The 72,089-nt window shown below is 39.4% G+C and overlaps 1 protein-coding gene, 1 non-coding gene and 2 pseudogenes across 2 annotated transcripts; 3 read left to right on the plus strand and 1 right to left on the minus strand.

Moving 5' to 3' along the window:
• Positions 1 to 17,897: 17,897 nt before the first annotated feature.
• Positions 17,898 to 52,294, minus strand: XIAP (X-linked inhibitor of apoptosis). Its single transcript, XM_069463301.1, has 7 exons — positions 52,088 to 52,294; positions 32,605 to 33,513; positions 31,437 to 31,536; positions 30,317 to 30,395; positions 29,592 to 29,634; positions 22,630 to 22,830; positions 17,898 to 18,641 (listed from the first exon to the last, which is right to left on the minus strand). Exons 2-7 carry the CDS (start codon positions 33,479 to 33,481, stop codon positions 18,448 to 18,450), a joined length of 1,494 nt encoding a protein of 497 aa, XP_069319402.1. The 5' UTR covers positions 33,482 to 33,513; positions 52,088 to 52,294; the 3' UTR covers positions 17,898 to 18,447.
• Positions 23,444 to 26,996, plus strand: LOC138378345 (large ribosomal subunit protein eL33 pseudogene; annotated as a pseudogene).
• On the plus strand, positions 37,220 to 38,715 carry LOC138378887 (partitioning defective 6 homolog beta pseudogene; annotated as a pseudogene).
• LOC138379323 (U7 small nuclear RNA) lies at positions 39,954 to 40,015 on the plus strand. The gene has a single exon (XR_011232092.1). It is a non-coding gene; the product is annotated as a U7 small nuclear RNA (small nuclear RNA).
• Positions 52,295 to 72,089: the final 19,795 nt, after the last annotated feature.

Consider the following 72,089-nt stretch of genomic DNA (forward strand, 5'->3'; position numbering starts at 1 on the left):
GTTTTCAATTGGCCATAAAACTGTAATTGGCTTTTGGTTGGAGATCACCTGGAATACTTAAATGTCAATGTAAAGTTTGGTTCAAAAAAGCCAAATTACACATGGCCAGACCTCCTTTTCAGTTCCTATTTAATAATTTTCTGAAATCCTCACTTTCTAAGTTCTTATTATTTTCCTTTCATTTTCTTCTTACAGCCTACAACCAGTTCTCTGTTTTATATATTTCTCATTTTGTTTATAATTCCTCAGTCATTTTGATTTCTTAGAATGAGTTCTGTGCTAATACTGGCAGCCTCTGGATCTGAAGCCCCTCATTACTTCTTTTTGCCTTTTTTCTTTTAATAACATTTCTTCAATTCCCTCTACCCAGTCTTTCTTCTTGCTCATTAGAAATTGCAGTATAGCGACCAGGCGCCATGTCTCATACCTGTTATCCTAGCACTCTGGGAGGCCAAGGTGGGAGAATCTCTTGAGCTCAGGAGTCTGAGACCAGCCCGGGCAAGAGTGAGACCCTGTCTCTACCAAAAATAGAAAAAATTAGCCTCGCGTGGTGGTACATGTCTATTGTCCCAGGTACTCGGGAGGATGAGGCAGGAGGATCGCTTGAGCCCTGGAGTTTTAAGTTGCAGTGAGCTAGGCTGACGCCATGGCACTCTAGCCCGGGTGACAGAGAGAGCAAGACTATCTCAAAAAAAAAAAAAAAAGGAAAGAAAGAAATTACAAAATTGCAGTATAGCCGTTTGATTTTGTGATAGTGTACCTAAGTGACAGTTCTATTTTGCCTACGTGTTTGAAAACCTCTAGGTGAGCAGCCTTCCCTTCCCCCGGCCATGTTTTCCCCAATTTGGTAATCTGTGTCTGCTAGGTTATGAGCTCTCTCCTATTCCATGCTGGTGCTGAGATCCCTAACTCAGCCTCCAGGAAATTACTTTCCTTCTTGCTTGGATGATAAACTTCAAGTGCTTGTGGAATGGAAAATATCATCCTGTTGAGCTTTCAGGATGTTGTATAAAAGGATACTGTTATTTGCCAGTAATATCTATACAGTAGTTGGACTTTCAGTACAGTATATGCATCCTTCATTATTCAGCCACATCTAGTCTTGTGTATTCTACCAATAGGATACAAGCAGAGATTTGACTTTGACCCGGAATTCTTTTCAGTTTTAAATCAAGGTGTTAGTTTGATTCTATCTGAATTACCTCATTATTGACTCACACAGAATAATTTAATCGGAGAAGGAGAAGGTTTTAATACTTAAAAAGATGGGCTGAGCAGGTTTTTCCTCTTTTACTCCCTCAGGATAATAATTATCTAACAGCAAATATCAACAGCTACAATTAGTCTTTTTTTTATCTCACTTTGGTCCTATCTGCTGCTCCTTTTTTTCTTTTTTTGGTTCAAATACATATTCAAAACCTAGACTTAATGTTTCTTCATTTTCAAAATAAGTCTGTTACCTACAATATTTGCTAACATTTGATACTTTCAGTGTGAAGATTTAACCTTCTTATAGATCTTATAAGATCTATTCATTTCTCAAAACAAATCTGAACCAGTCATTTTGCAGGAATGACGCCTGGGTTAAGGCAAATTTCTGCCCAAACATTAGCATAGTTTTTCCACCCTTATTTGTAAAAATACAATTTTATAATAAAGCAATTAAATAGGCATTAAGAAGTATAGTTTCTTTTAAAGTTCATATCTTAGACCAACTTTAAAAAGAAATAAATATTGTACAATTCATCATCATTCTGACTAATCTGTAACCTAAATCCTTTATGTGGAATGTTAAGTTGTAATCAAACACCTTTTCCTCTTCTTTTCTGATTTAACAAACTTTGGTTCTGGGTCACTCAATCCTCAGAGGGCAGCTCATCTCTTAGGGCCTAACTTTCTTCTCTTTGTCTCAGCCACAGGCTGTTTGTATCCTTGCCTCTGCTAATTTGAGCAGGGCCTGGAAAAGTATTTGTTAAATTTTTAATTGAAATTTTTATTGATATAATGTAGATTTACATACAATTGTAAGAAACAAAACAAAGAGATACCTTGTACACTTTTCCCAGTTTCCCCCAATGGTAATGTCTTGCAAAACTATAGTATAGCACAACTAGAATATTAACATTAATAAGATTCACTGGTCTTGTTCAGATTTTCCCAGGTTTACTTGCATTCATTTGTGTGTGTGTGCATGTGTGTATTAGTTTATATACAATTTGATCACTTGTGTAGATTCATGTGGCCACCACCACAATCAAGATACTAAACAGTTCCAGCATCACAGATTCTTTCTGTTGCCCTTTTATGACCACATCCACCTCCCTCCATCCTTCCTTCCCCAATCCATGGCAACCACTAATCTGTCTTCCATTTCCTAAATTTTGTCATTTCAAAATTGTTGTATAAATAGACACTTTTCAAAAGTTTTCTGCACTTAGAGTGAGAAACATATGCAGCGCTATAGTATCTCAAGAAAGGTAAAAACCCTCTTGTGTTTTTTACTCCCTTTGAAGAAAAATATTTCCTTTTAGCAGAGCAAAAAAGTAAAATTGACCCACTCTCTGGATATTTTGCTCTGATAAAGTTCTAGTTTGGTGATGGTAACTGAAGCCCCTTAGCAATGGACCCTGCTTCAAGTATTGGTTTCTATAAATGGAAACAAGCTCCCCCCAGCCCCCGACCAGCACCACATAGTTCAGGACAGAACTTTGGGGCTGGAGGGAAGAAAAGTTTTTGCGTGAGAGTCATATATCAAAATTGTCACACATATTGATAAAGGACAGAATTCAAACCTAACTTAAGAAAAATGCTTGATTTATACTCATAATCTCACATTCTTGGGGCCATACATTTGGATTCTTTGGGGCTATCAGGTAAAGAGTACTTTCCTTTGAACATAAAGATGCCACTAAGGATCCAAGTTCATCCAGGTTCTTTAGGAGATATAAGCACGATGTTGTTTTTCCTGAAATGGGGAGGGATACTACATTCTCTCATTTCCTTCTCTCAAATGGCAGAATGACAAAAGGACTTTGTGGGAAGGCTACTCAGTTAGGGGTCAATGGTTCTTTTCTCAAGTGTTCCCAGTTGGCTTTGTTGGTCTAGGTTTTCCCATACCACCCAGAGAGGCTCCGATGTTGTCACAACATCTTGCTGGTTTCTCCCCTCTTGTTTTCTGCTTGGCCAATCCCAGCCCTTCCCCTCCAAACTCAATATTCGGATTTCAACATCTCTTTTCTTCTCCTGCTGTGGAGTCATCTAAAGAATTTCACCTGCTGTGTGTTTCCAACAGGCCAATTAAAATGGGGAGAGGGAGAGCAAGGAAAGGAGATGAATAAGAACAGCAAATGACCAAGTATTCAGCAAAACAAAGAGGACCTCCTGTTAGGTTTCAGTGAAGCCATTGAGCTGATCTTTTACAATCTTTAGGGATTGTCATCAGAGAGGAGATGAGTGAGCCAACTGAAGTGGAAAACTTGAGAAATGAAGCTACAAAGTGATTTGGAAAACTATATTCCCCAAAAGGAAAGACTTTAAGAATCCTAAAGTCCAGAGAATTAGTGGTCCTTACGACTACTTTAGGTTGCATTCTGTTTTAAAGGCAACTGGTATCAGTGGCTAAATAATGTAGTAGTAATCTGAGAACAAGGAAACCTACCTGAGCTGTGTCATTGGGAATACCTATTAAAGAGTGAGTAGAGGAAACAAGTCTGAGAGACTCAACGGCAGTGTGTAATTATTATGCACTTTGAAAGCACAGTTCACCCATGGATCTCAAAGCACATTACCAACTTTAATTATTTTTCATAACACCTCTGTGAGACCATTATTCCCTACAGACAGATTAAGAAACAGACAGAAAGTTTACCAGGCATCTTCAATCACCATGAATCATCTGCTGAGTTGCTCCTAGTCCCCATTTGTCATTTGAATTAATTGACCATTTCTAAATGAAGAACAGAACGAATGCTTGAGCAGTGCTTTGAGTGAATTTTGGCTTCTGTTTTTTTTTTTTTTTTTTGGTTGGACACAAGGGAGACTGAATTCCTTTTAAGCTGGAATGCTGTTTGAAGAGTTATTCAATAGAATATGTATGGAAACATATTAAAATATTTAAGATACATGCCAGCACACACATATAAGTCTATGGTGTAACAACCCAAGTGGGTCCTTTTGTCCTCCATCATTAATCTTGCATAGAAATCAAAACAAAACAACCACAAATGTATCATATACACTCATAAAGCTTTAGGATCTGGAACCACCTCAGATCCTTTAGTTTTGGGGGCACCACTTTCATGAAACCTACTCCAATTTTGGGGCCACATCCTCATTTGTCCTTCTATGTTCCTCTTGTAATGATAGTCCATACCACACAATCTAGCACTGTATCACACTGTATTTACACTCTTTGTTCCTTTGATTTTTTTTTTTTTTTTGAGACAAGATCTCTCTCACCCTGGCAAGAGTGCAGTGGCACCATCATAGCTCACTGCAACCTCAAACTCCTGAGGTCAAGGGATCCTCCTGCCTCAGCCTTCTGAGTAACTGGGACTATAGGCACACATCACAACCCCTGGCTAATTTTTCTATTTTTTGTAGAGAAGGGGGTCTTGCTATTGCTCAAGCTGGTCTGGAACTCTTGGCCTCAAGCAATCCTCCTGCCTCAGCCTCCCAGAGTGCTAAAATTACAGGCATGAGCCACCGTGCCCAGCCTTTTGATTTTTCAAGTTAAATAACACAACGGTTACCAATGGCCCTTGTATTATTAATATTTTGGAATGGGGGAACAACTTGTGGATTATGTATGTAAATCTCTTCCTGCTAATAAGACTGTAAACTCCAGGAGGGCTGAGTTTCAGTCTTATTTTCTTATATCCTACCTCCCAGAATTTCTGAGCACACAGCAAGCACTTAATACACACTGTTAATTTAATTTAATGGGATTAAGAGATGTTCGTGGAGGCTAACAATGATGTGAAACAAGGTTTCATTAAACTCATTAAACAAGGTGGCTTAATTTGAATATATATTTCAAATAAAAAGAAACCTGTGTGAGACCTATATAATTCATCCAGCCCCAGCAAAGGCTTAGAACAGGTGAGGGTCACCTGGTGAATGGATATTCTTTTCCTTACCCACTAACATACCTCACAAAACATACTTTAGAATATAACTTACAATCCATGACAACCATGCATTTGAAAAAAAAAAGAAAAGAAAAAAAGAAAATAACATCACTGTAGTTTCCTGCTCAGAAATTCAAAACCCATCATATGAGCTTGAATTTCTGTAATCTGTTAGGGGAAAGGGACCAAGTTTATCCTACATGTGTATGCCAAGGGACCTAGCATACATAAGGAGTCCTTGAGGATTCTCAATAAATGCCGTGGGACCTCCCATTCAAACCCCCCACTTTTAGTTCTTCAGATGTGCCAGAATTTCATGATTTTGAGCTCTGCACATATTTCCCTCCCAGATAGAACTCTCTTCCCTCACCTTCTTGACTCCTTCAAGGTGCCCCTCCTCCAGACTTTCCCTAGACCCTCCCCCAAAACCATTCGCATTAGATACAGCTCCTATTGCCATTTAGTGCTCTATGACAGAAAGGACTCCCAAGCATCTAGCAGAGTCTGCAGGTACAAAGTAGAGTTTAATGTTTGTTCTAAAAAAAGAATGAAATTTGTAAAAAAAAAAAAATCAGTACTGATTCCAAATTGTGTTCTATTTGTCAATGCACAGCTTTTAGATGAGGTTTTCCCAGTCCATTCATTTATCCATTTGTTCATTCATTCCTTTACTCATATATCTACGTACTGAACAAAAATTAACTCAGTGCGTACTAATGGACTAGGTAGTGTGCTAGTCATTGAGAACATAGTGATCGAGGGAGACATGGTTCCTGACTTTTAAGGTTTGCCTTGGCAATATAGTGAAAAGTTCTCTTTCCCAATTCCAAATTCTTGAGATCAGAAATGTAGTTATACATTTTGGTTTTTTAGAATTACTTTAATTTTCAATTCTAGTTGAGTAGGCATGCTAAGGACCACATAGACTTATTCATCTAATTTGGTTTGGTATCAATCATATGGCCAGCCAGGACTTGCTGTTCAAAAAAGAGCCTGGATTTGGACATACATGTCAGACAGTGAGGCAGCCAATTTAGTTAATTTGTGCCAAAAAATTAACTAGAAACAATTTCGCTACCTATAAGAACAGCTTGACTGGTGATTCACATGATTTAGGTGAATCACATAACCTCTATGTCTGGGGTTTCTCAGCTGTAAATTACAAAGACGCTAAGAATATAATGAATGAGAGACACAATGGCATAGTGCAGGAGTACCAGATCAAGAGTCAGTGTTCTAGTTATGGCTTTGCTTCTACCTATCGGTATGAGGTATGACCTTGGGCAAGTCACCTAAACTTTCTGTGGCTATTTCATTATCTGAAGAACTATAATAAACTGCACACTTCACAGGGATGTTATGAAATAAAGTAGGTAAAGTGTTTTGAAAATTACAGCTTCACAGATGTTGTGTAAGTTGACATCACTATCATGTATCAAGAGATCCTTTAGGAATACGTCCCTAAATTTATCTGTTGGTTTTTTTTTGTTTGTTTGTTTTTGTTTTTTTTTTTTTAGACAGAGTCTCGCTCTGTTGCCCGGGCTAGAGTGAGTGCTGTGGCGTCAGCCTAGCTCACAGCAACCTCAAACTCCTGGGCTTAAGCAATCCTCCTGCCTCAGCCTCCCAAGTAGCTGGGACTACAGGCATGCGCCACCATGCCTGGCTAATTTTTTTCTATATATATTTTTAGTTGGCCAGATAATCTTTCTATTTTTAGTAGAGACGGGGGTCTCGCTCTTGCTCAGGCTGGTCTCGAACTCCTGAGCTCCAGCGATCCGCCCGCCTCGGCCTCCCAGAGTGCTAGGATTACAGGCGCGTGCCACCGCGCCCGGCCTATCTGTTTTATATATTCTTATTTTCACATTAGAAAACAGAGCTGACTTGACTGCCCAAGTAAATCTATTTAAGGGCCACTTGAATGGCAGGGCTTAAGAACACAGTTTCCACAATTGTACACAGCAACAATTTCTCCAATTATCTCCATGCCATTACCTGTGTACTTCTGATTTAAACACATGAGTAACCCTGTAGGGAGTGGAAGGGAAAGAGATAATGTATGTAAAGGGTTTTGAGAGCCATGGAAATGGCCAAGAAGCTGTATAAATGAACTTCATCACTCTACATCCCTGATTAATCAGACACTGGTTCACAACTGTTTCATTTTGTGTGAAACTATCCAGTAATTACTCCAATAAACTAATTAGAGGAATGCTTCCTTGGACTTACACAGAGGGTTTATACTTTTTGAATCTCTTTCATGCACATTTTCTTTTTTTGTTTTTTTTTTTTTTTTTTTTTTTTGAGACAGAGTCTCACTCTGTTGCCGGGGCTAGAGTGAGTGCCGTGGCGTCAGTCTAGCTCACAGCAACCTCAAACTCCTGGGCTTAAGCGATCCTACTGCCTCAGCCTCCCCAGTAGCTGGGACTACAGGCATGCGCCACCATGCCCGGCTAATTTTTTGTATATATATATTTTAGTTGTCCATATAATTTCTTTCTATTTTTAGTAGAGACGGGGTCTCGCTCTTGCTCAGGCTGGTCTCGAACTCCTGACCTCGAGCGATCCACCCGCCTCGGCCTCCCAGAGTGCTAGGATTACAGGCGTGAGCCACCGCGCCCGGCCTCATGCACATTTTCTTATATGATCCTTACAACAATCCTCTGAGGTAGGTAGAAAGGAATTATTCTCCCCATTTTAATAGTTTTGTTATGTTTCACTTTATACAACTAATCAAATATTGATTAATAACTCACACATAATATAGGTCTTTCTGCTTAATTCTTACAGATCACATAAAAATCTAACAAATTTATAACAGAAAACCCAGAACAGTGTAAGTACAGCACAGAGTACTTTTTTTAGTAATCAAATAACCAAAAAAAAAAAAAAATCCAGTTGAAAGAAAAACAGGTTTTTCCAGATGAGTTAGGTCATTCTCTTTACTTAATGATTAACACAGGCCTTTGTTAAATTTCTACTAAGAAATCATGTATAATGTCCATTGAATGAAAAATAAAATGATTTTTAGTAAATTTTTTTCTACTTTAAAAGATTAATTTTATGGGAAGAGATTTGGAGTCTTTTGTTTTTAATACTAGTTTCTCTGAAATATCAGTTAAGCGTTCATGAACATACTCATATGTTCTCTTTTTTTCCCTCAATATAATTGTCAGTAATCTGGCAGAAGCAGAGCCTAATCCCTGCCAAACAAAATTCCAGTATTTAATGAAAAAATACATTTTTGATGGCTTAGCCAAAAATGCAAAGCCCCTTATATAAGCTAATGGAATTAAAAAAGAAATCCCCGGTACCTAGTAACAGGATAAAGCTGAAGAAACATAATGCACACACTTAAAGAAAAATGACTCTCAAAACAAAAGTTTACTAAACAGACATCTATAATTTTGTATGCAAATCCTATTTTTGAAACAAGAGTTATATTTCCTAATTGAAATGAGAATTAGATTTTTGAAGCAAGATCACTGTTTAAATACATACTATCTCAATTAAGTATATCCTATTCTTTTTTTGCAAATTTAAATTCATCTGAGAAATTACAAGAAGAAAATAACAAAGTTTGATTTCTTTTAGGTTCTTATCCCTTACTCCTTGTTGTTGTTTTTTTGGGGGGTGGGATGGGGCGGGGATGGGGTCTCACTATGTTGCCCAGGCTAGAGTGCAGTAGCTATTGACAGGCACGATCATAGCATACGACAGCCTAAAACTCCTGGATGAGCGCTCCTGGCACTTGCTTGGTTTTGTTTTTTTTTTTTTTTTTTTTGAGACAGAGTCTCACTCTGTTGCCCAGGTTAGAGTGAGTGCCGTGGCGTTAGCCTAGCTCACAGCAACCTCAAACTCCTGAGCTCAAGGGATCCTCCTGTCTCAGCCTCCCGAGTAGCTGGGACTACAGGCATGCACCACCATGCCCGGCTAATTTTTTCTATATATATTTTTAGCTGTCCATATAATTTCTTTCTATTTTTAGTAGAGATGGGGTCTCGCTCTTGCTCAGGCTAGTCTCGAACTCCTGAGCTCAAACGATCCGCCCACCTCGGCCTCCCAGAGTGCTAGGATTACAGGCGTGAGCCACCACGCCCAGCCACTTGCTTGTTTCTAACTAATATTCTCCCAATATTTATTCATAAGCCTCAAATGAACAAGTATAGGTCCATGCAAAAGATTTCTTGTGCTATCATCATTAATTATGGTGCATATGGAGTTTTGGAAATCTCAAACAGAATAAGATTTTTTTAAAAAAAAAAATTTCCAAGCAGATCACATTTATACAAAGCAAAATGGTTAGGTTGTGCAAGTATTTGTCATAAGTAAATCAGTAGTTTGAGGAAAAAGGAAAGAAAACTAACTCCACTGACTGTCATCTAACCTCACCTATTTTAAGATTTTTATTTTGGTCACAGTAGAGACCAATATAAGACCTATGGGTGTGGATTTATACAACTCTGAAGATCTTTAGAGGCCTAAGATCTTTACTCCACTGTTTTCTTTGGTTCTTTTCTGCCATAATTACTTAAAAAATTCTTTTCTGCCATAATTACTTAAAAAATTTCAGAACCAAAAAAGAATTCAGAACTACTAATTATTATAAATTAGAGAGTCTGACTCCATCCAACTCTGAAATTCTATCATTCCAAATTCACAGCTCACATTTCACGGAAGCTTTGGCTCTTTCTAGAAGTGTAGGTCTGTCCTGTACAATCTCAACTGGTTGCTGTGACACTGGCACTTGAGTGAGCCTTCAAATACTTAACTCTTTCATGACTTTATTGGAGGATAGTTTACTGGCAATGAGCAAAGTAGGGCTATTCTCAACTCGGCAGGGAAAGGGTTGAAGAAAGATTCTCCATTATAAAGTTCAAAGTGTATGCAAGAAAGTTTTTCTGAGAAGTAGAATCAGAAGGGACTTACAAGCTGTTGCATTTTATGCCTTCATGGTTTGGTAGCAAGAGAAAATACAGGACTGGGTCAACAATGAGTTAGTTATAGGGAAAATTAAGAAAGGTGAGGATGATACTCATTTGTAGAGAACTCTATCAATTTGGTTTACAGGTTTCAGCCCTTTAGTGTTTTCTGGATTCATACCCCATATTATATTCCAGTGGTTTTCAAACCGGGCTAAAGAACCTGCATCTATACCACCTAGAGGGCTTATTAAAATAGATTGCTGGGTTGCAACCTCAAGGTTTCTGATTCAGTAAGTTTAAAGTGGGGCCCAAGAATTTGAATTTCTAGCATGTTCCCAGGTGATACAGATCCCACTTTGAGAACCACTAGGTATCCATATACCGTGCAATTAGCCTGCTAGAATTTTTTTTCAAAAACCAGTCCTATAGTAAAATCTACTAACTTTTAATAAGTATCATATTTATTCTACTATCTATGTATCTTATTATTTGACAAGGTTTCACTCTTACACCCAGGCTGGAGTGCAGTGACACAATCATGGCTCACTGCAGCCTCAAACTCCTGGGCTCAAGTGATCCTCCTGCCTCGGCCTCCCAAAATGCTGGGATTACGAAAGTGAGCCACCACGCCCAGCCTTATTCTACAATTTATAAGCAAACTAACAAATGAAATAGTGATAACATGGATTAAAAGTATCTTAGGGCCAGGTGTGGTGGCTCACACCTGTAATCCTAGCACTCTGGGAGGCCGAGGCAGGAGGATCACTTGAGGTCAGGAGTTCAAGACCAGCCTGAGCAAGAGTGAGACCCCGTCTCTACTAAAAAAAAAAAAAAAAAAAAGAAAGAAATTATCTCGACAACTAAAAATATATACAAAAAAATAGCCAGGCATGGTGGCACATGCCTGTAGTCCCAGCTACTCGGGAGGCTGAGGCAGAGAGATTGCTTGAGCCCAGGAGTTTGAGGTTGCTGTGAGCTAGGCTGACGCCACGGCACTCTAGCCCGGGCAAAAGAGCGGAGACTCTGTCTCCAAAAAAAAAAGTGTCTTTGAAATGATAATATGAGTTTTGGGGGGCTTTATATCTCTTAATCTTTGAATAACAGAAAAGAGGGAAATAAAGTTGATTTTAATTCTTTTTAAAATGCATATTGAGGCCAGGCGCGGTGGCTCACGCCTGTAATCCTAGCACTCTGGGAGGCCGAGGTGGGCGGATCGTTTGAGCTCAGGACTTTGAGACCAGCCTGAGCAAGAGCGAGACCCCATCTCTACTAAAAATAGAAAGAAATTATATGGACAGCTAAAAAAAATATATATATATAGAAAAAATTAGCCGGGCATGGTGGTGCATGCCTGTAGTCCCAACTACTCGGGAGGCTGAGACAGGAGGATCCCTTGAGCTCAGGAGTTTGAGGTTGCTGTGAGCTAGGCAGACGCCACGGCACTCACTCTAGCCTGGGCAACAAAGTGAGACTCTGTCTCAAAAAAAAAAAAAATAAAATAAAATGCATATTGAAATTCAGCAATAATAGTGGTGAATTAAAAATTCACACATTTGGGTGTGATGGCGTGTGCCTGTAGTCCCAGCTACTGGAGAGGCTGAGGCAGGAGGATCACTTGAGGCCAGTTCAAGGCTGCAGTGTTCTATGATTGTGCCTGTGAAAAGGTGCTGCACTCCAGCTTGGGCAACATAGCCAGCCAGACCCTGTCCCTTAAAAAAAAATTCACACATCTAGCCAGGCGCAGTAACTCATGCCTGTAATCCTAGCACTCTGGGAGGCTGAGGCGGGAGAATTGCTTGAGGTCAGGAGTTTGAGACCAGCCTGAGCAAGAGTAAGACCCCATCTCTACAAAAAATAGAAAAAAATTAGCCGGTGTGGTAGCACATGCCTGTAGTCCCAGCTAGTCTGGAGCCTGAAGCAGGAGGATTCCTTGAGCCCAGGAGTTGGAGGTTGCAGTGAGCTATGATGATGCCACTGAACTCTAGCCTAGGCAACAGAGCAAGAGTCTGTCTCAAAAAATAATAAATAAATAAATAAATAATTCACACATCTAGGTAATATTTTTTCTTATCTGTTAGAAATACAGAATGAGGTAATTATAGGAGAAATGACATTATGTCTAGGATTTAAAGTTTGCAGGGGGGTGGATGAGGTACGGTGGAGAGAATCCTACATGAAACAAGACTGGCAAAATGTTGGTAATTGTTGAAGACGAGTACCATGGCGTTCATTATACTTTCCCTTCTACTTTTGTATAAATTTGAAAATTTCTGTAACAGAAAGCTTTGAAAATTCACATCTTCATCAATATTAATTGGAAGTGTAGTTGACATGCAAAAAAATATGGACCGCATTTAAGACAAGGTTCTTATAGTTTATCTCAGGTAACAGTGATAACACCTTCAAAGAGCAGATAACCAGTTCCTACATAGACCAGCCCTGAAATACAACTTTTTTTTTTTTTTTTTTAGGAAAAGTTGACTTTACTTTTTAAGCATCTCTGAGGTGTAATTAATATATGAAAAATGCATATATTTACTATGTGCATTTTGATGAAATTGAACATATGTATACATGTATGATACCATCACCACAATCAAGGTGCTAAACATATCCATCACCTCACAAAATTTCTATTTTTTTAAAAATTCAGGCTATTATGAGGGCACAAACATTTTGGTTACATGAAATGCATTTGTCTCACTCAAGCCAGGGCTACAAGCATGTCCTTCCCCTACACAGTGTGCCCCGTTCCCATTAGCCGTGGGTTTACTCAACTACAAAAAACAATGGTGATCTAGCACCTCCTATATTATCCTGGATAGAGATTGAGCCCATCCTTCAAAGTGAGGTTATCACAAGAATGGAAAAACAAGCGCTACATGTACTCGCCATCAAACTGGTACTAACTGATCAACACTAAGGTGCTCACATGGTAGTCATACTGAAATACAACTCTTAATTGCCCCTGTGGGCAGAGGAATAGCCACTTGAAGTACCTACTCCTAAATTTCTCTCTGCCAAAGGATCCTTTATTGCTTTGATTTTTATCCCACCAGATTGCTTGTAGCTTATGGAACGATCTGGGCAGCTGCCTCTACAAACTCACACAAATCCTTTGCTGCCTGCCTCAAAGAGACAGTGGCTTTTCAGGTTCATTGCTACTTGCTTGATTCAAGATTTGCTATAGTGACTGACTATACTATCTCTTGGGACAATCAGGCCAATCTTTGTGGGAGAGGGGTATTCCTAATGCTCATATTTTAAAACATTAAAATTGACTTTTCATGCACTTACAGAATTCCATAAATTAATGTGAAAGCTGATGTCCTTTTTTAAAAAAAAAACATGACATGACCTGATATGTACCATATGCCTGGTCAAATGGCATAAGATATATTTAGGAGGTCACATTTTAGTATTTTTAAGAGGGCAACTTTATTTTTTCTAAGAAAGTGAAACAAATACAAATATCATTTTAAAGAATAGTACTTTATTGAATAAGTTTTATTCACAGAAAAATAAGCTTTAATCTACAATCAATGGCAGATTATACAGCAGAAAGCAATTTTCTTAGTTTTCCATACTGATGGAAAGGTTCCTACTAAATGAAAAAAGCCATAAAATTATACTCACAAATATAGTACTCTGTCTCAAAACATTTCACATGATTATTCACAATACTAATACCATGACATAATAATCAGTCATTCTGTCAGGTTAAAGTATAACAGTAATGAAAAAAATGCAAAATCTAACAGAAATTACATTAAAGTCTCTGTTACATCAAATCAAAAATGCAAATTTGGTACTAAGTATACACAAAATAAAATATATAGTAATTTTAAGTTACATTGATACATAATAGTAAATTCCAAAAATCTATATGCAAATCTGCAAACTCTAAACTTCAAAATAGAATCTTACCACCCAAACATTAATGTCATGTTGTCCAATTTGAAGATACAGTCGTCCCTTGGTACCTGTGTGGGGCTGGTTCCAAGACTCCCCGGAGATACCAAAATCCTGGGATGCTTAATCACTTTGCATATAACCTATGCACATCCTCCCTTAAACTTTAAATAATCTTTAGATTATTTATGATACCTAATACAATGTAAATGCTATGCAGATAGTTATTACACTGTATTGTTTTTTAACTTACATTTTTTATTGTTGTATTATTTTTTATCATTTTTTCCTAAATATTTTCAATCCTTGGTTGGTTGGCTCCTCAGATGCAAAACCTGAAGGGCCGACTGTATATGTATTTAAGATTGTCCTATTATATTAGTTATAAAGTGTCACTTAATATGTAGTGAAAATTATGGCATAGTGGAAATAATATAGTTGAAAAAATAAACATGTGAGACCTTCCAGGAGAGGTAGCTTGGTGAAATTTTTCACCTTCAAACTAAGTCCTAGTCAAGGCTCTGCCACTAATTAGCTATTATATCTTTGAACAAATTACCTCACCTTTGAGCCTCAGTTGCCTCACCTGTAAAATGAAGGGGATGAATTAGATACTCTCTAAGGTCACTTCCAGCTCTGACATTCTGTGATTCTATTATGCTGAAAAAGAAACACTGTGGGCCGGGCGCGGTGGCTCACGCCTGTAATCCTAGCACTCTGGGAGGCCGAGGCGGGAGGATCGTTTGAGCTCAGGAGTTCAAGACCAGCCTGAGCAAGAGCGAGACCCCATCTCTACTAAAAATAGAAAGAAATTATATGGACAGCTAAAAATATATATAGAAAAAATTAGCCGGGCATGGTGGCACATGCCTGTAGTCCCAGCTACTCGGGAGGCTGAGGCAGGAGGATCGCTTGAGCCCAGGAGTTTGAGGTTGCTGTGAGCTAGGCTGACGCCACGGCACTCACTCTAGCCTGGGCAACAGAGAGAGACTCTGTCTCAAAAAAAAAAAAAAAAAAGAAACACTGTGTAAAGTGTATTGAAACTGATTATTACAGTATAATTGAAACTGATTATTAACAGGGGAATAAGCCAATTGTTTCTATTAAGAAAGCTCAACTAAATTTGAGAATAATTTTTTTCAGATTTTTAAAAAAAATAATTTAAATATTTTTAAGGGTCTGACCTATTTATGTATTGTAATTTATGTCTTAACTATTAGAAATACCAAAAAAGATGGGCAAGAGTCACTGAAAGAATTAATAAAAGTTTCTTCTAAATTTTAGCTCAAATTTCCAGGTCAAGGCAAACCCATGGAGGGGTAAGTGGGTGTTAGCATGGGAATTAACATTTATAGCGGGAGCTTTACATATATGATCTCCTGAACTCTCATAACCTTATAAGATAGGTATTACTCTCATTTTATAGATGAAGAAGTTTGAGCTTTTTATATTCCTTCCTATTTTTTTATTTCTCTAATAGCAATGATAGGCAACCTATCCCATTTCTCCTACCCCTTTGATCCTTTACTCATTCAACACCTGAGTAATCAGGACATAAAACAAATAATTTGGGTCTAAGGGGTACAACATATGCAACTAATGCTGGGGTGGTAGTCTTCATTCAGAGAGTTCAAAATACAAATTGTATCCACTAAAATGAAAACAGAAAAAAACTACCAAAATTTAAATAACATGACAAAAACAAAATATCATAATACACAGGACCAAATCAGATTATATACACTCACTACACCCACCCTAACCCATGTCGCCCCCCCTTCTCAACCAAAGGGAGGAGGGAAAAACCAATTCTAGCAGGAAAGGCAATACAAAGCCATTAATTAATAAACTGGAGTTTATTCTATAAATGCTAAACCCATTTCTCAAAAATTAAGACAAGGCTTTTCAGCAAACTAAATCATTACAAATAAAGATAACTATTACAATGCAACTTGAATCTTCACATGACTAAAATGTAGTCAAATAGGTGGTCGCTTGAAATCCTAGAGTGAACTTTATACAGAAAAGGAATGTCTGCATGTAGATACTGAGAGCTGTTGGGGAGGGGGCACACATTTGGATCCGCTTATATTTTTTAACCTTGCAAATGATCAATTTTTACATGATTAGATGGAAAGGATTCGGTGCTTTTTATAGTGGGAACATAGACAAACACTGGTAAGTCTCCAAAAATTTGATTAGAAGTTGGAGTGCTGAGTGATTTTAAGAACCCGAAGCAACAGCATTTCTAAACAATTCTTAAAATAAACTTGTTAGCCACATCAGTTTCATGCATTAAATTTCACAACTCATGGAGAGAGAAAAAAAGTCTTGCTTAACTCTAAACACACAAGTCTTAAAAGAATTTTAATGAACTGAGGCTCCCAGAACAGGAAAAGTCTTATGTTAAAACAATTCAGTCTTTGAGTTCTTGGCTAACAACTAGATTGAACTACCTATCTGACCTGGAGCTGAAGTGTCCTGAAAAACATAATTGAAAAAGTTTAACACTTTTCTTCCCTTGCAGGACGCTTTAAATTTAAAGCTAAGGTTATACAAGTCAAATTCAACTTAATGACTACATAATTAAACCTAAGTGGAAGACAGTGCAAAGGTGAAGAACTGAGGATTTACATAATAAAATGGAAACAGGGCAGTCATTATTTAATTTTAAAAATTCTCATTTAAATTTGCAATGCTTTAAATGAATATGACTTAAAAGTAGTAATCAACAGAGGTTAGGAGAACATAACAATACTGTTTCTCTTAGAAAATACAACAAAAATATGGTTTCACTGTCAAACTCTTCTCTGCAGTAACATGCCTCACTCACCTCTACAATAGATCTGTTGTGAGAATCTTTAAAGCATTTTTAAACTTACATTTTTTTTTACCCATATTGACTCTTATTCAAGTGTCTTTTAAAAATATTTAAACAACTATTCGTTTCTTGCCAAGATTTTGTAATTTTCAAGAGGTTTTAAGGATCTTGAGAGAATATTTCAGAAATATCTACTACTATTACTAGTCAAGAAAACAATTTAGGTAGAGGAAAAACTTAACATTTTGTCCTATATACATCTTAATCATTCTAACAGTAAAAACTCACATGAAACTTTAAGATACAAGATGATATGAGAATCTCAACATGGAAAGCTGTCACTATAACTACAAGCAGTGTACAAACATGCTTCTACTTTTACCTACATAAGCTGACAGATGTTTAAAATACTGGGTTAACAAAGATCTTTTAGTAAAGTGACTTAGGCAGGCTTAAACTAGCAAGGATTAAGGATGAATCCTTACTAATTAATTGGAAGATCTGAGACATATTTTATATTTCATTTTACAAAATCAGAAATATTTATTTTGAAACAAGATAAGAAGACATGGTCTACCTGTCAGAAAACTACCACTCAGAAATATTTCTCATCCACAAAGCAGGAAAAACATAAAAACATTTAAATTTCACATTGGCACCAAAAAGGTTAACTGCCCTGCCTTCTTGGATTAGAAAAACTAAAACTGAGCAATAAGTAGTTTTGCAGGCGTTTGAACATGCCTAAGTCTTTAAATCAGTAAAATACTTTCTAAAATTTCTGATTACCAAAGTAATACATACTTATAAAAAATTGAAACAGAACAAAATGAAAAAAAAAAAAGTGAAAGGCCCCTGGCAAACCCCCTCTGGGACCTACTCCTCACCACCCCCAAGAGAAACCACATTTAACAATTTGGTGTATATCTTTCCAAATCGTTTGTTCTATACATATACAAAACACACACACCTTGATTTGGCTCATACTATATATAGTGTTTTGCCACTTGCATTTTGTACTTAATGTATCTTTGACATCTTTCCATGTCAGTACATGTTGGCTAGATGGTATTCTATCATTAAATACCCTTTCAAAGATGGCAAAATTACTTTTTAAAAAAAAAATCAATCATACAAGTACATGTTTATAATTTTAAAAGAAAATGGACAGAATCCTAAAACACAAAGACAAACATCTAAAAATAATCTCTGTCTTTCCACCAGTGTGGAACGGTTCATTCCTTTTTCACGCATAACAAATTATGTGATTGGGGAGATTAACTCTAATCTCCACGTTTCTACAGAATGCTCCATTTGTTAAGCCTATCTGAAAAGAATGAAAAATTCAGATGATTAATTCAGTTACACTTAGAAACTAAGTCAGTACACTACAAATACACATTGTGATCAGTTATAATATGATGTTTCTCAGTCTAGGGTTTCAATTAAATAACAGTAAAAGAAATTGGATAAATAATACAGCTAATACCCTGCAAATCCAGAAATTCAAAGTTTAGATTGCCAACTAAGACACTGCCGTTTACATTTTTTTTCTACTTGGCAGCAAATGCTAATGGAAGTCAATGCTGATTACTTAAAGTCGGTTCACATCACACATTCAATCAGGATAATAAGAAGAACATAACATGCCTACTGTGGGGTTAGATCAAGACATAAAAATTTTTTGCTTGAAAGTAATGATTGTGTAGCACATGGGACATTTGTCAACTGCTTCAGAACATTGTGTACAAGTGACCAGATGTCCACAAGGAATAAAAACTACAGCAATATTTCTATCCATACAGATTTTGCAAAGCTTCTCCTCTTGCAGGCGCCTTAGCTGCTCTTCAGTACTAATCTCTGCATGAAAAGAAAAGAATTATGCTAGTTTTAGACTTTCTTAATTGTTTAAATTCATTGAAACATTTACTGAGCCCCTAGTATGTGCCAGGCACTGGACTAGTGCCGGGAGATATGGGGATGACTCACATATGGCATCTGCTCTTAAATAGCTTGCATGCTAATGGGAGAGGATGTAAGATGAGGCTACAGAGGTAAGCACAAAGTACAAAGTGATAAGTGCTATAATAAAGTTACGTACAAAGTGCCCTGGGACAAGATGAGAGAACAAGTTCTTCTGTTCAGGCTAGTTAGGGAACGCTTCGAGGGTTGGCAGCAGCTGGGTTGGGGGAGGAGGGAAGTGGAGCAGTGACATTTACACATGGACAGCAATTTCCCAGGCAGAAAAGCAAGGGTCAGGTAAAAGTAGCATACGGAAAGGGCATGACTGATTCCAGAAATGGATGGATGGATTTGAGGGACACTTCTGACGTGGGAGAAGTAGGATTTGGTGATTGACTGAATCTGATGGCTGAGGAAGAAAGAGGAACTAAAGCTGATTTCAAGATTGCTAGCTTGGCTGACAAGGATATGGTGATGTCAATAGGAAATATAAAAGGAGGTACAGGTTTGGGATTTTCAGATGTTTTTGAGGTGTCTGCAGGGCATCCATATAAAAATATCCAGTAGGCAACTAGAGAGTCAAATCTTGAGGTCAGGAGAAGTCAGCGCTAGAGATAGAGATTTGGTGTCATCAGCATATAGGTGGCACTGAAGTACTTGCTTAATTCAGTCTTTTCCAAAATAGGTTTTGTGAAATGTTAACAAATATGCCAAAAAAGTGTATCATGGTCATTTATAACTCTAATGGTAACAATAGCAGCAGCAGCACCAGTTAACAGTAATATAGCATAAATACCATGTGCTAGGCATTATTCCAAATGCATTACATATTTTAACTATCTTTGTAATCATTGTATACCAGTGGTTTCAAAATCTGGCTTCATGTAAGAATAACTTCAGGCATTTTTATTTATTTTTTTTTTTTTGAGACAGAGTCTTGCTCTGTTGCCCAGGCTAGAGTGAGTGCCGTGGCGTCAGCCTAGCTCACAGCAACCTCAAACTCCCAGGCTCAAGCGATCCTCCTGTCTCAGCCTCCCGAATAGCTGGGACTACAGGCATGCACCACCATGCCCGGCTAATTTTTTCTATATATATTTTTAGCTGTCCATATAATTTCTTTCTATTTTTAGTAGAGATGGGGTCTCGCTCTTGCTCAGGCTGGTCTCGAACTCCTGAGCTCAAACGATCCGCCCACCTCGGCCTCCCAGAGTGCTAGGATTACAGGCGTGAGCCACCGCGCCCGGCCTACTTCAGGCATTTTTAAACAACAGATTCCTGGGCCCCATTCACAGCATCTAAAATTTCTGGGGTTGGGCACACTGGTATTTGGGAACCACTGCCACCCACTACAATGCAGTACAGTATAGTATAGTATATGCCCCCTCTTGGAAATGTACAATGCATTTCCCTATTTAACTTTGGAGCCCCTTTCTCATGGCATCCCTTTTAATATCCTGGAGAACATTATTCTGAACACATGTTTGGGAAACAGCTTAATTTTATTCAACAAATATTTACTGAACACTTAACTAGGTTCTAGGCACTAGAGATACAATTAACAAATACATAGACCTCGGGCCCCCAATAGTTCATAGACAAGTAAGGAACACCAGTAAACAGGAAATTATAATATATTATGATGAAGGTAATTACAATGTGTTATGAAAGCACAGGAAGGGTGTGTGCAAGTGTGTGCATGCACGCACGCATAAAGGAAAGCCTCCCAGGGGAAGTCATTCTTAAACTGGGCCCCAAAGGATGAGTTAGGAGTTAACTTGGAGAGACGAAGGCCTTGGGGGACAGGGGAAGTAGGAGAAGTGTGTTCTGGGTAGAGGAAATGGCATCAGCAAGCTCTAAGAGGAGAAACAGAACATGGCCTGCAAGTGCACAGTTGTAAAGCTTAGGCAAAGAATTTGAGGGGAAAAGAGCATGAAATGAGGCTACAGAAGGTTAGTAGAAGCCTGACTGCAAAAGATTTGGCAAGCCATGTAAGGAGTTTGGACTTGACCCTGAGGGCCCTGGGAACCAATGAAGGGTTTTAAACTGGAGTGAGATATGATCACATTTGTGCTTCAGAAAGGTTTCTCTGGTTAGGGGATAGAGGAAAGGATTAGTTAATCCCTTTCTTCTTAAAAAGCAACTTCCTGGGCATAATAAAAACTATAGGCTCAAACATGGAACACATCAGAGATAGGAAGATAAATCACCTACTCTCAAGAAGCCTGGTCTAATAGACAAGACAGAAAAGCAAACAGTTCCAAAACAATGTAAAAAATGCTCTACCAGCACCAGGAGTAGACAAGAAGGACCTCCTAACTCTGCTGTGGGTACTGGAGAAAACTTGAAAGAAGTGACTTCTGAGCTGAGCCTTAAAGGATGAAGTCACAAGATGGATTCAGGGAGTTGGGGGTGGAGTGGGGAATGTGACTTGATATACAGACAGGGAAAAGGCATTTAGGGCAGAGGAAACAACATAAATAAACAGATGGCACTATAAGCTGACTTATATGAAAGAATCAACACCAAAAAAAAAAAGTCAGAATGAAGTGTATATTCATGCCAAAAAAAATCAAAAGGAGGAAAACAAGTAATTTATGTATCACTTTTGGATGTGATGCTGCAATGAGTTGAAAGGGAGGGAAAAAAAAAAAAAAGGCTGGGCGCAGTGGCTCACGCCTGTAATCCTAGCACCCTGGGAGGCCGAGGCAGGTGGATCGTTTGAGCTCAGGACTTCGAGCGAGACCCGGTCTCTACTAAAAAAAAAAATAAGAAATTAGCTGGACAACTAAAAATATATAGAAAAAATCAGCCAGGCATGGTGGCACATGCCTGTAGTCCTAGCTACTTGGGAGGGTGAGGCAGGAGGATCGCTTGAGCCTAGGAGTTTAAGGTTGCTGTGAGCTATGTTGACGCCACAGCACTCTAGCCCGGGCAAAAGATCGAGACGCTGTCTCAAAAAAAAAAAAAAAAAACCACAAAAAGCACAAAGAACAAGCTCTACTTAATTAAAAAAAAAATAAGTAAACTTTTAGGTCTATTAGCACTAGGCAAATTCTCACCTTTTCAGGGAGAGTGGTCAAGAGCTTAAAGACCGATGATTATAAGTAATTTCTTTAATCTTCAATGTTGCTGGCAAGCACTATACTATCCATAAAGGAGGAATTCATAATATTTTTTATCTTTTTTCCATGCCTAATGTGATGGTATTTGGAGGTGGAGCCTTTGGGGAAGTAATTTGGTTTAGATGAGGTCATGAGGGTAAGACCCCTATGATGAGATTAGTGTCTTTATAAATAGAGGAAGAGAGACCAGAGCACTTCCTCCCCATGCCCTAAACCATGTGAGGACACAATGAGAAGGCAGCCACCTGCAACCCAGGAAGAGGGCCCTCACCAGGAACCAATCTGCTGGTACCTTGATCTTGGACTTCCCCGACTCTAGAACTGTGAGAAATAAATGTCCATTGTTTAGGCCACCCAGTCTATGGTATTTTGTATAGCAGCTCGAGCAGATACAGCATTATGGTTGTGTTTTAAAAATATCCTTATCTGTTAGCTATATCTCAAAGTATTTATAGGTAATAATATATAGAATATCTGGTATTTACTTTGAAATACTATAGCAAAAAAAGGGGGAAAACATGAAACAAGATTAGAAAAGTGTTGACTGAATTATTGAAGCTGGTTGATGGGTACATGAGGATTTGTTATAATGTTTTATTTTTTGTGTATGCTTGACATTTTTCATAATAAAAAGTTAAAAAAAACCGTTTACCCTAAGGAGAGGTGACAGGAGGGAAGTGAATGGGCCACAAAGTCATGTAAGATACTATCCATAGTGAAGTGCTGTTAGGTTTATCTAGCTTTTTAAAAACAGCCATGCATACCTTTCTGCAATGAAGTCTGACTTGATTCATCTTGTGTACTGTCTTTCTGAGCACTCACTAGATCTGCAATCAGAACCTCAAATGATTTATAGTTGCTCCCAGATGTCTGAATTTTTTCTTCCATTATTTTCTTAATGTCCTTGAAACTGAATCCCATTCGTATAGCTTCTTGTACCATAGGATTTTCAAAGATGGTATCATCTGGAAAGAAAATTGGTGAGGAAAAAGAACATAGAATTTAAACAAATATTTTCATTAACACAACTCAATAGCAAAATACAGTTAAAAAGAAAAAAATAAGCAGAAAGCAAAAAACCAAAAACAAACCAGCAAACGAAAGCTGCTTTAGGAAGATTTTTTGAAGTATTCATGCACTGAAGGATCACGTTCAGAATCTTACAATTAATTGTAAAGGCAGTGAGTATGTATTTTGCAGTGCTTCAGATTATTGAAGATTAGGTGCTGTAAAGACCGATAAAACAGGACAAGTGGCCGGGTGCGGGTGCGGTAGCTCATGACTGTATTCCTAGCACTCTGGGAGGCCAAGGCAGGAGGATCACTGGAGCTCAAGAGTTCAAGACCAGCCTGAGCAAGAGCAAGGCCCTGTCTCTACAAAAAATAGAAAAATTAGCTGGGTGTGGTGGCACATGCCTGTAGTCCCAGCTACTCAGGAGGCTGAGGCAGGAGGATCACTTGAGCCGAGGAGTTTGAGATTGCTGTGAGCTAGGATAATGTCACAGCACTCTAGCTGGGGTGACAGAGCAAGACTCTGTCTCAAAAGAACAAAACAAAAACAACAACAACAAAAAAAACAATGCAAGACAAAGTAAAACAGGTAAGAAAAGGGTTAAGTGCTTCAAATATCTGAATTGTTTTTGAATCCAGCTGTATTAATTAACAGCTAAGCTAAGGTACCTTAAAGGGTGGATGTTGTTACCAAGTCCATAGCAATTATTTGGAAAAAATGATGGGAAATTGGGGGAAGTTCCAGTCTGTGACCTTGAATGTATCAATTTCCTACCTCTCAGACTTAGTTTCTGTAGCTGAGGGGGTTGGACTAGATAGGGCAGAAAGTCAGTGAAAACTCATTTTTATGATCATCAAAGTAGGAGTACAAGATGTGTCGGGAACTGCTAAGAGAGGAGACTTGTACCCTCTGACTCATCAATTCCTCTCTTGGGTATAAAAAAATGAGTGAGTATCTCCACCAAAAACATGCACGAGACATTCATGGTGGCGTTCTTTATAATAGCCCCAAACTGGAAAGAACTCAAATGTCCATCATCAGGTGATTAAACAAATAAATTGTGGTATATTCAAACACTACAAAGCAAGAAAAACATCCCAAACTATTTTCATAGAAAATATGGGTGAATGTCATAGATATGATGAGCAAAACATTATCATAATGATGAATCAAACACTAAAGAGTACATACTGCATAATTCCATTTATAAGAAGTTCAAAACTAACCTATGATAATAAGCAAAAATAATCTATGGTAACAGAAGCCAGACGATAACTTGGGGGTAGGTATTGATGGTGAAGGAGACTAAAGGAGCTTTCTGGGGTGGTGGAAATGTTCTATATCTTGATCTGAGTGATGGTTACACAGGTGTGTGTGCATATATATATATATATATATGTATGTTAAAATTCATTGAGATAAAACCTTAAAGATTAGTGTATTTTAAGAACTTTACTGTATGTATGTTATACCTCATAAATGTTTTTGAAAAGAGAAAAGGATGGGAAAGGAGAGATGTAGGTATTTGATTATAAGAAATATATATGGTAAGTAACAAGATATTTTTTAGGTAGGAAAGTAATGTAAGATTTGTGTTTGATAAAGAAAAACTCTGTTGGTAGGTTATAATGCAGACAAAAGACCAGTGAGGAGACTACTACAATAGCCCAGATGAAAAATAAGGGCCTGAGCTAGAGCACAATCAGTGGGGAGGGGATGGATTTCAGACAATATTAAAAAGATGGAATCTATCAGACCTGGTGGTTAATTAAATATAGAAGGATTATAAGGACAGCAAACAGCTTAGAATGACTCAAATTACTGGGCAAATTTGTGAACTGTGGTACTATTAACCAGTACAGGAGAAAAAAAGAACAGGACTAGATCCAGTTTGAGTGGTTTTTAGAGATGCTAAATTTGAGATACTTTGGGGATTTCTAGGTAGGAATGTCCAGAAGGCAGGTGGGCATTACTCTTTTCTGCTTCTCCTATTTCTGACTTGCTTTTTTTCCAGTTTGTTTTGTTGCTGTTTACTTCTGCCCACCTAATTAGATGTGATCTCTCCAGGCACTTCCCCTACCACCACCATCTTACTCTCATTTATTTGAGTACCAGGTTTTAATATCCTCCTACTCTGAGGTCCTACAGGTATCTCAAACTCAACTTGCTAAAAACCAAAAGCAGGGACAACCAGATATCCAAATGAAAAAGAATGAAATGGACCCCTACCAGATACCATACACAAAAATTAACTCAAAATGGATCAAAGATCTGAATGGAAGAGCCAAAACCATAAAACTCTTTTGGGGGGTGGGGGAATAGAGTCTCACTCTGTTGCCCTGGGTAGAGTGCAGTGGGGTCATCATAGCTCACTGCAACCTCCAACTCCTGGGCTTTAGCAATCCTCCTGCCTCAGCCTCCTGAGTAGCTGGGACTACAGGTGTACACCACAATGCCCAGCTAATGTTTTCTATTTTTTAGTAGAGACAGGGGCTCACTCTTGCTCAGGCTGATGTTGAACTCCTGAGCTCAAGTGTTCCTCCCTCCTTGGCCTCCAAGAGTGCTAGGATTACAGGCATTAGCCACCAGGTCCAGCCCATGAACTCTTAGAAGAAAACATAGGTATAAACCTTTGTGACCTTGGATTATGCAATGGTTTCTTAAATGTGACACCAAAATCACGAGCAACGAAAAAATAGGTAAATTAGACTTCATCAAAATTAAAAACTTTTGTGCTTCAAAGAACACCAATAAGAAAGTGAAAGGACAACCCACAGATTGGGAGAAAATATTTGCAAATCATATATCTGACAAGGAACTTATAATAATTATTATTATAGTTCTTATATGTAAAGAGCTATAACATATAATAAGCTCTTACAACTCAATGTTGCAGTTACTTTGGAAATTGTTATTTCATCAAAAGGTTAAACAAAGAGTTACACCACATGACCCAGCAATTCCATCCCTGGATATATACCCAAAAGAATTAAAAACATATGTCGACACAAAAACTTATACACAAATGTTTATAGCAGCATCATTCATAACAGCCAAAAAGTAGAAACAAGCCAAATGTCCATCAACTGACAAACGGATAAACATATGTAGTATTATCCATACAATGGAATATTTTTCCACCATAAAAAAGAATGAAGTACTCACATATGCTACCACATGGATGAACCTTGAGGCCACATATTGCATGACTCCATTTACATTAATGTCCAGAATAGGCAAATCCATACAGACAGAAAGTAGATTAGTGGTTGCCTGGGGGCAGGGAGGGCAATGGGGAGTGACTATTGATGGGTGAGGATAGAGTTTCTTTTTGGGGTAATGGCAATGTTCTGCAATTAAACAGCAGTAATGGTTGAACAACCTTGTGAACATACTAAAAACCACTAAACTGTCCACTTTGTAAGGGTGAAATTTATGTTACATGAATTATATCTCAATTTAAAAACATTAACTCTAGGCTGAGTGTGGTATCTCACGCCTGTAATCCCACACTTTGGGAGGCTGAGGCAGGAAGATTGCTGGAGCCGAGGAGTTCCAGGTTACAGTGAGCGATGATCACACACTATACTCCAGCCTGGGCAACAGAGTGAGACCCTGTCAATCAATACATCAACCCTAACCATAGCAAGAATCTCATTAGTCACAAAAAGGTTATTATGCATTGTAAGGATGATTAAATAACAAAAAATATTATCAAGAAATGTTAAGCTTTTTCTGCCATCTTGGAGCTCGCAGAGGTCTGCTGGGAACAGGACTTCTAAAAGGCGAATAAGTCTGGAAGGCTGCGGTCCAAGGTCATCTTTGCTGGCTATAAGCGGAGTCTCTGGAAACAAAGAGAGCACACAGCTCTCCTTTAAAATTGAAGGTGTTTATGCCCAAGATGAAACTGAATTGTATTTGGGCAAGAGATGTGCTTACGTATACAAAGCAAAGAACAATGCAGTGACTCCTGGTGGCAAACCGAACAAAACCAGAGTAATCTGAGGAAAGATAATTAACTCAGGCCCATGGCAACAGTGGCATGCTTCGTGCTAAATTCTGAAGCAACTTTCCTGCTAAGGCCATTGGACACAGAATCTGTGTGATGCTGTGCGAATGAAAGGTAAACAAATAAAAGTGGGCAAGAGGCCAGGTGAGTGGCTCATGTGTGTAATCTTAGCTCTCTGGGAGGCCGAGGAGGGAGGACTACTTGAGCTCAGGAGTTCGAGACTAGCCTGAGGAAGAGCAAGACTCCATCTCTACTAAAAGTAGAAAAATTAGCCAGGCTTCGTGGTGCGTGCCTATAGTCCCAACTACTCAGGAGGCTGAAGCTGGAGGATCACTTGAGCCCAGGAATTTGAGGTTGTAGGGAGCTATGATGATGTACTCTACCCAGGGTGACAGAGGAAGACTCTGTCTCAAAAAAAAATAAAGTGGGCAAGAGATGTGCTTATGGGGAGATCTCTCTTCTCCACCCCTGGCAGTGGTCCTTAACAAGTCATGCAAACTAGCCTAGGGTTCAAGAGTTCAGGGTGCCACTCCTGCCTCTGAGTCACCGTATAACATTGGAATAGTTATCTCCATTCTCTGTAGACCTCAGCTTTCTCCCTGAAAGAGCTTCAAGAACTCAAAGTTCCTTCCAAGCCAGACATTCCATTAATTCCATGAATAATAAAATTATCATATTCAGAAAAAAAAAGAAATATTATAGAAGCTGGGCGTGGTGGTGCACGTCTGTAGTCTCAGCTACTAGGGAGGCTGATAAGGGAGAATTGCTTGAGGTGAGGAGTTCAAGGCTATAGCGTGTGATGATTGCATCTATGAATACCCACTGCACTCCAGCCTAGGCAACAGGGCAAGACCCCTGTCTCAAAAAAAAGTTAGAGAATCTTTGTTTCTGAATAACTTTAAAAATATAGGCTGGACTAAATGATTTCTTAGACCATACTATTATGTCCATTACATACTCCATATCAGGGGGTACAGTGGCTCACTTCTGTAATCCTAGCACTTTGGGAGGCTGAGATGGGAAGATCGCTTGAGCCCAGGAGTTTGAGGTTGCTGTGAGCTATGATGATACCACTGTACTCTAGGCCTCTACCCTGGGCAATAGAGCAAGACCCTGTCTTAAAAAAAAAATACCAAAACCCAAAACCCATATCAAAAAGTATCAAAGTAGCTCTCTTTCTCAAGCATATTTATGAACATATATAGTATTCTCTTCCCTTATAATCCTTAAGATACTAAACAGATGATGCTACAAGTATAGGGAGTGGGGAATCACCAGACACATTCTAAATTAAATTTTCTACTATTTTTGAAACATGATGCCTAAGTTGAAAATGATCTACAGTGTGATATAGGATTCAGAAGACCTCGTTTACAGTCCTAGTTCCACTAATGACTCGGAATATAATTGTAGGCAACCTCTTAACCTCTGTTTCTTCATCTGAAAAGTGGGGATATCTTTCTCTGAAGCAGGTTAGAGGAAAAAAATAACTAATTAAACAAACAAAAAGTGAAGATAACAATATCTTCCCTGCTTAACATAACATCTTTCTTTGCCCACTTCAAGGCTTTTTTTTTTTTTTTTTTTTAAGAGACAGGATCTTGCTATGTTGCCCAGGGTGGACTGCAGTGGCTATTCACAGGTGCGCTGTCTCTACTGATCAGCATAGGAGTTTTGACCTGCTCCAACTTGGGCAGGTTCACTTTGCCCTAGGCATCCTGGTGGTCCCTGGCTCCCAGGAGGTCATCATACTGATACTGAACTTAGTGTGGACACCCAATCAGCATGGCACACTATAGCCCAGAACTCCTGGACTCAAGTGATCCTCCTATCTCAGCCTCCTGAGTAGCTGGGACTATAGGCATGTGCCACCAAGCCCGGCCCACTGTATGGTTTTTAAAGATGTCTATGATGAGTAAAAATCTTTGTGGTAAAAACCTCTACTTCTCTATGAGGGAATAGGAGGTAAACAAACCAAAACTTACCCTTCTGTGAAGCTGGGGAAGGCATAAAGACAGCATGGGATAAAGAAGCAGGTGGGTTAGGGCCAATCATTGTGACAGCACATTAGTACCACATATAATTCATAATCCTGGCTTAAAGAGCCCAGGGACAAAAATACACTTAACCCTTTCTCTTGTGATTTTAACAGAAATGGGAATGAGACAGCCTATAGCTGGCTCCTCCTGAACTTGGAAAAACTGTCAATGGCTGTACTAATGTTCTAGAACAGAAATATCTGATTAAAATTTACAGGCACTTCATTAAATTCTTAAATTTGTAGCAATCTTTTCTTTTCTTTTCTTTTTTGATAGACAGGGTTTTGCTCTGTCACCCAGGTTGGAGTGCAGTGGCACAATCACAGCTCATTGCAGCCGCAAACTCCTGGGCTCAAGCGAGTGTCCCATGTCAGCCTCCCCAGTAGCTGGGACTACAGGTGTGCAGCACCATGCCAGGCTAATTTTTTTTTTTTGTAGAGATAAGGTCTTCCTACATTGTCCAGGCTGATCTTGAACCCCTGATCCTCCTGCCTTGACCTCTCAAAGTGCTGGGATTATAGGTGTGAGCCACTGTACCCAGTCAGCAATCTCATCTTAATATACTGTGATGACCTTGAAAGAATATGCTTATCTTTCTACCCCATAAATAACTATAATAAATTGGCAGTGAAATTAAAAGTATATTTAATTTAGTAAGCATATTTACCAATTCTTTTAGTTAGTGACAGTGTTTTTTCAGCAGTTGTTACCTATAATAGAAACATGAATTGTAAGTTAGAATTCTTTTTGGTAGAAGACAATTACATCAATTTGAAAAGTTACATTCATCACAAATTTGAAATAAATTGGCTTTCTTCCAAGTCAATATATGAATATTCACAAGAGGCACAGCCTGATGGAGCTAGAAGTTGTTAAAAGATCATCTAATCCAGTCCCTTCACTTTACAGACAAGAAACTGAGGCCCAGGGAGACTGAATGACTTGATGGTAGAGCCATCATGGTAACTCCAGTCTCCCATGCTAGTCCACGGTTCTTTCCACATATTACTGATGCCTTGGCCACCCCAGTTCATCCTATCAATTTAGATATATTTTTGAGATTTTAACTATTGTCTGCAAAAAGTTTAAAACTACTTATGAGTACAAAGCACATTATACAAAGGTCTAAATTCAGAAGGCAAAGGGACTTCAGTATTTTAGTTCTTCAAGATCAGCTTTGCCTAGGGTGATATTTAAATCAGTTCATGTTGATCCCCTTTTCACAGATTTGCTTCAGGTTAAGAATAAGAAGCATTCTTCAAGCTCTCCCGTACTAAAGCTCATCACATATTATTAATTTATAATACTATACTGTGAATTTTACACAAATAAATAATTGTAAAACAAATGATATAATATTTGAAAATACATATTATACAATATTGGACTTACCAGAGACTCCTCAAGTGAATGGGTTAAATGAATATTGTTTATATATTCTTGTCCTTTCTCTTCTAACAGATATTTACACCTAAACAATTAAAAGAAGGTTCAACTTTAGTAGCTGATAAATTAATAAAGTATAAAGTATAATATCCATCATATTAATTTCATTAACTTGCTTTCTGGTATTTCTAAGGAGCAAAAGTAAAAGGTTACCCGATTCCCTACCCAACTGTAATTTTAAGGTTAAAAAAGTTCCCTTTGTTATACTACTTATGTTGTTAGTACAGCAAAAAATATCAACTTGAGAACTTTAAACTTTTAAACAAGAGTTATTAAATTAGCACCTTAACATTTTTTAAAAGTTTTAAATAGTTAATCTTCTTAAAAGGTTTCATTTAGAGGATTAACCAATTGTACATTTTAAAAGGAATTCTTTAGGCTTTTCAATCTTTCCCTTTAAAGCTGTTTAAGGCTAAGATTTCTTTTCAAATGATCTACCTCAAGTTTTAAGTTGTACTATTTTATAGGCCAGGAATTCACATCACTTATATACCTGTGTACTTTAAAATAAAGAGGCAAGATGGCAAAAAGACATTTAGGGCATATCATCATCCTAAGATGCCAGTGGTGTAAGAAGCATGATTATTTTACTATATACCATCTAAAACTGCAGCCAATTAAATTATGACCTCTGACCAGATGTGTCCTGATTTCAGTAATCTTAAAAATGTGAACGATTGTGTGTCTTAGTCAATCAGATACATCAGTATTTCCTAGGAGGTATGATGGCTTCTTAAGGAATCTCCTTGGCAACATGGGCTCTCCTGTGCCTATCGTGAGAGAGCCTGCTTCTAACAACAAAAAAGCATACATTTCCTAATTTGTGTTTAGAAATAGAATAATCTTATGTCATAGATATGACACATACACAGTGAATGTTTTGGTCACCAGAGAAGGCTGAGGTAGGTTTTTTCCCCTATAAAGTAGGTGACCTCATTTTTATAAACCTGGTGCGAATTTCAAGCCACAGTGAAGGTAAAAAATAGTTGAGGTGAAAGTAATTCAAGTCTTCTCACTGCATGCTGTTCAACTTGCCTGCTAATAAATGAACAATTAAACATCTTACCCTGGATACCACTTAGCATGTTGTTCCCAAGGGTCTTCACTGGACTTCCAATCAGTTAGCCCTCCTCCACAGTGAAAGCACTTTACTTTATCACCTTCACCTAAGAAAACACACAAGTAAAAGATATATTTGTTTTTGCAGTTAGAAGCTTACACAGAAATACCCATTTTCACACCTAAAAATTAAGCACATTTAAATGACGTGAAAATCTCACAGCTCAAAGGACATTCAAGTTCACATCTAAGTAATAGACATGATCTCTATCATCTGAGGAGGAAATACACACTAAATTCACTGATCTAATCTGAGGTATTTTACAGAAGACAAATAAAAACAAAATTGCCCAATTTTTATGTTAAAAACTATAATTGTTACTTTCTTTTTTATGTATGTTATTTGGGCCATCAATATTGCACTTTGTGTTTCAAACTGTGAAACTTTAAAACAAGTTATGTTCCAAGTGTTAGTAACAGTAAAGTTCCAGCATAATGCAATTACAAGGTAAGTTTCTCTAAGGTTTTAGTGAATGACACTAAACAAACCTTCAAGATTACTATTTGATTCTATAGAAATAAAATCTTTTGAAATAACCAATTTTTACAGGCACTATTCAATCTTAAAATAAATGGGTCAGATATATAATGGTACGATTTTTAAAAATATCCCCTGGAAGCCATCACACTAATGGCCCTTTCTGATATGTCTATAGCAGTCCACGTGAAAGGCACTCATCTGAAGCAACATGCATAATACAGGGCAGTTTTCAAATACATAGTCTATGTACTAAAGGTAGATGTCAATTTTAATACAGTAGGACCCAAACTAAACTCTCTAATGCTAACTCTTTTTATAGGTTGTTGTAAGGCATAGAGAAAATGCATGTTTTATTTATACATACATATATACATTCATCTACCAGGCATGTTATCCCTCTTCTAAAAACAATGACATAAAGATAAACATGACTCATGATATGGTAGTTTTTTTCCACATAAATTCAGTAGTTACATTACAGCTTCAACAAGAGAGTTCACAGAGTAATAGTGACATAATCATGCCAGCTTATACCTAAATATTTACCAGTTCAAGAGGCTAAAGGCATCTATTTACTTTTTAGGAGCCCTGGGATAGTTGGAAAGGTATTTATTGGTTTTATAATAAAGTTTACCTAAAGCATAAAATCCAGCTCTTGCAAGCTGCTCCTTGTTAACTGAGTATATCCACGTCCCAAAAGTAATGATCCGTGCTTCATAATCTGCCATGGATGGATTTCTTGGAAGATTTGTTGAATTTGGGAAATTCCTATCAGAACTCACAACATCAGATTCACTTCGAATATTAATGTTCCGGCCCAAGACAAAGAAGCAATTAGGAAAATGTCGCCTGTGTTCTGACCAGGCACGATCACAAGGTTCCCAATTTTTCAGTTTTCCACCACAACAAAAGCACTGCACTTGATCATCAATACCTGTGTAGTAGAGTCCAGCACTAGCTAACTCTCTCGGGGTTAAGTGGGCATAGTCTGGCCAATTCTGAAATGACTTTAATCTAGCTTCTTCACTACACATAGCAGGGTTCCTTGGGTAAATGGTGTCTGATATATCTACAACCTGTCCAGTTCTCAGAAGATAGTCTGCATGACTTTCAGATGGCCTGTCTAAAGCAAAATGATTTCTGTTTCCCAGATAGTTTTCAACTTTGTACTGACCATTCTGGACACCAGAATTTGTAGGTTGCATGGCACTATTTTCAAAATAAAAGCTGTTGAGAAATCTGCAATTTGGGGATACTTTCCTGTGTCTTCCAACTGCTGAGTCTCCATACTGCCATCTATCTACTGCTGCATGACAACTAAAGCACCGCACGGTATCTCCTTCACCAGTATAAAGAAAACCTGCTCGTGCCAATGTTGATGCTGAAACAGGACTACTACTTGGAAAATTAGCAAAAGTTTTTAATCTATTAAACTCTTCTACAAATTCTTCATCCTTATTGATGTCTGCAGGTATACAAGTTTTAGATCCTTCAAAAGTGTTAAAGGTCATCTTCTCTTGAAAATAGGACTTGTCCACCTTTTCTAAAAAGAAAACATTACATTAGGAAATCCAAAATATGAAACACAAACAACATACTTTTGTTATTAGGAGCTAACAAATTATACACTCATGACATAAAAATAATTACACAATTTCTAAGAAACATTCTAATTCTAAATACTAAAGTTTAACATTACCACGATTCAAGTCATAAAATCTAGAAGATTTTTCTTCTTCTTCTTCTTTTTTTTTTTTTTTGGAGACAGAGTCTCAACTCTGTTGCCCGGGCTAGAGTGTCGTGGCATCAGCATAGCTCACAGCAACCTCAAACTCCTGGGCTCAAGCGATCCTCCCACCTCAGCCTCCCGAGTAGCTGGGACTACAGGCATGTGCCACCATGCCCGGCTAATTTTTCTATATATCTATTTTTAGCTGTTCATATAATTTCTTTCTATTTTTAGTAGAGGTGGGGTCTCACTCTTGCTCAGGCTGGTCTCAAACTCCTGACTTCAAATGATCCGCCCGCCTCGGCCTCCCAGAGTGCTAGGATTACAGGCGTGAGCCACCATGCCCAGCCAAATTTTTTTCTTCTTTTGAGCAAAGTAACATTTAAATAGGTAGAATAAAACTATTAATTTTTAAGTGCTTGTTTTATATAAATATGGAAACTATGTGATGCAGAATATATTGTAATTATCAAACATGTCAAATCATTAATTAGTGAAGACATGAAAGAAGCATAAAATATGCAGATTATTAAAGTCTTATGCATAATTGTTAGAATAGATCATTGTATATTCAAGCCATCAAAGTTCAGGTTTTACAAATTAGAATGTTCAGAATATTAATGAATTCATTTTTAATATTTTACTTCTTTGCTCAGAAAAGTTTTATTCACAATATTGATTTCAATGTGTTCTTTAAGAACATCACGTATTTCTGATTTTCATGTACAAGAGCTTATTTTTTGGTTGGAATTGGATCATTCCAGCTATATATAATACTGCCCTCTAGAGGGTGGCTCAGGAAATGCTAAGTATTTGCAGACCTTACAGAGTTAACATTTGCCATCAACTTCGCTTGGTCAAGTAAGGAACAATCTGTTCAAATGGAAGAGAAGTACTGTTGCAACCTCATTAGAGCTGCCAAATTGCGGCTGTGTAATATGTAACCCAGATAAGATACTAAAAGGAACTGGTGGGTTATGAGGAAGGTAGCAAGATAATTTATTCTCCAAACCTGGACACTTTTGAAAGTGAAAAATGATGTTACTAATAATTACATGGGGACAACAGGCACAAATCAGGGTTGCCTCAGGCAAACCGGAGCATGTGGTCACCCTAGTTATGAGGCAAACCTGGTTCTCCAGTATGTCCCACATTGCCTGATACTGTCCTCAGTATAAATTTGTCAAATACAAAATAAAAGAATGCTCACAATGATTCTATCTCTACCTCTTATGTGCATCAGTTGATTTATTTCTCAGGAATAATCAGCCAGCTCTTCCGGCTTTATGTTGGCACAACATGCCTTGGAACAGCATCTTATCTTGGAGTAATATTCAACACGAGGCATGTTGGCAATGGACTTCAGTCTTACCTGGCCTAGTCAATTCACAGTGGTATTAACTTACATATACTTGAAGAATTGAGTTATATCTGCATCCAACAGTTTTTGGAACATAGTCTCCATGACTTTTGATTATCATTTCCCAGATATCTGACATTAGTTAGTTTTAAGGCTCTTTGTTGACTCAGCATAATAAACTGAATGACAAAAATCAAGACTCAAAGAACCCAAGGCTAGCTGATAGGCTAAGGAGATACAATTTAATAGGGTAACTGTAAAGTCTTACATTCTGGTTTTTAAAATCTGTTGCAAAACTAAAGGAAGATGGAGACTTGGTTTAGAAAGAAATCACGAGAAGGCAAACCTCCAGATTAAAACCCTAGGATTTTAGTTAATTACAAATTGATGATGAGCCAACAGAACATGACTGCCAAAAACCTTACAGCAACTTCAGGCTGCATCAGTGTCCAGATGTGCAACATCCGGATCCAATTCAGTTACATATTGAATATTATTTCCAGGATCCAATCCAGCTACATATTATTATTTTCAATTCCAAATACATTTTAGAACGGACAGTAACAAAGTTTAAGGTCCTTAGAGAGCAATCAGGATGATGATGATGATGTATCATGTGAGGAATAACTGAAAGAGCTGAGGATGTTTATCCCAAAGGGGGAAAAATTTGTGAGAGAAAGGGTAGAGAGGCTGGGCTAGAATAACTACCTTAAGATATCTTAAAAGGCTATCATGTAGAAAAGTGTTTGAGGGCAGAATTAAGGTAACTGAATATAATTATAACCAGTAGATTTTAACTCAACACAAGGATGAACTTTATAACAATCAATAAATAGCAATACAAAATTGATTGGGTTGCCTTGTAGATTATGAGTTCCTGTTCCTCCCATCACTGGAGGGGATTTCAGCATGGACTAGGAGACTGTATTAAACATTTCCAAGTCTATAATTATCCTGAAGAATTCATGATCAATATAATCCAAAACACATGAAAATTATCTTCTCTGAGGTGGTACGTTTTATTTCTCTGGTCAATCAAAATAGAAGTGTAAAAATCAAAGATACATTCTCATTTCACAGTGGTGATTATTTTGTGTGGTTCAAGTAGTTACCCCATTTCAGATAATATTAGATAAAACCCCATCATTCAACATGAGCAGAAGAATCTCTATTTAAAGCTTTCAAGTGGAGACCTCATCTTCAGAGGTTATTTCCATGCTAATAGTTCAGATTTCATTGTTTTGAACAGCAGGTATCTATTCAGAAGCACTCAACTGAACACTACATATACATTATCAGAGTGTCAGCCTTTGGAGAAGGGTGGGAAAACAGAATTACCGGAGAGGTTAAGAGTGAAAGGGAGAAAGATCACTGACAAAAGATAGACATTCTGGGGTTGAAGGAAGGCACCACAAGAAAGGGATAGGAGAAGATAAAAAAAAAAAAAAAAAAACTAGGATCTAAGTGAAATGAAGGTGGGGAAATGATATTGTAGAAAATAAGTATATATGGAGCACAGGAATTGTGAATATAGAGGAAAATAGGGTATGAATATTGGGGAAGGGTGATAAAAAGGCTTTGGATATGAAACGGTCTGAATGCAATAAAGTATGCTGAGATAATTTAAGGCTTCTCTGTGAAAGCAAATTCAGGCTTTGTACTGGGTAAGCAGAAAAGCAGGAAGGCACAGAAAGAAGGATGTAAAGAAAGCTTTGGCATAAGGGGCCAAGAAGTCAGGAATCTCGTTGGGGAAAATAGCACTAGGAAGCTAACAATGGCACAAAAAGGACCAGCAAGGAATGGCACATGTTTGTTTATATGAGGAGTTTGGAAGACTTTAAGATCATGGTATGTTGTGAGGGTTTAAAATATACATGCACACACGTTTAGCTCAGTCAACTATATAAAGAGAGCCACTGGCAGGTGCCAAGGAGAGGTGGTGGATTGCTAATCTAGTGAGAATATGGGAATGGGGATAGGGGCAGAGATAAACACACATAAACCCTGCCTACCTGGTATCTGCATACAACACGAAAGTTTGTTTCTCCCAGCTTTTTATTATTAAGCTTTTCAAACATGAAGAATAAAGGTTATTTTAATGGAGAAAAGGATATAAAATAGAACATACACTAGACAGCCACAGCATGAAAACATATACTCATGGGCAAGCCCCGAAAAGTAATATTCAATAAATTGGAAAAATATGCTAAGGTGGTGGGATTACAGGTGATCTTTTCCTCCAAAATGTCTTTAATAATATTGTCACTTAAAATCTCTCAAGTTGACGCCGCTGGGCTGGGTCAGGCATCCAGTCGTGGGGTGGGGGTGGAGGACAGAGGAGAGCCAGAAGGTGGGTGATGTTTTGCCCACACCCCACTCCCAACAGCCGGGGCTCAGAGGGAGGGGGCTTCCTTCCAACCCACCGCCTGGCGCCCAGACCAGAGCCGCCTCCGCAGATGTGTCTCAGGTTGTGGGTGTTTAGGCCAAACACATGGCGCTCCAGAGGGGCAGCCCCGCGCTCTGCAGGAGCCGTAGCCAGAGCTGTAGCATGGTGGCCAGTGGCACTGGGTGGGCAGCAGCTGCTGGGGTATCCTGGGGGTAAAGAGGTTTGGTGATGAATTTCGCCGGTTTTCTCTAGAAAGGATAAAACTTGGAAATTTTGAGGAGTTTTACGGATTACTGCAATTTGTTCATAAGATACCTAATGTTGACATTTTAGTAGGCTATCCAGACATTCAGGAAGACATATAACCTATAAATAATGATGATGATGATTATGATAAAGCTATTTCAACAGCCAACCCACTGCTTAGGATTTTTATACAAAAGAAGGCAGGAGGCAACAGTGCCTTTGGTACAGACACACTAATAGAGAAGAAAAATGTTTTAACTGATGCATTGTGTCTGTCAACCACAGAAAAAGCCCACATCTATTCACTGGTATGTCCCCCCCCCCCAAGACTTCAGACCTGTGTCATCTATTACAGATGTGGATGTTCTCCCAGAAATTCATCTCAGGGTTCATCTTTACCAACACCACACTAAACAGTCCCTAGAACTCTATATCTGGGATGGTTCCAACCTAAAGGAGACACCACAAGGCTTAGAGAACATCCCGGGGGATCTTTATATCCTGGCTTGTTCCAGGAGGTCTGGCTCACGGCACAGGACTATTCACTGTTAATGATGAAGTTTTACAAGTTGATGGTACACAAGTTTCAGGGAAGCATCTGGATCAAGTAACAGACATGATGACTGCAAACAGCAGCAACCTCATCATAATGGTGAGACCAGCAAACCTGGAGAATAATCTTGCTGGGAACAGACTCCTGGCAGCTCCAGCCAATCTGCTTATAATAGGCTTCTTTGCTATGCACAGCAGATTGGATCATATTCTGAGCCAAAGGATGAAGACAGCGATGAAGGTGACATTATTATAGAAGATAATGGTGTTCCACAGAAGATTGCTAAAGAAAGCTGTTTCTACTACCAAAAGCCTGGAATTGTTAACACAAATAGAACTTAGTTTTGAGTCTTGACAGAATGATTTTATTCCTTCTAATTAAGCGAGCTTAGCAAGTGGCACAAACACAAAATTTGAAACACATGCTCCAAATCAAAAACTCTTGGAAGATGGACCAATCATAGCATCATGAAACCACCATTTAAATGTTTTCTGAGTGAGGATGTCATAGGACTTGTAAATTTGGCTACTTAAGGGCTTTTATTTATTTATTTTTTTTTTGAGACAGAGTCTCACTCTGTTGCCCAGGCTAGAGTGAGTGCCGTGGCGTCAGCCTAGCTCACAGCAACCTCAAACTCCTGGGCTCAAGCGATCCTCCTGTCTCAGCCTCCCGAGTAGCTGGGACTACAGGCATGCACCACCATGCCCAGCTAATTTTTTCTATATATATTTTTAGCTGTCCATATAATTTCTTTCTATTTTTAGAGGTGGGGTCTCGCTCTTGCTCAGGCTGGTCTCGAACTCCTGAGCTCAAACGATCCGCCCACCTCGGCCTCCCAGAGAGCTAGGATTACAGGCGTGAGCCACCGCGCCCGGCCAACTTAAGGGCTTTTAAACCTCTGAGCCAATGACCTAGAATAGGCAAGCGAATAATATTGCAAGTTTAAAATGTTATTAAAATAAATAGAAACCAAAAGTAGATTAGTGGTTGCCTAGGGCTCGGGGGGAGGGGAATGAGAGTGACTGTAAATGGTTACTAGGTTTCTTTCTGGAGTAATGGAAAATGTGCTAAAATTAGATTGTGGTGATGACTGCACAACTCTAAACCACTAAAAACCACTGAACTGTACACTTTAAATGAATTTTATGGTGTGTGAATTATATCTCAACAAAGCTGTTAAAATGTTATTAAAATAGAAGTTTGATAAAATGTTAACATAAACTTTGGTGGATCAGAGGTGATTTTAAGTCTAAAATAAAGGGGCTTTTGCTCATGAAGTTATGTGCTTTTGATATGGAAAATGGGATGTTACAGTACATTTTCGGAACTACGTGACAGGACAAAGTTATTTGTTTGAAGTGGTTACATGTTTAACTTGTTGCGTAGAACCCAGTTAATTTTTCCTTTAACCACATTCTTTAAATTCTAATGTGAAACTGTTTGATTCTCTCTTTTGGTACTCTGAGGACCTCAGTTCTTACATCCCCAGTATTTTTATTTATTCATGTTCATCTGTTGCCAATTTTAACATAACATTCTGAAATGCATTTCTTCCTAATTTCTGAGAAATCAAAACAATTGGCTGTTTTTAGGAGTTGTTTTCCATGTTATGAAGCACTGAAGCTATGTTCCTGAATTATGAAATTCTATGACACTTGTTCACAGTGGTGTTTGTCCATCCTATAATTTATATACTTAAAACTAATTCCAAGTGTTACAGCTTTTAGAATTTGTCTAGCAGGTTTTCCGGTCCTCACTGGAAGATACCCCCACCCATGTAAAAAAACAAACAAACAACAACAACAACAAAAAACCCACTAATTTCAAAATTCTAAACAGGTATAAATTGTTTTAAAAAGCAGTTAAATTTCATTGACTCTGGTAATATAAGAGACTTTCTTTTTTAATCCTCGTTCTTATTCCCAATCTTACTGAAAAGCATTCCCTTTGTGTGTCTATATGTATATTGTACTCTTTTTTTTTTTTTTTTTTTTTTTTTTTTTGAGACAGAGTCTCACTCTGTTGCCCGGGCTAGCGTGAGTGCCGTGGCGTCAGCCTAGCTCACAGCAACCTCAAACTCCTGGGCTTAAGCGATCCTACTGCCTCAGCCTCCCAAGTGGCTGGGACTACAGACATGTGCCACCATGCCCGGCTAATTTTTTTGTATATATATATTTTTAGTTGTCCATATAATTTCTTTCTATTTTTAGTAGAGACGGGGTCTCACTCTTGCTCAGGCTGGTCTCGAACTCCTGACCTCGAGCGATCCACCCGCCTCGGCCTCCCAGAGTGCTAGGATTACAGGCGTGAGCCACCGCGCCCGGCCTATATTGTACTCTTTTAATGTATTCAACTACTATGAAGGTTTTGGATACAAAATATACCAAGATAAAAAGATTTTTACACATAGGAAAAACTTGTGTACATTTTAAATACAAAAATCTTGTATTCTTTTTCTTTGCTGGGGTGGGGGAACAGAACAGAGTATTGCTCTGTCACCAGGGCTAGAGTGGAGTGGTGTCATCATAGCTTACTGCAACCTGGAACTTCCGGGGCTTTCCAGGCTCAAGTGATCCTCCTGCCTCAGCCTCCAGAGTAGCTGGGACTACAGGCATGCGCCACCATGCCCAGTTAATTTTTTCTTGGCCTCAAGCTAATATCCCGCCTTGGCCTCCCAGAGTGCTAGGATTACAGGCCTGAGCCACCACACTCAGCCCTTGGATTCTCTTTAATGGGATTATTCTAGGAATACTGCCTAATTTTCGGGTAAATATGTGGTATTTACTATTGAGGAGTAGAGTGTATCCATATTATTTTCATTATGCTGTTTATTTCCCATTCATCCACTTAGAAAAAGTAAAAGTAAGGCTGCTTTCATTCTTTGCCTGATTTCTTTGGTATTTATCATTGTACAATGTGCACATGTGATACAGTATGCTTATATATAGAAATTAAGAATATTACAGGGTGGGCACGGTAGCTCACACCTGCAATCCTAGTACTCTGGGAGGCCGAGGCGGGAGGATCACTTGAGCTCAGGAGTTTGAGACTAGCCTGAGCAAGAGTGAGACCCCATCTCTATCAAAAAGAAAGAAAGAAAAAAAAACCCAGCCAGGCATTATGGCATGGGTGCCTGTAGTCCCAGCTACCCGGAAGGCTGAGTCAGAACAATTGCTTAGAGCCCAGGAGTTAGAGGTTGCAGTGAGCTATGATCATGCCACTGCATTTTACCCAGGGCAAAAGAGTGAGACTCTGTCTCAACAAAAACAAACAAGGCAACTGAACACCCCTCGTCACAGCCCCCCATCTCTTCAAAAAAATTTAAAAAGAATATTACGAAGCACTTAAGTTCCCTATGGTTTATGGATAATTCCCCTGAAGCTATTTATTAATTTTATGGTAGGACTAGTATGGATGGTTTTATAACAGTTGTGTGCTATTAAAACAATGAAGAGTCAAATGACTCAATTTCGAAGATTTTCTCTATATGGTAAAAATATATTAAGAAATAAAGTCTTGATTAAACGGAAAAAAAACACTCTAATGCTAAAGCAATAGAAAAAATATCCCGTGTAGGAAAAGATTTTATATAAGATTTAATATCAGAATGCTACTCAGAAATGTATTTAAGTATTAAGTTTCCTAATAAAAATCTGTATTACTTGAAATAAAGATTAAAGTAATTTAAGAAAAAGATATAGAAGAGTCAATTTTTACTGGTTTAAGCAACTTTTAAAAACAATCCATAATATCATGAGTTTCAGTTATCACAGCATCTTAGAAAAAATAGTTTTCATATGTGTACCAGACACTGAAAAAAATAATTTTGATGCTGAAGATTAATATAAATCTAATTATTTAAAATGGCTAACTAGTATCTCTGGTGACTGAAAATTAACTATTATAAATACCCACTAAATGCTTTTTAGAAGTCAAAATAGCACTGGGTAACTAATCACTATTCTTAACAAAGTATTAATATCTACTACTGGGGTCTTTTTCTCTATTGAGCTCATAGATCTCCGCAATCTGTTTTTCACCCTTCTGATGTCTAGATGAAATTCATTCAATCACTACAGGCTCATTTAATGAACTACAAATACTTAACATTATTCCTGCAACCAAGGGCTTCGCCTCTCATCATCAAAAAGTATTTCTTAAGTAACTATATTTATGACATAGTACAAAGAGGAATTAAATGATTGGTATGTGTCCCTCAAAAAGATACATTGAAGTCCTAATCACTGGTACCTATGAATGTGACCTTATTGGAAACAGGGTCTCTGTAGATGTAATCAAGTTAAGATGAGATCATTAGAGTGGGCCATAATCCAGTATGGCTGGTGTCCTTATAAGAAGAGACACAGACACACAAGGAAAACAGTCACGCGAAGACAGACAAAAACTGGTGTGATGCATCTACAATCCAAGGAACACCAAGTATCAATGACAATACCAGAAGCTAAGAGAAAGGCACGAAAGGTCCCCCCACCTAAAGCTTTCAGAGAGAGTATGGCCTTGCTGATATCTTGATTTCAGACTTCTTGCCTACAAAAACTGTGAGAGAATAAATTTCTGTTTTAAGCCATCCAGGTTATGGTACTTTGCTATGGCAGCCCAAGAAAACTAACACAATGATGTTAAAAATATGACAGGAATTATGCAAGTAATATAACTCTACTAGTTCCCCCTCTATTACTATCATGCTGACTAAAATACATTGTGTAATTAAATAAAGGCATCTGTTTAAACTCAGAATACATATATTTATTTGCTGATGGTCCACGTTGTACTAAAACAAGATTTAATAATTCCTGCATGTGTATATGTTTGCATGCACATATATATGTATGTGTGTGTGTATCCTTTTTAGACTGAAGGTCCCTTATGGCAAGGACTGTGTCTTATTACATTTGTATTTCCAATGCCTACAGCAATGTATGACACACAATAGTGCTTAATAAATATTAGGCAAAAGAATGAATGTTGAACCACCTCTATTGGGCCACTACTGTTATCCCACACACCACCCACCACCTCGCCTGGACTTTTGGGACCACTGTGAGTACTAAAAATCATTAATATGCCATTGTTCATAGGAAATGTGACCAAAATAGGAAATACATAAAATAGGAAATACATGCATACTATGCAAACAATGTAATTCTTCAGTGATAAAAACCTATACTAAAATAACATTTATATGTGTTAACCAAAAACATCATAACTTAAAATTTATCTCATTCAGCCTCCAAGTATACCAGCTGTGTACAGCACCAATTCTCTGTCTTCTGTTGCCCCCTCACCAAACATGTATTAATATATTTGTAACAAAAAATAAATTAAGCCTGGGCGAGGTGGCTCACGCCTGTAACCCTAGCACCCTGGGAGGCTGAGGCAGGACATCTCTACTAAAAATAGAAAAATTAGCTGGGCGTCCTGGCATGTACATGTAGTCCCAACTACTCAGGAGGCTGAGGCAAGAGGATCGCTTGAGCCGAGGAGTTTGAGGTTGCAGTGACCTACAATGATGCCACGGCACTTTAGCCAGGATGACAGAGCAAGACTCTGTCTCATACATATGTACATACATCAGTAATTTTTTTTTTTTTTGAGACAGTCTTGCCCTGTTGCCCAGGCTAGAGTGCCATGGCATCAACCTAGCCCACAGCAACCTCAAACTCCAGAGTAGCTGGGACTACAGGCATGTGCCACCACACCCCGGCTAATTTCTTTCTATTTTTTAGTAGAGACGGAGGGTTCACTCTTGCTGAGGATGGTCTCAAATCTGACTTGAAGCGATCCTCCCACCTTGGCCTCCCAAAGTGCTAGGATTACAGGCATGAGCCAGCATGCCAAGCCACATAAATAAATGAATATTAAAAAATAAAATTTATCCACATTCTTTTTAAGGTTGTTCAGTTGCATTTGATTGATTGATTGACTGAGACACAGTCTTTCTCTGTGGCCCTGGTTATCATAGCTCACTGCAACCTCAAACTCCTGGGCTCAAGCGATCCTCCTTCCTCAGCCTCCCAAATAGCTGGGACTACAGGTGCGAGTCATCACACCCGGCTAATTTTTCTGTATTTAGTAGAGACAGGGTCTTGCTCTTGCTCAGGCTGGTCTCGAACTCCTGAGCTCAAGTGATCCTCCTGCCTTGGCCTCCCAGAGTGCTAGGATTACAGGCATGAGCCACCACGCCCGGCACACATTCTCTTTTTACTTATTCTTTGTAGAAATGCTACAAGTTTTTCGCATAAGTCTCCTTTTTCACCTACAGAAGATACAGGGTAGAAATACTCTTCAAATAAGCAACATTCTCCCTGACCCAGTGGAGGTCAATCCCTCTTTTAATTATCTTAAAGTATTAATCATAGACAGCTCCCTGCTTAGACACAGGGTTTTGATATACAAAGTATATTTCGTTGCTGTATCTAAGAAATGTATCTATGTCAATAAATCATAGTATAAAAAGTTGAAATTGTTTGGCTGGTCTGAGTACAGTGGTATTTACAACTAACTGATCACAACCAGTTACAGATTCCTTTGTGCCTTGTCCATTCCCACTGCTTCACTTGACTAGACTTAAAAATAATTTTTTTAAAAAAGTTAAATTTTTAAAACGATATACCCTGAACAAAAGAGCATAATTTTTAAAATTCAGCTTTTTACACTATGATATATTAACATAAAAACTCAACTTTTATTCAGATTGTTCATTTACACTATGGAAGTTCTTCAAACCATGAAAGATACTTCCTTTTAAGTTAAACGGTCAATAGCATAGTTTTGAGGTTATTCAGTCAAACCAAAAGTTCTTTCCTACTCTTACCACAAGGCCCAGTGCAGTAGCTCATGCCTATAATCCTAGCACTCCGGGAAGCTGAATGAGGCAGGAGGATTGCTTGAGGTCAAGAGTTTGAGACCAGTCTGAGCAATAGCGAGACTCCATCTCTACAAAAAAATAGAAAAAATTAGCCAGTGTTTCACTTGACTAGCCTGAAAAAAAAAGAACAAAAGAAAAGAAAAAATTAGCCAGGCGTGGTGGCACACCACCTGCAGTCTCAGCTACTGGGGAGGCTCAGGCAGGAGGATCACTTGAGCCCAGGAGTTTGAGGTTACAGTGAGATGTGATGATGCCACTGCACTCTAGCCCAGGCAACAGAGGGAGATGCTGTCTCAAAAAAAAAAAAAATTACTTCCTACACTTACCACAAAAAATGTAACTATGTGAGATGATGGATATGTTAATGTGCTTGACTGTAGCATTCATTTCACTGTGTATATGTATATCAAAACATCATGTTGTACAACTTAAATGTATACAATAAAAAAATTAAAAATAAATACACATGTATAAAGCAAACAAAAAAGTTCTGTCCCTACAATTAAGCACTGGAGTCATTCAAATAACTGAATGGCATTAATGAGCATTTAGCCCATAAGCTCAGTCAATAACATAAAGTGACTAATACTGCTACATACAGTACTGCTACACACAATATATGCTTGATCATTAAACCTACTTCTGCAAACACTTGAAAGGGTATACTAAAAATCAAAAAAGGGACTATCAATTGCATGTTCTATACTTAATTTAGGAAAGTCATAGTAGTATTTAAATTTGTGTACAGACACCCCTCCCCAATATTTGCAAATTTATTTATCATAATTAACTCCATAGGCACAGTTCCCTCAGGATAGACACAGCCTAATGTATCCCCTCATCGTTTCTTAAACAAATTATGGGACTGTGTTCCCCAAAAGAATGTTCCGTATGAATAATATACAGGTTCCATGTTCAAGAATTCACTACTAATCACTATTATACCCCATTCCATTTCATTGAAAACTGTTCAGAACGTAAGACTTGTTTTGTTTTAAGAGATGGGGTCTCATTCCGTCACCCAGGCTGGAGTGCAGTCTTATAATCATAGCTCACTGCAGCCTCGAACTCTCAGGATCAAGTCATACTCCTCCATCCATCCTCAGCCACCCAAGTACCTGGGACGACAGGTGCACACCACCACGGCTGGCCAATTTTTCTATTTTTTGTAGAGACAGGGTCTCACTATGTTGCTGAGGGTGGTCTTGATCTCCTTGTCCCAAGCAATTCTCGTGCCTTGGCTTTCCAAAGTGCTGGGATTACAGGGGTGAGCCACCACATCCCACCCAGAATTTAAGAAATTTTACAGTGATCATTAGTAGTCTTTGATTCTAAAACAAACCATCTACAGTCAAAACTGTAGAACCATGACACAGATTAATACCATTTATGCTTATTCAGAGCCCAGATCAAAACCTTTGCCAAAACCAAAGCAGGCAGGAAAAAAAAAAAACAAAAACAAACTGTTGCCCTTTTTAAAAGGGGAGGAAAAGGACTCTACTACCCAGGCTTTGAACACTTCAGTATATACCCTTCAAGAACCTTTTCTGTGCACATGCATGTTATACATATTTCAAAAGGGATTTACTGTACATAGTAATTTATAACTTGCTTTTTTAAATTTAATAATATATCATAACCACCTTTTGACATCAATATTTATCTGGATTAGACTGTTATTTTAAATGGATGACTAGTACCTAACTCTATGAATGTGTCATAACCTTACCAATCCCAAACTGAACATTAATTTTCGATATATATTTTTAGGAGACAATATACACAAACAATTCAAGAGGTAAAAAAGCTGCATCGATTCCACTCCTGTACCTGAAATCTCCCCTTCCTAGAAGCAATCACTCTTACCAGTTGCTTGTATATTCTCCCTGAGATGTTCTATGAATTTAACAAGCATGTGTGAGCATTTGAAAAAACATGAATGTTAACATATTCTATATACAGTTATGTACCATGATTGCTGGACATTTAGAAAGCTAACACTTTTTTACTATTATGAACAATGTTGGTGTTTGAACATCCTTCTATTTAAGCATGCTTACATCATATTTGCTTTTAGCACCAATAATAAATGGCCTCAAACAGAAGTGTGTCCTATCACCACCTCCTTTTAATCTATCTTGTTTTTGACTAATAATAGTCTTTTTTTTGTTTTTGTTTTTTTGAGACAGTCTCGTTCTGTTGCCCCAGGTAAAGTGTAGTGGCATCATCACCACTCACTGCAACCTCAAACTCTGGGTTCAAGCAATCCTCCTGCCTCAGAATCCTGAGTAGCTGGGACTACAGGTGCCTGCCATGATGCCCAGCTGATTTTTCTATTTTTAGTAGAGATGGGGTCTCGCTTTTGCTCAGGCTGGTCTTAAACTTCTGAGCTCAAGCAATCCTCCCACCTCAGCCTCCCAGAGTGCTAGGATTACAGGCATGAGCCACCATGCCTGGCCAATAATAGTCTTAAGAAGCATGAATACGCTTATAAATCTTAAGAAAAAGATCAACACCTTGACAGAAAATAGACAAATTTACAAATGGGAAATACTAATGGTCAACATATACAAAAATGTTAAATGAGTAACCGAAGAAATAAACATTTTGAAAGATACCACTTTTATCCCATTTGGCAAAGATCACCCATCACTACCAACAATAAAAACATAGCAGCAGGGAAGGTATGGGACAATAGGAACTCTCCCTAGTGGAACTAAAAATTGGTCTATCTTTTCTAGAAGGTAATCTGGTAATATGTCCTAAAAGTCTTAAATATGATTACCTCTTGAACCACCCATTCTAGTTCTAAGCATATCCTCTAATGAAATGATCAGGGATGTATTTTTAAAATGTATATATAAAGATGTTCAGGGTGTGGTGGCCTGCTCCTGTACTCCCAGCTACTTGAGAAGCTAAGGCAGGAGGATTGCTTGAGCTCAGGAGTTCTAGTCCAGCCTGGGCAACATAGTGAGACCCTGTCTCTAAAAATAAATAATTCTTTTTAAAATGTATATAAGGATGTTCAATAAAGTACTACCTACAAAAATAAAAAAAACCCTCAATATTCAACAAAAGAGGACAGTACTGGCTGGGTGTGGTGGCTCATGCCTATAATCTCAAATCCTAGCACTTTGGGAGGCTAAGGCAGAAGGATAGCTTGAGGCCAGGAGTTTGAGGTTACAGTGAGCTGTGATGGTTTCATTGCACTCCAGCTGGGGGGACAGACAAGACCCTGTCTCTTAAAAAAAAAAAAAAAAAAAAAAACCCAACCACACAAAAAACAGAGAATAGTACTATGGTAATTTGGGACACCGGGCAGCCATTAAAAACTCAGGTTGTAGAAGAATACTCAAATACATGGACATACATTCATGATGCTGTATTAAGTGAAAAAAGCTGGTTACAAAATAATATTGTAAAATATAGTGCCAAATGGCTGGGCGTGGTGGCTCACGCCTGTAATCCTAGCACTCTGGGAGGCCGAGGCAGGAGGATCACTCGAGGTCAGGAGTTTGAGACCAGCCTGAACAAGAGCGAGACCCCATCTCTACTAAAAATAGAAAGAAATTATCTGTATAACTAAAAATATATAGAAAAAATTAGCCGGGCATGGTGGCACACGCCTGTAATCCCAGCTACTCAGGAGGCTGAGGCAGAAGGATTGCTTGAGCCCAGGAGTTTGAGGTTGCTGTGAGCTAGGCTGACGCCATGGCACTCTAGCCCGGGCAACAAAGCGAGACTCTGTCTTAAAAAACAAACAAACAAAAAAAATTCAAGTACTTAGCATGTGAAATTTAAAAATAAATGAAGGTATAAACCATAAGGTTTATATCTCAATCTTGTTCTTAATTTCTTGTCCCTTTGAGATGTTTATTCCAAACAGACTTGGGATTGTTATATGAGATTTCTGTCCTTGATAAAATCTGAGATAATCAGTCTTTAAAACTATTATAAAGGGTTTTGAATCTTTGGAGTCAACTAGGCCAACTTGTTATTTTACAGATGAAGAAACTATAGTATAAAAGAGTATGCAGGATAAATAAAAACTATATTTTAAAAGAGTTTACATGACATAGGAAATGCTCACTACAGAATGTCGAGCATTTCCTATGTTGAATGGGAGAAAAAGGATTAAAACAATCTATATACAACACGATCCTAATTCTTTATTCTATTTCAAGTTTTATACATTTTCTATAATAAACACATCTCTTTTATAACTTAAAATATTCAAAATATCCTTTTTATGTTTTGAATCAATAAACATATCAAAAAAGTTGTGAAAAAATTAAGGAAATATGGAAGCACCTAGAGACACAATCCCACATCTAACTGTAAACAAAATCAAGACAAGAACCCAGGTCCCATGGCATCCAATCCAGGGCTCTTTCCACTGTACCATATGACCTCTAAGATAGAAAAATGATATTTGTTAAATTTAACATTTTTTTATTTTACCACTACTTTTTGCCTCCTCAAATCTACTCACACAATGACCTTAAACAGTGCTAACAGATTACATTTTATAATACTATTACCAGATTAGCCCACAGAGACAAAGCTTGAGAACTGACAGCTCATGATAATCTCCCAGCCTCTAAAGACCAAGGACATCTGTTTTGCCATATTCATCTTCGGAAACCTACCACATAGTAAAATGCCTGGTACACAGTAGGTATTCAGTAAATGTTTATTTTGTAAACCATAGCTTTTTGTTTCCCTACTAGCACTAGCTACAACACTTAAATATTAGACCAAATAAAAACAGTGAAAAATCTCATTATTTTACATTTGGTGTCTCTAAGCATTTACAAATATAAACAGAGGATTTACTAAACAAATTCATGTTTACAACAAAATGTAAGGAGAACATTAATGTTACTAAAATATTTCAAGCACTATACTAATTAACTGGTACATTCACTACAATAATTCTTACTGAAACGGGCCTGACTAACCTTTAGTCAGCATTACTTTGTTAGCCTAGTTGGAATCATCGAATGCACGAGAAAGCAATAAAATTACAGGTGTTGTACAAGGGGCACTGGACTAGAAGCTAGGCTCCAGTCCAAGCTCTGTTAATAATCAGATATACAATGCTGGGCAATTCACTTTTTCTTCTTTGAGTCTTAACCTATTCGTAAAAACAAGAGAGCTGAACTCCTAATCGCTGGGGACCTTTCTAATCTTAACTTTTTTAAAAAATGATTCTTATCCACAAATATTCTATAATACACTTTTTCATTGTGTCAAATTTGACATTCTGAATGTGTTATAGTTTGCTACATTATTCAATAATCAAAAAACTTAGCACATTTTCTAAATATACATAAAGGCTAGTAACATACAATTTTTACCATTTTACATTAGGAGAGAGCAATAAAAGAAAACCAAAGGAGAAACATGAGTATCCAACAGTCAGGCCTGCTTTGTCAGCTGAGCTGACATGAACCACACTGGATTTTACAGTACAAACCACTAATGTATAAATACATATATGTATATAAGTACATGTGCATACCACTGGTATATACCTTTTAATGTTGATATACATATATGTGTGTGTGAACTTGAAAATTTGTTTTAATTATAAAATCAATACTTGTTTATGGTAAGAAATTCAAACAGTACCTGAAGCCACATATGAAGTACAAAGTAAAGTCTCTCATCCCTCTTCTCCGTAAGTAACCACTGTTAACATTTTTCTTGTGTATTCTTAAAGAAATTATCTGGACAAATACAAGTATGCATATGTATATGTGCATGTGTGTATAAATCTTTTTAACCTAAACTGTTGTCACTTCTTGAATGGGGGGGAATCTCAAGCACTTCATAAGCATGTTAAATACACTGAAATACATCAAAAGTGATAGCACAATTAATGGCACAAAGTATTATACTCTTCAGAAATGTGTTTTGAATTGAATACATTTCATTTTCGTGCTTAGAGGCTATATGGAGCACAGAAAGAGTGGTGGGCAAGGAATCAGACAACCTGGGTTCTAATCTAACTAGTTGAGTAGCCTTAGGCAAGCCATGAAATATCCTGAGCCCTTGTTTCTGCTTTTGTAAAATAACAGGGTTGAACTAAGGCCTCTTCCAACTCTAAAATGTTATAATTCTAAGATGGCCGTCTGTAACAGTGTTCTCTTGAACTGGCTGTAACAAATGTTATTGAGGAAAAAGGAGAAGAAGACGCACTACTGAAATCTATAGTCTTACTAGAGTGAATTTCTATGAGTCATTAACTATGAAGGTACAGTTGTGATAAAACTAGGGACATAAGTATATGTGAAGGCAAAGTAGTAGATTACTAAAATCCGATAGGTTTTTACAAAGCTTTGATTGACGTTTTTCTTTTTTGGAAGTGGAGAGGGCTATTGCTTAGTTTCAGCAATAACCCACTCCCCCCATCCCGAAAAGAAAACAATTTAAGTGTATTATTGAGTTAAAATAATGAAACTGAAAGCCAAACTGACATTTTGTTTTACAGACTATGCTGGGGAGGTGACTAGGGCAGCAAAGCTTGGAAAGAATTACTAGCTAATTTCCTCTTCGGGAAGCTCTTTGGCCCCTATTCTTTCTATTTCACACGCCCTATCCATATACGCTCCACCCAGCTCCGTACATGCCACAGGTATTAGATGGGGGTGGGGAGGAATCCATTTGATCATATTTTTTAAAAAAGTTATTTGACTCGATTTACCTTAGGTGTCACGGGATTTAGGGAGGCAGTCCTGCGGGCCTGAAGCCAGCCACCCACCCACGCCTTCCTTCTGCAGTCCCGGTAACCTGGGCTAGGAGCCCCGGCCCGGCCATCCCCGCCAGGCGGGCGCGGCCTTCCCGCCCTCCCCAGCAGCGCCGGGCCCGTGAGGAGTGGAGGGGAGAAAAAGGGAGGGGAGGGAAGAGGACGGAAAAGGGGGAGAGGAAAAGCGCACAAGCTGTACCCACCGCGCCAAGAGAGCTGGCCCCAACCGCCCGCGGCAATCGGCTCGGTCCCGAAGGAGGGGCTGTCCGAGCCCCAATCTGGAAATGCCAACTCTGCTCCTCGGCCGGGCCCCTGCCTAGGTGAAGGAAACGGAAGTCCCCGCGTCTCCCTCACGTGCCTCCACCAGCCGGCCCATCCCCTGGAGAAACCCGGAGTCTGGAAACCCGAAGTACACCCACGTCAGGGACTCCAAGGACACAGCGGGCGCGGTCCGTCTGTCTCCCAGCCCAGGCCGCGCCACTGGGCCCCGGCAGTATCCTTCCCACGCCTCTGCCGGGAGGTCAGCCTCCAGCCCTGCAAAGCCCCTCCTTCTTCCCCCGCCTCCGCCATTTTTGAACTTACACTCGGGCCCCGGCGTCCCTCGATTAGAGCCGCGCCCGCTCCGGGAGCTGCCAAGGTCCCGCCACTTCTCCGAGCCGGAAAGGGGGCAGCCAGAAAAGAGGAGGCCGTCTTACCCACCCCGCCGCTCCCCCAGCTGGAAACCTGAACCTGACCGAGCGCGGCACATGCGCAGTGGGCACCTAGTAGTCCCCGCCCCCAGCTCGAGCGTTTCCTCTCTTAGCCTGGAGGGTGGTTTTTCCCACGGTTTTTACCTGCTAGGCTTTGGGGTTGAGGAGTAGGGGAATAAAGGTAAAAGAATGAAAACAAGGCGAGACGATGGAGCGCAAATATTGAGTTCTTACTGTAGACCAGGTACTGTGCCAGCCATATAACGTGTTCTTTGTTGTAATTTTGACAACCTTGTAAAATAGGCACTCTCTTATTAAACCCATTTTACAGAGGAAACTGAGGTCCAGAGAGGATAATTATCCCAATATCACGTGGCTAATAAATGCGAGAACTGAGATTAGGATCGGATCTGTTTCCAAGGAGGTAAGGATGAAAGGAATGACAAGAAAGGAAGACCCTGGGGGTCGGAGGGGGTTAGGATTGGGAAGGGACAGGAAAATTAATAGAGGAGAAAGAAAGCAGACGGAGAGGAAACAAAGGAAGTTTGTGTACATAAAATCTGATCATACCCCGGGTTTATTTCAAATCTGTTGTAGGATTGTCAGATCGACATATGAATTTTTGTTTTAGGAACTTGGGGTTTTACAGGCTAGTGTGGTGAGATGATGGGTTCTGAATATTTCATTTCAAAGAGGAAGATCGTAAGTATCCTGCATTGTCCAGTGATGCTTCCCTTCCCAAAAAGGGAACTTGGAGGGAGGAGAGGAAAGAATTTTCTTTTTGGTTCTTAAGCGTTTGTTAAGATATTATCCCTTCTGATCACCTTTCACTGTCACAGCTCTGGGAATCTCACTTCTGATTTACTGCAATAATAGTAATTGCAAGCAAATATTTATCTCATTTAATTCTCACAGCAATTGTATTTAGTACGTAAGACATCCCTATTTTACAGATGAGGAAAGTGAGATTTAGAGAGGTTAGGTGACTTGCCCAAAGTCATGCTGCTAGTGTGTGTGGGAGCTAGAACAGTGATTCAAACCCAGATCTGTCTAGTCATGTTAGGCTGGGACAAGGAAGAAGGGAAACAGATGCTTTGTGTGAGGGGGGTTTGCATTGAGAAATAAATGACGTTAGTAGATGACTTCCTTGTCTACTAGGAGGAACGAATTGACCAGAAGCAGGGCTTCCAAGAAAGAATAGATGATGCATCAAGGAGTCCCCAAGGACTGACCAGATATTTGGTCTACAATAAGGGGTCTCCAAGGACTGACCAACCAGTAAGAGGTAGGAAGACCACAATTGAGGGTGTCTAGAGCATGCGTACAAGTAAGGTGACAGTATCTTCAAGTGACCTACCCTCATTAACAGTAAAAATCACACCCACCAGCACTATGACAGTTTACAAATACCATGACAACCCCCGGGAAATTGCCTTACAAAGATAGAAAAGGGGAAGATTCACCATTCCAGGAATTCTCCACATTTTCCCAAGAAAAAACATAAATATTCCACCCCTCACCCCCCACCCCCCTCTTAACATAAAATTAGGAAATCAACATAAAAGGGAAAATCCTGTTAAACTCAGGGTCTCCTCTACTTGCCGAGGTTGATCCACTCCTTCTCTGGAATATATTATACTTTAGTAAACTTTCACGGCCAGGCGCGGTGGCTCACGCCTCTTAATCCTAGCACTCTGGGAGGCCGAGGAGGGAGGATCGCTCGAGGTCAGGAGTTCGAGACCAGCCTGAGCAAGAGTGAGACCCCCCCTCCCCCGTCTCTACTAAAAATAGAAAGAAATGATCTGGACAGCTAAAAATATATATAGAAAAAAATTAGCTGGGCATGGTGGCACATGCCTGTAGTCCCAGCTACTCCAGAGGCTGAGGCAGAAGGATTGCTTAAACCCAGGAGTTTGAGGTTGCTGTGAGCTTGATGCCACGGCACTCTAGCCCGGGCAACAGAGCGAGACTCTGTCTCAAAAATAAAATAAAATAAACTTTCACACTTTGCTTGCATTTGCTTGGTCTGCTCATTTACTCCATCGACTCAGTACCAGTAACCATTCTTCCTCGCTGGAAACCAAAAACCAGAAAACACGGGGACCTGACATCTAGTTCCCACACCTGATAATCACAGATGTGTCTGACCATTACCCAGTCTGCTAACTGACTTCTTTGTCCCAAGACTGTTTTCCCCCAGTGCAGCCTGCATAAAGCCATCTGAGTTAAACTCTTCAATACTGCTTCCAGGACAATATTAAAATTCCTTAGCTTCATGTTCACTCTCCCCTTGGGCACCCTACACTATCTTCTAACAAATCAGAGTTACTCACTTTGCCCCCGCCCATCCCCAGATTTCCTGCCTTCCAACTAATTTGTTCAAACTGCTTCCTCTGCCTAGGTGAAAAGACCACACCTATGTGAGCCTTCTCTGATTCCCTTATCTGAAGGTCTTCTCTTCTTCATCCTCTCAACTCTCTTGACACTTGAATTTTTGGTTGTGCTTTTTTTTTTTTTTAGCACTTTTTTATTGTGGTAAAATGTACATAACATAAAATTTACCAATTTAACCATTTTTAAGTGGCATTAAGTACATTCACATTGTTGTACAACCATCATCACCACCCATCTCCGGAACTTTTTCATCTTACTTGGCACTTAAATTTGTACCTCTGGCTAGTCACGGTGGCTCACACCTGTAATCCCGGGACTTTCGGAGACCGAGGCAGGAGGATTGCTTGAGGCCAGGAGTTTGAGGCTGCAGTGAGCTATGATCATGCCCCTGCACTCCAGCCTGGGTGACAGAGTGAGACCCTGTCTCGAAAAAAAAAACTGTGCTTCAGTCATGGAGCATAGCACTTGCTGCCATGTAGTATAACTACTTGTATACATACCTTATCTCTCCTATGTCATAAGCTCATTTATGGCAAGATCTATTTTGAGCTCATTTTTGTAATTCCTCCAAAACCCTTAGAGTCATCTTTAATTCTTCTCTCTCATGTCCTACATCCAATCCATCAGCAAATCCTGTCATCTTTGTCTTCAAAATATATCCAGAATATCACCAATTCTCATCAATTCCACCATTATGACCCTAGTGCATCTCTCTCTTGGACTACAATAGCCTCCTCACTGGTCTCCCAGTTTACATCCTGCCCCCTTCCAATCTATTTGCACAGCAACCAGAGTTATCCTCATGAAATATAAGTCAGATCATTGTCATTTCTCTGCTCAAACCCCTTCATTGACTTCCCATTTCACTCAAAGTAAAAGCCACAGATTTACAGTGACCTACAAAGGCTGGCATAGCCAGCCACGAAGATGACCCCCAATGATCTTTACCTCTTGCTATTTATACCCTTGGGTAGGTCTCTTCTACACTGAACCAGGGCTGACTGTGTCACCAATAGAATATGGTGGAAGTGATAGTGTGTGACTTACAAGGCTAGGTCATGAAAAGCACTGTGGTTTCTGCCTTGCTCTCTTTTGGATTCGTTGCTCTGGGGGAAGCCAGCTGTCATCTCATGAGGATACTCAAACAGGATGTGGAGAGGCCCACATGGGGAGAAACTGAGTCCTCCCCCCCACCCATCTCCTCCTTCCTACTGACAGCCAATACCAACTTGCCAACCATGTCAGTGAGCCACCTCAGAAGAGGATTCTTCAAGCCTAGGTTTCAGATTACTGCAACCTCTTGAGATCCAAATCCAGTACTGCGCAGCCAAGTCACTCTTGAATTCCTGTGTATTATTTTTTTCAATAGCTAAATTTTAGCACAATTTGTCACATAGCAGTAGATAATAATACAAGGACCCTAAACAATCTGGATCCATGTTACTTTTATGTCCTCATCTCCTACTACTCTCCCCTTTGTTCCTTTAGTTTTCCTGGCTCAGGGCCTTGGCACTTGCCGTTCACGCTGCCTGGAACACTTCACCCAGATAGCTCCATAGCTTGTCCTTCCCCTCCTTGAAGTGTTTGCTTAATTGTTACCTTCTCCAAAAGGCCTACAGTGACCACCATGTTTAAAATTACATCTTCTCGGGTGGTGGAAATTAAAAAAGAATAAGTAAAAAAAAGAATTAAAATTAAAATTACATCTTCTCCTCCCTGCACTCCCAATCTCCCTTCCCCTGATCTACTTTCTCCTTTTCCCACAGCATCTATCACTTTGTAATATACTCTATGGTTCGTTTATTTATTATTATGTTTCTTTATGGTACATCTCCTCCCTCCCAGGGATCTTTGTTTTATTCACTGATATATTTCTTTTCTATATATATATACATATATATATATATTTTTTTTTTGAGACAGAGTCTCTCACTCTATTGCCTGGGCTAGAGTGCCATGGTGTCAGCCTAGCTCACAGCAACTCCAACTCCTGGGCTCAAGTGATTCCCCCTGCCTCAGCCTCCCGAGTAGCTGGGACAACAGGTGTGTGCCACCATGCATGGCTATTTTTTTTCTATTTGTAGTTGCCTGGCTATTTTTTTTCTATTTTTAGTAGAGACAGGGTCTTGCTCTTGCTCAGGCTGGTCTCGAACTCCTGACCTCAATTGATCCTCCCACCTCGGCCTCCCAGAGTGCTAGGATTACAGGCGTGAGCCTCTGTGCCCAGCCTTCACTGATATATTTCAAGTGCTTAGAAGAGTGTCTGACACAGTATATGCGCTCAGAAGATATTTGTCCAATGAGTGAATAAACATTTCATGAAGATGACATACCCCCGGTAAATAATTGTTATGTTACTTGTCAATTGGGAGGTATGAACAGCAAAGGCCAGTATATTTGGGATATGATGTCTAGGTTTTATATGCAGGGACACATATAGGTATGAAATTAGAAAACCACAATCTATGGAGGGCTTGCTCTTACCTGTACAAGGATGTTTTGTTGTAATTGTTTTTGGTTCAAGAGAGGGAACATTTAGAGAGGGAAAGAATGAAGTTAGCTTGAACCATGTGAAGTTGCCAATGTTCCACCATTGCCAAATGCTGCAAACAGCCATTTAATATGGTTCCACCTAATAGGAGAAAGGAAAATTTATGGTGTAAATATTCAGGGGAAATAAGAAAAAGATGGGATCAAGCACAAATAGAGATGTTAGCCTTGGACACAAAAAAAGGATACATCATCAGAGACCAAAGGGCATAAGTTGTAGCTAAGTAGATGGGAATTTTGAGGGTGGTCACAACCCCTCAGTGGCAGCTGGCTTTTACAGAAAGTAAAATGTGTAGTTATCTGCTGAGGGGAACAGCAAAGGTTTAGCAATAGAACCCTTTTTACAAATGCAGTTATACGTTAAAGCCTGAATAAATATAATATTCTGAAATCGAATTTAAAAGAAGGAAAAAAAAACCAGAGGTGCTTCGAGTGAAGGTGGGTGGAGTGAGCCCTGACTTCCAGGCCTTGCCCTCGGAGCCATCAGCTTCATGAACCTTCTCTGACAGACAGGGTGCGTACCTGCAAAGGATTACTCTTCACTCTTCAGTTCGAGAATGGCCTTTGTGAAGAGCATTCATGTTGAACAGCATCTATTGGCAACATCTGCCTCTCAGTCTCCTGATTTTTGCTTGGATATCTTGATCACTAATCTCTCACTCCCTCTTTGCTGCCAGAAAGACTGCGACTGTAATTTCCTCTTTTTGAGCAGTCATAAAAATGCCTGCTCTTATCTTTTGCAGGCAAAACTAGCATCTCCAGCCAGCCCTTCCTTTCCTTTCTCTGCCTTTATTTATCTTCCAGGAACCCAGTCATACAGAGGAGAGTTGTTGCTTGTTTGGCGGGGGGTGGGGAGAAGAAGAGCAAACTATCATCTTGAAATAATGGAAATTTGACATGGGCTTTCTATATACTAATCTCCTATGATATAGAAGATATACTCAATCTATACAGTGTGCAACAATCCAACAACAATATCAAGGTCAGAGTGTTGTCAGGATGTGTCTGGAATAAGGGGCAGGTGAAAGCAACTGGAGTTGAAGTCCAGGAGAGAGGCTGGCATGTTGGAGGGGTCATCACCCAGGGTGGTAGAGGGTTTTGTGTTTAGAGAGGAAGGCTATGAGGCCAGCGACCTGACTGGATTTGAGGGAGTGTCCTGAATGTAAATAATAATGGTTAGCATTTACTGAGTGTTTACCATATGTCAGACACTGTCTTAAGTGCTTGGCATGCCTTATATTGCCTTATCTCTCTCCTAATCCTCTCAGTAACCCTCTGGGCTAAGTGTTCTTTTCAGTTTTATTTTGTTTCAGAACCTAGATGAGTGCCTGGCATAGTAAGTATTCAAGCCAGGTCAGGTCACTCCTCCACCCTGCTGTGGTTTCTCACTTGGTGGAGGCAAGCACAGGGCACTGTGGGAGCTCAGAGGAGGGACCCCAGGACCTAGATCAGAGCTGGCTCCATCAAGACCTCAGTCTTGAAGGACAAGCGAGAGTTAGCTAGGTGAAACAGTAGGAAACGCATGCTTAGCTGACCCATTAGTGTGTGCTAATGCTTCGAAGTGGCACAAAATAGCATGCACCTGGTGAATGGCAGCTGATGCCTTATGGCTGGAATGTAACCACTAACATTTATTGAATGTTTAGTACGTTCACACTGTGTTAATTGTGTTACATAGTGACAAGGACTCTCTCCTTGACCAAACCTGAGTCAGGCTCCTCTGAATCCTCTTTCTAACTAGGCTCCAAACTTGGGCTCTGTCCTTGGCCCACTTACTCCAGTTTTAGCAAAAATCCTGCTGAGACAGTTTAGCAAAAATCCCCCACCCTCGGTGTCTGATCACCCTCAATATCTGATCAAATTCCTCACCTACTCTCCATATCTTATCACCCTGTCATGCCTTCAGCAAGAATCCTGTTGAGTCTACCTAGTGAGAATTCCCCTGGCCTTGATGTCTCCTCTTAGTAACTTTCCATCCACTGACCCCCTACTCTATTCCTTGGCTATAAATTCCCACATTGCCTTGGTTGTATTTGGAGTTGAACCCAATCTCTCTCCCCTACTGCAAAATCCCATCGCAGTGGTCCTTAATCCTATTGCAATGGTCCTGAATAAATTTGCCTTACCATTGTTTAATAAGTCCCACACAAAACATTTTTTAACAATAGATGGCCACATTTAATTCTCATGCAACCCTATGAAGGAGTTATCCCCATTTGTTATCCCCATTTTACAGATAAGAAAACTGGGACAGGGAGGTTAGGTTGCCCAAGGTCTCAAAACTAGTAAGTGGTGGAGGTATGAATGAGTGATGATGGGGGATGGGTAGAGTCAGACAGAGAGTTGAAACCCTAGAGAGGTAGTCAGGGCCAGGATAAAATTTTTCTTAGTTCATTTGTGCTGCCATAACAAAGTATCATAGACTGTGTGCCTTAAACAACAGAAATTTGTTTTCCCACAGTTCTGGAGGCTAGAAGTCTGCAATCAGGTATGAGCAGGTTCAGTTTCTTTTGAGGCCTCTCTCTTTGGCTTGCACACGATCTTTCCTCTGTGCATGTGCATCCTCAGTTTCTCTTTTTATGTCCTACTCTCCTCTTATAAGGGCACCAGTAAGATTGAATTAGGGCCCATCCTAACAGCCCCATCTTAATCGTATTACATCTTCAAAGGCCCAATCTCCAAATACAGTCACATTCTAAGGTCCTGGGGGTTAGGGCTTCAACATGAATTTTGGGGGAATGCAATTCAATCCATAACATCTTGCATGGCTCATTGAAGAATTTGGCCTTTATCTTATAGGCCAGTCGTTCCCAAACCTGATGGTGAATCATAATCACCTGAAGATCTTTTTTGAAACTACTGATTCCTGGATACTCCTGTGATTCAGATTAAGTCAGTCTGGACTATGTTTTGGGAAAATATAGAGCCCTTCTACCTTCTCCAGCTGATTCTGATGCAGCCAGGTTTGAGAATCACTTCTGGAGGCAGCAGAACCATCAAAAGAGTTTTAAGTAGGGTAGTGAATTGATCAAAGTTGGGTTTTAGAAAAATCACCCTAGTAATGTAGAGAATGGATCAGAGGGGCCGGGCGCAGTGGCTCATGCCTGTAATCCTAGCACTCTGGGAGGCCGAGGCAGGAGGATTGCTTGAGGTCAGGAGTTCAAGACCAGCCTGAGCAAGAGCAAGACTCCATCTCTACTAAAAATAGAAAAATCAGCTGGGCACTGTGGCAGGCACCTGTAGTCCCAGCTACTTGGGAGGCTGAGGCAGGAGAATTGCTTGAGCCCAGTAGTTTGAGGTTGCAGTGAGCTAGGCTGACACCACTGCACTCTACGCAGGGCGACAGAGCCAGACTGTGCCTCAAAAAAAAAAAAAAAAAAGTTCAATTTTCCTAGTAATCGGGGAAATGCAGATTAAAACAATAACCCCAAGAGAGATGAAAACATCTATCCACAAAAGACTTGACAAGAATGTTCACAGCAGCTTTTTAAATAATAGCCAAAAACTGAAAAGAGACCAAGTTTCTATCAACAGAAAAATGGATAAACAAGCTAGTATATTCCACTCAACAATAAAAAGGAACAAATTACTGATAGATACAACAACCTGGATGAATCTCAAACACATTATGCTGAATGAAAGCAATTACTCACAAAAGAGTACATTTTATGTCTAGAACAGACAAAACTAATATATCATGAAAAAATCAAAACCGAAAACAAAACCAGAACACTGGTTGCCTGGTGAGCATGGAACCAGGATTCACTTGGAGGGGAATTATGAAACTTTCTGGGGGTAAGGGTAATGTTCTATATTTTGAGGGAGGTTTGGGTAGCACAGATGTGAATACACTTTTGTTAGAACTCAGAGAATATATACGTATGGTTTAGGCACTCCACTATATAAATTTTACCTTAAATATCTGTAAGCAAATGTCAAACTCTAGTTAACGATATACATACTTATGCTTGTTGCTTGGATGAAATAAGGCACTGCCATTTTTCAGTATTTCTCACCAAAACTCTCTTTGCTGATGTTTAGAGGTGAAGTGTACTGATGTTTATGAAGTGAATTGTACTGTTTTTTATAATTTACTCTGAAGTATATAACAAAAGATGATTAAGTTATGAGTAGCAGAATGGATAAAGTGAATAGGGCGAAATGCTCATATACCCACCACCTGTGCTCACTGTATAGTTATTCAAACTTTAAATATGCTTAATTTTTTTAATAATAAAGTGTTGGCAGCTGGGCATCGTGGCACATGCCTGTAGTCCTTGCTACTCAGGAGGCTGAGGCAGGAGCATCACTTGAGCACAAGAGTTTGAGGTTTAAACACATATAATGCCACTGCACTCCAGCCTGGGCAACAGAGAGAGACACTGCCTCAAAAAAAAAATAGTAATAATAAAATGTTGGGAAAAACCAATAATGAGACACCACTTCACACCCATCAGATTAGCAGAAATGAGAACTGACACTACCAAGTATTGAAAAAATGGTGAAAATGGGGCATGGCAGCTCACACCTGTAATCCCAGCACTCTGGGAGGCCGAGGTGGGAGGATTGCTTCAGGTCAGGAGTTCAAGACCAGCCTGAGCAAGAGTGAGACCAGCCCCCCACCCCCCCCCAACCCATCTCTACTGAAAATAGAAAAAAAAAAAATAGCCAGCCATGGTGGCGCATGCCTGTAGTCCCAGCTACTTGGGAGGCTGGGGCAGGAGGATCGCTTGAGCCCAGGAGTTTGAGGTTGCTGTGAGCTAGGCTGATGCCACGGCACTTGAGCCCGGGCAACAGAATGATACTCTCTCAAAAAAGAAAAGAAAAGAAAAAATAGTGAAATATACTGGGAGTACAAACCAGTAAAATCACTTTGATGAGTAATTTAGCAATATCTTCTAAAGCTAAAGATCCTCATATTTTATGACTCAGAAATTGTGCTTCTCCGTATATAGAGTTTCATGTGCCCAAGGAGATATGTGCAAGAATGTTTATTGCAATGTGGTTTTCCCCCACGATTTTTTATTTTGAAACATTTCAAATATTAACTTGTAAGAATAGCACAATGAGTACCCATATTCCCTTTGCCAATTGTTAGCATGTTGACACATTTGCTTTATTTCTCTGTGTGTAAGTGTACGTCATTTTTTTTCTGGATTATTTGAGAATAGATTGTGTTTAACCCTTAAGTACTTCAGCATATATTACTTAAAGCAAAGGTATTCTTCTATATAACCACAATACAATGATCACACTCAATAATTAACACTGTTTGTTATCTAATCTTTAATACAGATTCAAATTTCTCCAATTATTGTAAAAATATCTTTAGAGCTGTTTTAAACTTCATCCAGAATTCACTCAAAGGTCACACGTTGCATTTTGTCATTTCATTTAGTCTTTTTTTTTTTTTTTTTTTTTGAGACACAGTTTCACTCTGTTGCCCAGGCTAGACTGCTGTGGTGCCAGCCTAGCTCACAGCAACCTCAAACTCCTGGGCTCAAGCGATCCTCTTGCTCCAGCCTCCGGAGTAGCTGGGACTACAGGTGCACACCACTACGCCCAGATAATTTTTTTTCTCTTTTTAGTAGAAACGGGGTCTCACTCTGGCTCTTGCTGGTCTCAAACTCCTGACCTCAAGTGATCCTCCCGCCTCGGCCTCCCAGAGTGCTAGGATTACAGGTGCGAGCCACCACACTTGGCCTTAAACTTCCCTTATTTTTGAGGACCTTGACAGTTTTGAGAAATACTAGTCAGGTATTTTGTACAGTGCACCTCAATTGGGATTTGTCTGATATTTTTCTCCTGCTTAGACTGGGATTATATGTTTTGGGGAGGAAGACCACAGAAGTAAAATGGCATTCTCATCACACTGTACCCAGGGTACATGCTATCAACATGCCTTATCACTATTGATGTTAACGTTGATCACCTGGCTGAGGTAGTGTTGTCTAGGTTTCTGCACTGTAAAGTTGCTTTTTGGACCCTTTCCATATTGTACTCTTTGGAAGGAAGTCACTATGCACAGCTCATAAAAGGGAGTGGGTAGTTGTGCTCCACCTCCCTGAGGTTGGAGTATCTACATAAACTATTTGGAATTCTTCTGCATAGGGTATTTATTCCTTCTCCTTCACTTCTTTATTTATTCAATCATTTATTTCTATCAGTATGGGCTCATGGATAAATACTACTTTATTTTGTTGCTCAAATTGTCCAGCTTTGGCTAACGGGGGTTCTTATAGCTGACTCTTGTGTGCCTTTGACATACCTCCATCAGTGGGTTTTTTCCTTTTTTCTTTCTTCTTCTTCCTTTTTTTTTTTTTTTTTTGGCACATCCTTACTTTCTGGTAGTACAAGATGGTCCAGGCTCATCTTGTATATTTCCTGCCCCATTTCTAGAATTAACCATTTGTCCGTTTGTTTTTTTAAATTGGCAAATGGGATTAGAAATCAAGATCTGGGTGGTAGGTGTGCTTGTTGCTACTGGGGTGTCATTGCTTCTAGACTCTCTCAGCTGATAGAGCAAGAAGATATATGTGTGTATATTAACCGATGTATATACACATATTCATAAATATTTGTATATGTAAACAGTATGTATGTTAAGCTAAAGATGAGTTCATACTGATGTCTCCAACTCTAATCCGTTATCACATGGATCATTCTAACCTCTTTCTCTTGTTTATCTGTAACCTCCCTCTCCAATAGTGAGAAATCTGGCTCCCACCATCAACCATCCATTTACTTATTGTTCAATCCCAGTATACAGGTACAGCAGTTTCAGAATTGTTAAGCTTTATCCCCTTGGGAAACAACCTTGCCAACGACAATACAGTGCTTATGTACATATCTTTCTGCCTTTTGTCTTACGATCTCACTCATTTCCAAAGGTACTTATTTTTCTCCCCCATCCTCTTCAGTGAGGTTATGCTATACATTTGTAATACGGTTAGATTCTTTTGTCACAGTCTGCATTCTATTCTGGGATTCCCTCAATCTCCTAAATATTTTTTCCTTAATTTGCATACATTAAGGTTTATTCTTTGTGCTGTAAGATTCTATGATTTTTGACAAATGGATACTGTCATGTATCCACCGTTACAGTATCATATACAATACTTTCACCACCGTAAAAAACTCCTGTGCTTCACCTATTCAACCCTCACCCCTCCCCCAACCATTGATCTTTCTACTGTCTCTAGTTTTGCCTTTTCCAGAATGCTCTATATCATGTAGGATATAGCTTTTTCAGACTGGCTTCTTTCAATTAGCAATATGCATTTAAGATTAATCCATACTGTTGTGTGGATTGATAGCACATTTCTTTTTATTGCAAGCTAATATTCCATTGTAAGGATGTGCCATAGTTTGTTTAACCATTTTTGTTGTGTATGTGTTTATCCATTTACACACTGAAGGATATCTTGGTTGTTTCCAGTTTTTGGTGATGATGAAAAAAGCTGCTGTCAACATTCACATGAAGGTTTTTGCATGAGCATAAATTTTAAAATCAGTTGGAGAAATATCTAGAAGCATGATTGCTGGGTTATATGATAAGAACATATTTATATTAATAAGAAACTATTCCAAAACCTGTGTACCATTCTGCATTCTCACCAGCAAAGAATGAGAGTACCTGCTGGCCTACATCCTCACCAGTAGTTGGTAATCCCAACTTATTGGATTTTAGCCATCCTATTAAGTATATAGTGTTATGTCAGTGTTGTCTTAGTTTGCATTTCTCTTATGATGCAACATTATTTTTAATAGTGAAATATTGAAAATGACCTAAATATCTACCAATGCAGGACTGAGTCAGTACATTGTGATATATTTAACAATGGAAAACCATATGATAGTTAAAAGAAATGAATTAGACCAGGTATGGTGGCTCCCTGTAATTCCAGCATCTAGGAGGTCTAGGTAGGAGGATTGCTTGAGGCCAGAAGTTTGAGGCTGCAGTGAGCTATGATCATGCCACTGCACTGCAGCCTGGGTGACAAAGTGAAACCCTGGACCCCCTCCCTAAAAATTAAAAAAAGAGGAAGGATTAAATTAGAGAGTTACAGGTATTGAGATAAATTTCAACAACATGGTAATATTGAGACAAAAAAGAAAGTTGTATAATAAGTATATTATTTATGTAAAGCTTAAAGACATGTACTACATAATTTGTATCTGTAACTATGTATAAGAATGAAACACATACTACATACGCTATAAGATATATATGCTACTAGTAGAACATATACATTACAATTATGTATCTATAACTATGTATAAAATCATACATACCAAATTATTTTAGTAGTGTTTTGGGGAGAGGCAGAGAGAGAAATGGGATAGAGGAGAGGTAAGTACACAAGGCAATTCAAGTCTATCTACAATTTCTTCATCCATAATGTTTTATTTTGAAAACCATCTGAAGCAATATGGCAAAATGTTGAGATTTATTAAAAGTGAATGGAAGAAAAAAAGAAATATTTAGGTATAAATCTAACAAAACATGTAGAAGATCTATATGAGGAAAACTATAAAACTCTGAGGAAAGAAATCAAAGAAGAACTCAATGAGTTCCCCGTGATCCTTGACCCCCACACTAAAAAGGATGACCGTGAAGTAGAAGGGGCTGGATGACTGCCATGTGTGTTGTGGGACACCCTGTTTGGGAGCCCATTTCAGGCTGTCACTAGGGAGTTTTATGTTCTGCAGCTTTATATTCTGCAGAATATACATTTATATAAATTTTTATCTATAAATTATATCTTTTTTCAAATTTTCAATATATAATAGGTGACATATTTTATACTTATACAAAATTTACATTTTATAAATTTATATTTATATATTATATATAAAAGCAGTTTCGGCTGGGTGCGGTGACTTACGCCTGTAATCCTAGCACTCTGGGAGGCCAAGGCGGGAGGATGGCTTGAGCTCAGGAGTTCAAGACCAGCCTAAGCAAGAGTGAGACTCCGTATCTAGTAAAAATAGAAAAAATTAGCCGGGCATGGTGGCACGCGCTTGTAGTCCCAGCTACTCTGGAGGCTGAGGCAGGAAGATAGCTTGAGCCCAGGAGTTTGAGGTTGCTGTGAGCTAGGCTGACGCCACGGCACTCTAGCCTGGGCGACAGAGTGAGACTGTCTCAAAAAAAAAAAAAAAAAGCATATTCATATTTTGAAGGAGCAGGGCAGAAAGTCCCATTCTTCATTAGAACCTGGGAGGTGATGAGAAACTGTCTTAGGACAGCCTCTCAGGACAGACAGGTAAGCGGGAGATGGCCTTGTAGTAGCTCCTTACAGGCCTCCAGTCTTCTTGTGTTCCATGAGGATCACAAGGCAGTCTGCCAAAACTCAAGATAGGTTATGGATAAATAAATTAATTAAAATAAATAAATAAATAAAACTTTAGATAGGCTACGGTTTAAGCCTTTGCCTATGTGGATACATGCAAGGTGGCCAGGGCACCAGAGTGTAGCCATTTTCTTATTAGGCTATTTCTCCACTGACAATGAATAGTAACAGTAGCAGCAGCAGCCTTGGGTGGGGAGGACTCAGGCCTGGCGTGATTGATCTGACAATGACCTGATTGGTCATGTTTTGGAGGAAATCCAAGTTCCAATTTTTCATGTAACTGGCTGTTAGTTCCTAGAATCTTTATGTTGTTCTAGAAATTGATTCACTTCCTTTAGCCACATCTTGCTAAAGGAGAGGGGGAATTAGTGGTAGTTTGCAAGTTTGACCTTTATGTGAATTGTAATATGCTTTAATTTTTATGTTGTTCTTTCTGGAGCATAGCTTTAGTTTTCTCAATTAATCCTCTGGTTTTCTTTAGAAATTCCTGAGTAAAGATCTTTTCCATGTGAAGGAAAGAGCTCTTAACTGGTAGATGGGCCTAACTAACATTGCAGCCAGGTTTCTGCCCAGAGAGAACAGACTAAGTCAACAATCCTGCTTCAGGATGATGTCGGAACAAGGCCTATTCCTGTTTGGGTATGCCACATGTTACAAGACATTAGGAAAAATCAACACTAACATTCAAACAGTCAATAACCCACAGGAAGCCTGTGGACTATTTTAAAAATACTTTATTGGAAGCTTGAAAAAAGTGTGTGCCAACGATCAAAAGTACTATGCACTTGGGAAATAAAATATGCAGCCTGGTTAACTGGCAAATTCAAAGAGGCTATAGTAAGGGGGAGAAAGGCATCTCTCAAAAAAATGAAAATATAGTTTCTAATGAGGAGAACAGGGAAGTCTGGAAAAGAGGCGGCTCAGATACAAAGTAGAAATTACATGGGCTAAAAAAGAATGATGAGTCCTTTGCCAGGGACTCCAAAGCTCCTCTCTGAAATATATCCAAGAGAAAGCCAGCTAGAGAATCAGTGGGATTACAAGGATTAAAAAGGGATTTGACGTGTGGCAGGAGCCTGGGAGCTGGGGGTTTCAGGTTGCTGGTGGCTTAAATGAAAGGGCTTTGGCACAGCTTTGGGTGAGGCCCTGGAGAGGTGACTGAGTAAGAAAAGTTTTCTCTCTCCCTCTTTCTTGGTCTCTTCTTTCCTCCTCCTATTTCATCCTCTCCCTGGCTTTTTCCTCCTTTGGATTTGCTTCGGTCCTCTTTGCCTTGAACCTTTTCTGCTTCTCCTTGACCTTATCTTGGTCATTTCCAAATTGTGGTGCCTAAGGGACACTGCAGGACGCTTTTAACTGGGCTTACTCTGTAGGCAGACTTCTCACCTAGACTTGGTACTAAGAAATTTCTGCACCTAAGTAGCTCAGACCAGGAATGGGTGAGGGGCAGATAGTCTCATCGAGGTCCTTTGCTCTGGTATTGGAGAGGACAGACAACCTGGCCACCCTTGGCCTAGTAGGGTTTAGCTAGGGGAGGCTGCCACCTGGTGGTTACACTTGGGAGGTGCAGAGGAGTTTATAATAGCCCCATGCCTTTACCATTTACTGACCCTTTATGGAGCTATTTGCTTTACACGAATTATCTCATTTAAAACTCACAACAGTCCTGTGAAGTGGGTTTCATTATTTCAATTTTACATATGAATGATTTATGTTTAACCCTTATGAACTAATTTAAGCAATGGGGTAAGAGATTTTTCTTTCTTTTTTCTTCTCAGCTCCTGGGATAGCATCTGGCACATAGCAGGCTCTCAGGAAATATTTGTTGAAATAATTTTGTAGTTATCAACATCATGGAACTTTAATTCGATGTCATCCCTCTGTAATAGAGTTGATTTGAATACAGTGTCGCTAGATAAGCCTAGACTCAGTCTGCAGCAACTCTTGCTTAAATACACTTTCCCAGACACTGCCCTGTATGACACTTGGAGACTAAGTCAGTTGTTGAAAAATATTTGAATCTATTGAAACTCTACTCAACTGCAGTCATCCTAGACTTTTTGTCCTGGACACCACAAGGCTGAGTGTCTCTCTAAATACAGCCATTTCGTATTAAGAAACCACCAGGAAACTAGAAGTTTAAGTTAGCTGAGGCTGTTCAAATGCTGCCATCTTAGACTCTCTCACCTGGTCATTAGGTGCCCAAGATGGATGTTTATTGATAAGAACACTGAAGTCACCTGGGCTGACAGCCAATTTGGTAGAGAGGAAGACTGCGATACAGGTGGCAACATATTCAGTGAGAAGCTGGCCAGTAGGTTGTTAGTTGACTGGAATGAAGAAGAGAAGCTTGATGGCATGAATCTCAAATAAGCAATGTTGAAAGAGTTATGGCTTGGGAGTAGTGATGAGGTAGTAGGAGAATGCCGAACCTACCTCTGAGTCCTGGGATATGTGGAGAATGAATGAATAAGCGGCCTCACCTGGAGGGAGATGCAAGGAAGTGGTGTCTTGCAAGGAGAACCGTGTTTCATTTAAGGCTGGAAAGTGGGAAAGTTTCCATGGAAGGGAGTTTGTCTATCTTTAAATGAGAATTCCCTAGGGCCCAGTGGGAAGGCCTGGGAGGGAGAGGTGCAGTGGGGATTTGGGTGGGGGAAGCAGCACAGAGCAATGTGGAGAAGAAAGGAAGAGAGAGGATAGATGACCGGAGGGGCTTCATCTTGGGCAGGTGCCAAATGTAATAGGAGGTAAAGAAGAGTGGTATTAGCTTTCCTGGAAAGCTGCAGGCTGAGGCCCTTGGGTATGGTGGGAGATGGGACATTTGGAGTTATTATTTTGAAGCTCATCAGGGAAGGATCTGGAGTCATGGGGTAGAAGTGGTGGTTGCTGAGATAAAATCAAAACCATCTGGGCCGGGCACAGTGCCTCACGCCTGTAATCCTAGCACTCTGGGAGGAGGCTGAGGTGGGAGGATCACTTGAGCTCAGGAGTTCGAGACCAGCCTGAGCAAGAGCAAGAGCCCGTCTCTACTAAAAATAGAAAAATTAGGTGGGTGCAGTGGCACACACCTGTAGTCTTGGGAGGCTGAGGCAGGAGGATCACTTGAGCCCAGGAGTTTTGCTGTTGCAGTGAGCTATGAGGACACCACTGCAATCTAGACCGGTATGAGACTCTGTCTCAAAAAAAAAAAAAAAAAATAATAATCAAGGCCATCAGAATGATTAACGTTGGCTGGTAGAAAAGACAGGGCTCTGCAGGAGTGAGGTGAGGAGTACCTTCAAAAGGCTGAAGAGTGAAAGCTTTTACACATTGGCTGACCCCACATGAGAAGGAAAGGTGTTTTTCAGAAATCAGTAAGCTTCCCTACAAGAAAAATTGTGCTTTTAACCCCCAAAACTTATTGGGCTCCTTGTCTTTTGATTACAGTATCTCCTTGGATGACAATTTTCTAAACTTTCTTGGAAGGCTCTTGGTGCTTCATTTTGGACAACTCTTTTGATCCTCATGGGTTCCATTAAGGTCAGTGCTTCTTGAGACCATGGACTAACCATGTCTATTTCTCAGATGCTCCTCTATTTCTGTCTCTGCCCAATTGACATGATTTCATAATTGGAGTAAAGGAAGTGAAGCAGTTGAAAGTCCAGAGAGATTTTGAGGTGGATAAGAGAGGAATTGGGGAAGCTTATGTTGGAGGGTCTCGTTCTTCCCTGTATGGTGGAAGGCATGGTCACTGGCTGAAGGTAAGGGGAGTAATTCATACCTCATAGGGTTGTTGGGAGTACTAAATGAGATAGGGGATGTGAAGCATTTAGCATAGTGTGTGGCTCAGTAAATCAGAGTTTTAAAAAGCTCCCTGTGGAGAAGTCAAAGTCCTGGCTGGGCACGGCAACTGACAAGTGTTGGGCAAAGTTCAACAACTGAGCAATGGTGTGGGGTGGAGTAGGTGCTATGGTGTTGGAGTCCCACCTGGGTGTTGGGCAGCATCCAGCAAAGGATAAGTGAACACACAGGAGCTGGTAATCAAGCAAGGGGAAACCAGTAAGCTACAAAAGTTCAAGAAATACATTCAGGTTCCATCCCACGTACAACCTTAAGAGTAGTGGTTTGTTGGGTTGTTTTGTTTTTGGAGACCCTGTGGTCTCACTCTGTTGCCCTGGGCTAGAGGGGGCTCAAGCGATCTTCCTGGCTCAGCCTCCCTAGTAGCTGGGACTGTTAGGCAGGGATCAAATCTGCAGGTGGCAGACACGGGCCAGGAGGCAGTTCCTAGGGGTGGAGAAGTGGCGGGGGTGGGGGGGGGGGTGGGGGGGGGGGTGGGGGGGTGGCAATTAGCGGAAGGGACTGCTGCAGGAAAACACAGAACACCTGACAATCACATATGTCAATCATCTGGTAACATCCCACAACTCCCATAGGCCCTCCCCGACATGAGGCCAATAAAAGGAAACCACCTGGGAGTCCTTAATGCGCTTCTCCACTCATGGAGACTGATCCACTCCTCTCTGGAATGTACTCTGTACTCTCACTTTATATAGCTCCCTTCTTTTCTGTAATAAAAGCTGTTTGCATGGAATTGCTTCCTGTCTGTGGTCACTCTGTCATACTGGCCCTGCTTGTAAATTTTCCAAGCAAGGAGCCAAAGAACCAGCACAACAGTCTGCCAAGAGGCTGGACCTGACTGGCTAATTTTTCTATCTTTTGTAGAGACAGGGTCTCCTCGCTATGTTGCTCAGGCTGGTCTCAAACTCCTGACCTCAAGTGATCCTCCCACCTTAGCCTCCAAAAGTACTAGAATTACAGGCATGAGCCACCACACCTGGTCATTCTCAGAAACTTTTTAAGTTCTTAGAATAAAAGAAGTTTGTGTGCTTTAAATAAGTGGGAAATTTACTTCTGTTAAATTTTAGAATATTATGAGGTTACAAATGTTTTGGTTACATAATTTGCTTTTGTGCAGTTTGAATCAAAGTTATGAGCATGTCCATCACCCAGATAGTATGCATTGTACCCATTAGGTGTGAATTTACCCATCCCCTCCTCCCAACTCCCACCTGCTTGATGTCCATTGAGTTTTACTTCCATATGTGCATGTAAGTGTTTTTTTTTTGTTTTTTTTTTTTGAGACAGAGTCTCACTTTGTTGCCCAGGCTAGAGTGAGTGCCGTGGCGTCAGCCTAGCTCACAGCAACCTCAAACTCCTGGGCTCAAGGGATCCTGCTGTCTCAG

The sequence above is a fragment of the Eulemur rufifrons genome, chromosome 30, assembly GCF_041146395.1.
Source record: "Eulemur rufifrons isolate Redbay chromosome 30, OSU_ERuf_1, whole genome shotgun sequence".
Taxonomy (NCBI): domain Eukaryota; kingdom Metazoa; phylum Chordata; class Mammalia; order Primates; family Lemuridae; genus Eulemur; species Eulemur rufifrons.

Bases quoted from the DNA above. Each gene is read 5' to 3' on its own strand.
- XIAP (XM_069463301.1), bottom strand. From the start codon at position 33,481: ATGACCTTTAACACTTTTGAAGGATCTAAAACTTGTATACCTGCAGAC. The intron at 22,831-29,591 runs GTAAATATGCTT...TTTTCTTTCCAG, and splicing joins GTCACTAACTAAAAGAATTG to ATGATACCATCTTTGAAAAT. The intron at 18,642-22,629 runs GTATGCATGGCT...CTTTTCATGCAG, and splicing joins TCAGACTTCATTGCAGAAAG to AGATTAGTACTGAAGAGCAG.